We start from the raw sequence: 72,089 nt of genomic DNA on the forward strand, positions 1-72,089 counted from the left end.
ATACTATCGAAATTTAGCTGCGTTGAATAGTGTGGATACGATGATGTTCTCTTAGCTATGTCTGATTTAGCAGGATTTAAAGACGACATCACCGCCCATGCAAAACATGCTTCGTCATTGTTTTGGATGTTTACAAAAGCTTTTCTTTGCTGAATCCATGTCGGCAGCTCGATGTGCGAAGATCCTCGCATAGGATTGTACTTATTGATGTTAACTTCTAGATACATTATTTCAACTAAAGCCCACCCTGATTCCTTTTCCTGAAATTCCTCGCTCTTAGTTGAAATAATGTTCGAGACATCCCTAAGTACATCACCAAAATTAGTTGACTGACTTATGACGAAATTTTTCGTATTAAATGATTTAATATCCGTTACTTCCGATTCATCCGTGCTTTTAATGTACAAGGCGAAAAGTTCAAAATTAACTTTAAATAAATTTTGATTGGACAAAGTTTTAGCGAGAGGCTGTTGTACATCCGGTTGAACACAATTTAAAAAGTTTGAAGTGCTGTGGAACTTTTGACTGGCACGAATTCTACAACTAAAAATCCTGCCTTTAAATGCAGTATTAATTTCCTCGATGTTTGCATTACAGCCACTTCTACTAGCATTATTTTTATGCTCATTACTGCGTAAGAGCCCCTGAAAATGCGAAGATGGTACATCAGTGTTACAGTGCTCGCAGTGAATAGTTTGAAGTTCATGATTTTTTCTAGGTTTTTACTACTAGTACTTTCTACAGCTACATCCGTTTTTTACGCTTTTCTCCTATTACCTGAGGGTTATAGTTGCAAGTAGATACCTGATGCGCTTCTACTAAGTGAGCCCCGTATCGCTCTACGTTAGCGAAATACACACCACAAACTTTATATAAAGCAGATGTTATGCTAGGGTGTTTTGATTTCATATGGCGCATGAAGTTATCTCGCCTTGTAAACGTTACATTGCATTCCTCACAGCAGGGGAACATCTGAAAAGAGAACATCCAATAGAGATTAGGCGAAAGTTGCTATGTTCGAAAGAAACCAAGTTTCAACCTATAGAAGTCAGACATGGCTGAAAGTTTGAAATTATAAGATTAACCTCTTCTACAGCATGTGGATTAAAGAGAACAACTATTTATGATTAGACTAAAGTTACGATTTTCGGAAGAAACCAAGTTTCAACCTATAGAGGTCGGACATTGCTGTGAGTTTAAAATTATAAGATTAACCTCTTCTACAGCATGTGGATTAAAGAGAACAACTATTTATGATTAGACTAAAGTTACGATGTTCGGAAGAAACCAAGTTTCAACGTATAGAGGTCTGACATGGCTGTGAGTTTGAAATTATAAGATTAACCTCTTCTATAGCATGAGGATTGAAGAGAACAACTATTTATCAATAGACCAAAGTTACGATGTTCGGAAGAAACCAACTTTCGACCTATTAAGGTCGGACATTGCTGAAAGTTTGAAATTATAAGATTAACCACTTCTACAGCATGCTGGTTGAAGAGAAAACTATTTATCATTAGACTAAAGTTACGATGTTCGGAGGAAACCAAGTTTCAACCTGTTGAGGTCGGACATTGCTGAAAGTTTGAAATTATAAGATTAACCTCTTCTACAGCATGCTGATTGAAGAGAATAACTATTTATCATTGGACTAAAGTTACGATGTTCGGAAGAAACCAAGTTTCAACATATTGAGGTCAGACATTGCTGTAAGTTTGAAATTATAAGATTAACCTCTTCTATAGCGGGCGGATTGAAGAAAACAACTATTTATCAATAGACCAAAGTTATGATGTTCGGAAGAAATCAAGTTTCAACCTATAGAGGTCAGACACTGCTGTAAGTTTGAAATTATAAGATTAACCTCTTCTATAGCATGAGGATTGAAGAGAACAACTATTTATCAATAGGCTAAAGTTGCAATGCTCGGAAGAAACCAAGTTTCAACCTATAGAGGACAGACATTGCAGTGAGTTTGAAATTATAAGATTAACCTCTTCTATAGCGTGCGGATTGAAGAAAACAACTATTTATCAATAGAGATTAGACTAAAGTTGCGATAGAAAAAGTTCGAAACATACCTTAAAATGTACGCGCTTCAAACTGTTACTCAGATGAATAAAATGCGTGCGTTCAAGCCTGAAACTCGAGCGATAATATTCTGGTCGTACCTAAAAAGAACAAACATATATGAATGTACATAGTGTAGGGTACGTCAGCTAGCCTAGCTATCTTTACAACTCAAAGTTCGAAACATACCTTAAAAATGCACGTGCTGCAGACTGTTACTCGGATGAATAAAATGCGTGCGTTCAAGCCTGAAACTCGAATGATAATATTCTGGTCGTACCTAAAAAGAACAAACATATATGAATGTAGTGTAGGAACATATATAAAAGGGTACATCAGATAGCCTAGCTATCTTTACAACTCAAAGTTCGAAACATACCTTAAAATGTTCGCGCTGCAGACTGTTACTCGGATGAATGAAATGCGTACTTTCAAGCCTGTAACTCGAATGATAATATTCAAATTGTACCTAAAAAGAACAAAACGGACAGTACTTAGACGGGGGATGTGCACGTAATAAACACAAACACAGAACTGTGAGCGCTTCACGCAGACTGCAGAGAGTAAATATGCTGCTTGTTACCAAGCGGATGTGAAAGTCACTGACAACTGCAGTACAGTTGGAACTAAATATTTATGCAACAAGAGCTCTCCTGATTGCCTTACGCTGAGTTCTGCAGGCTGACGTATTTAAGCCGGGATCGAACCTGCTGTTGATGCCGAGGTGTCAGAATTTAAGAGTTCTGCAGTGGATCGAGCCTTAGAAAGTTAGCGCGCGATCCTCGACCTCTGGACTTAAACGGGAGGGTACTAAGCTAAGCAAGAAGCCGACATCCGCGGTATTCCTTACCTGTAGGCACTTAAAGGTATTGAGCTAAGACCGCATCCGGCTAGATCATGTAATTACACGTTATGACGATCGCGCAGGTCCCTCGCCTAGCATTTGCTTTTTTTACGGCTTCCGACAGTATAGGTTCGAACCCGCTATCTCCCGAAGTAGCGAGAATGATTGCGGGTACAAGAGTGTTGAGGGTGATTCATTTGTCGGATGGAGGCGATCCTACTGTTGCATATTACATTCTCAGGTAGTTTCGAATAACCAGAGGGCGTGCAAAAAGCCAGCATTAAGTAAGGGCATATAACTGTGTTGATGGGGACGTTAAACCTTGTGCAGACTCCTTCGAAAATGATTGTGAGTACAAGATGTTGATGGTGATTCATCTGTCGGATGGAGGCGGTAAGCTGTTTGCAGGCTTCATCGGTAGGAGTAGGCTATGTACCGGCGCCGGGTTTTACCCTCTCCCTAGTGTTGTATGTTACATTCTTAAGCAGTTTTCAATAACCAGACGGTGTGCAAAAAGCCAGAATTAAGTAAGGGTATATAACGCTGTTGATGGGGACGTTAATCCTTGTGCAGACTCCTTCGAAAATGATTGTGAGTACAAGATGTTGATGGCGATTCATCTGTCGGATGGAGGCGATAAGCTGTGTGCAGGCTTCATCGGTAGGAGTAGGCTATGTACCGGCACCGTGCAGGCTCTTTCGATAGGAGTAGGCTATGTGCTAGCACTAGGTTATACCCTCTCCGTACAATCATAATTTTTTCTTAAGAACTTACACCAGAAGGAATTACTAACACGATTAAGAAAATGTTCCGTGAGTTACAAGTAGCTTATCATGTACGCACTGTCTTCGTTCAAGGTTACTACAGCCGGAAGCCGAGTGTACAATTTCAGTCAACGCATGCATTCGCTCTAACTACACAGGTACAACTTCAAAGACAGTGTTCTAAGCAGCGAAACAAAAATGTAACCTGGTGTGAGCACATAGCCTGTTCCTAAAGCTTAACACTGTAAATGTTTGGAGCTCCTGTTTTACAGCTAGATGTGGTTCCTAACGTAACAGGGCTGGGATTAAAAATATGTTTTACAGCCGAGTGCCCCCTCCTGACACAAGAGTTTAAGTCGCAAGAATGTTTTACGGCCGAATGCCCTTCCTGACGCTGAAAGACCAGGATTTAGCCAGTTACCCTTCCTGATGTAACAAGACTAGGATTTATTTTTAGACTGCACTTGGCTAGAAATAGCCACACGAAATTATTATATAGAAAGAGAATTGCCGGCTCCTACGGTTTGGTTTAGTGTGCTTGCCTCTCACCCGGCAGTCTCGGATTCGATTCTCTTAGAACGAAGGTGCACCCCAAACACATCATTCAATGTTCTGATCATATGTTGTATCGAGTACAGTGTTCGATTATATTCTTAATCACTTCTTTTGTAATATAATCTTCAAGTATTCGATAAAGCTATGCCTTAACATAGCAGGGAAAAGGAGGTTAACACATTCGCTATCTTAGGCAAGCCGTTCAGAACTGTAGTCTTGTTTTCTTTTAGAACAAAGGTATTCCTTGACATGTTCTTTTTAAATTGTCCGCTACTACGATCAAGAGCGCAGCACGGTGCTCTCAGATGGCGGATGTGGAATTTGCAGCCACCACATGTCAAAGAATAAAGATGCCAACACGACGCTCTCTTGGCAGCTTTTCAAATTGTCGGTCACCACAGAGTGCAGCGCGGCGCTCTGTAGGTTAAAGATGGCGAATGTAGAATTTGCTGCCACCAGGGTGCTCTCTGGATTAAAGATGGCGGATGACAGCTGCCGCAAGAGGGTAGCACAGTATTCTGTAGTTTAAAGATGGCGGATGACAGCTGACGCAAGAGGGTAGCACGGTATTCTGTAGTTTAAAGATGGCGGATGACAGCTGCCATAAAAATGCACGTGAGTTTGTAAAGCACGTGGAATTTACCACCACCACAAAGAGGGCAGCACGTTGCTCTCTTGATTAAAGATGGCGGATGACAGCTGTCAAAAAAGCATGTAGATTTGTTTACCGATTCAAATCTCGCGCTAGTTAGGTTAAGTTGGTACCACTAAGGTTTACGACCGTCAGGATGGTAGTACTGAGGTTTGCGATACGTTGTTGTCGATGATAGCTGTCAGAAAAGCACGTGGCTGTCAAGAAGCACCTGGATTAGTTTACCGATTCAAATCTCGCGCTAGTGAGGTTAAGTTGGTAGCACTAAGGTTTAGACTCGCCAAGATGGCAGCACTGCCGATGACAGGTGACGAATTTACAGCTACTGCGATAAAGAGGGCAGCACGGTGCTCTGTAGTTTAAAGATGGCGGATGACAGCTGTCAAAAAGCACGTGGCTTTGTTTACAAATTCAAATTTCCCGCCAAAATTCAAATTTCCCGCCGGAGGAGGAGGAGGCCGCAGAACTGTCCTATTATACTACTCCTGCTGATAGGCCTGGCCCACAGCAAGTGCGCTACGGTGGCACTGGCTGAAACCTACGTTGTGTTAGTGTTTCTCGGCATGGCTCTCATGCCCGACCAAGCCACGTGCAGATTTAGCAACAGTGCTTCGTAAAGCGCATTTGAGTTCGTCCACGAAGTGATCTGATTTGTTAAATTCAGCAACTGATGAAATGACAACAGTGCGAGATATCGAGGTAAAATTTTCAAACTACCTATCAGCATGCCTCCATGACTCAGGCGGCAGCGCGCCGGCCTCTCACCACTGGGTTCCGTGGTTCAAATCCCGGTCAATTCATGTGAGATTTGTACTGCAAAAAGTGGAGGCGGGACAGGTTTTTCTCCGTGTACTCCGGTTTCCCCTGTCGTATTTCATTCCATCAACACTCTCCAATATAATTTCATTTCATCTGTCATTGATTAATAATTGCCCCAGAGGAGTGCGACAAGCTTCGGCAGCCGGCACAATTCCTATCCTCGCCGCTAGATGGGGGCTTCAGTCATTCCATTCCTGACCCGGTCGAATGACTGGCTGTGGATTTCACCTATCAGCCAGACCAACGCTGTAACGTTGATATACTCGGTTGACGTTGTTTCCGACAACCGTGTATAACATTAAAGTCAAATTGAATAAATCGGCTACTGGTACTGGTGCTTAGAAATTAGTCTAGGTTATAATTAGAAAAACATTTTCTATGTGGCAATACAAATTAACATAACAACACGTAAGTATTGCCCCTGTTTGACTATTGTAGTCCGATTGAGTGCTTTAGGTTGTAGAACGCGGGCTTCCTTATCCCATATTAGCGGGGTCAATCCCGGATCAGCCCAGTGGTACTTGCAGGCGCTCAACTACGCCAGCATCGTAGTGGCCGATTTACAGACATGTGAAAGAGCTTCTGCAGGATTAAAATTAGTTAGTTGGACGTAGAAATCAGTGACATTATTGCAACTATTGTAGAGTAGTATGCAGTGACAATCCACAAATAGCTCACAACGACCAGATTCGTACCATTCACAGCGTAAACACCATTACCATACCTCTCTATACCTTAATCAAATACTAGTGCTAGCCCTACAAACTGTAAGGCCAGTTCGTGCCCAATCTCTACTGCACAGCAACTAAACACTTGCATTCATAACAGAAAAACTCTGATCATTTCGACACCAAATTGTACCCATACTTTGTAATTTGGGCGCAACAAGCGTCCGAACTCGATATCAGAGAAGTTACCTGACATCAAAATGATGATTCAAAACCAATATATGAAATGATGATTGTCTCTTTTGTAAACTACTCCTACAACTACTGTTGTTGTTGTTGTTGTTGGTATACACCTTAGTACCTTTCCTTGATACGAATTCGGCGACCTCTTAAGGCTGCTTTAATAATAATAATAATAATAATAATAATAATAATTTTTATAATAATAATCCCAACTAAATAGAAAATATTTCTCTACTGGTTTTGAATGACGGGGCCGAGGTTAGGCGTCATAAATCGTCTGGAAAAATATTTCCCCACCGAACATTCTACTGCTTAACTGTTATTTACATGAGAGCACACTAGTAAAATAGGGACAATATTAGAGTGATTGCAATCTACGACTCATTGAGTGAATGGTCAGCGTCATGACCTTCGGTTTAGTGGAACCTGGGTTCAATTCCCAGCCGGGTCAGGGATTTTATCCGTGACTCTGACTTAGAGGCTGATTGCTGGTGTTTTCCACATTATCGACATATCTTCAAATACACACAATACATTACACTACCAACTACGATAAAACCAGGCAATGGTGAAAACTTCTCTCCACATACGTTGGTTCATAGGAAAGAACATTGGGCTGTAAAACAGAAACAGAAAAATCATAATGTGGGACACAATTCGCACACACGACCCCACCAGGGTGCAACGAAAATGATGCAAGAAGTATAAGAGGGAGAAAAAGAAGAAGAAGGTTTGGGTTCTCTTTCTCCCTCTCTCTCTATGGCGTTCAATCAGTCACTACTGATCTGCATTTAGGGCTGTCGCCTGTCTGTGTTTACCTAGAATTTACTTAAAAGACTTCAAAGAAATTGAAAATATATTGAACATCACTCTTGTAGCTAATATGACTTCAAAACAACGGCATTGAGAGGATGTCTTTTCGAATGACAACCAACTGGCAGAGTTTTTAGAGACCAGTCGAGAAGATTCAGCGTCAGATTTGGACTTCGGCTCTGATGACGTTGCGGATGTAAATTACATGTCTAGTGACAATGATTCGGTAGGTTTGGGTGGTGATACAGCCTTAGAAGCAGACAAAAACAACAATTGCAGGGAAATTTAGACAGGAGCCAATGTCAGTATTTGGCTAATGCTTCTGGAACGATTGCTGCAAGTTGGCAGGATTCTAACGAAGTGGTGGTACTGAGCCGTATCCTGCCCGCCCATATGAAATACTTAGAGTATTATTTGACAAAATATATATAAATTTTATTCATACAAGTTACAGTCAGAAAAGTTAAAGCATTGAATCCCAGATAGCTGAGACCGGATGTCTATGGAGACCTCATGTCGCTGGACGTTGCTTAACACTGCCTTCTGACCGTGAGAATAGGTTGGCGTAACCAAGCGTGGGCAAGATTCGGCACGTGTATTAGATACTGAATAAGCATTATTTTCGGCCAATAAGAATGTAAGGAATCGGCAACCATGGAGTCGACATCGTGCCAAGTCTCAGTTCCAGGCTGGCAAACGTGTACAGTAGCTCATGTTAATCTCTGTCATTCGTTGGTTTTCCACAGATGTAGGAGTGATATAAATTCAGAAATATGATATTATAATTAGAGGAGAAGATTTGCGATTATTTGAGCTGTGTTTCACAAATGTATTGTAATTTATATTGTGTCATCAGACATAGCAAGCTTTCTTCTTCTTGCTAGGGGCTTTACGTCGCACCGACACAGATAGGTCTTATGGCGACGATGGGATAGGAAAGGCCTAGGTGTTGGAAGGAAGCGGCCGTGGCCTTAATTAAGGTACAGCCCCAGCATTTGCCTGGTGTGAAAATGGGAAACCACGGAAAACCATTTTCAGGGCTGCCGATAGTGGGATTCGAACCTACTACCTCCCGGATGCAAGCTCACAGCCGCGCGCCTCTACGCGCACGGCCAACTCGGCCGGTAGCAAGCTTTCTGATTGGTGGTTAGTTTAAGACAACCGGGAACCCCAGAATTGCAACGGCGTTACCGAAGCTTCCTCAGTAACCAAAGCTCGGAAGAGCGTCACTCTGTTAGAATCACTTGGAGACTGTAGACGTCACTCTGTTAGAATAACTTGGAGACTGTAGACGTGCCTCTGATAGGATTGTTTGGAGAGTGTGGAAGTGTATTTTGATCGGACTGCTTAGACAGTGCAAGAGTGGTATATCACTAATAGTATATTATTTCAAACAAGTGTTTCAGTCGTGTAGCTGGAAGATATAATTGTTCTAGAGGAAACTGCAAATTAGATTATTGCACAGTGTAATTTCAACATAGACGGTGATCATTAGCCTCAGTGTCACAAGTGCAGGAGACACGTGTTATTGTATCACACATTCGTGTCGGTCGTGTTCGTGAGGAACTATCGTAGCGTACCGCGTGCCGCTATCAAACTGTGTATACCCTTTAAATTGGAGCTATAATTATTGAGGAGTCAGTGTGTTTGGCTGATTTGGTCAATAAGGGTTGATCGGCACGTATTGCATTGAGCGGTGAAGAGATTTTCATCTCAAGGTTTTGTGTTCCAGTGTAAATAACTTTTCAGGAAGAAGATGGCTACGCATATGGAAGAAGGAAATGCATCTCCACGTGTTGAAACTGTGATCGTCATGGTGTAATTTCTTCATACAGCAGGGATGTAAACTGCTACCATGTACCTCGAGAGTTGCCAGGATAAGTTAAGAAGCAATGAGTTATTATGGCATGTTATATGAATTATGATAAGACACTAGGGCAGTTTAGATAGGATTTTTATTAAAGTAAGCCTGACGGCATGTGTTTGATTCAACTTAATGGTGTTGTAAATAAGGATATGAGAATAATGCATGTACTTTTCATCTTCATTCTGATTTACGACTAGATAGTTGTGATAATGAGGGATTTGTTAGGATTAGTTGTTGTTTATTCATGCATGCTTAATTTAGTGTAGGATATTCCGATTTTCCTTTATGAATATATGTTAGGGGAATTAGATTGACAAATTCATCTAAATTCAGAATTAAATACTTACTTTGTCATTTTATTTCGGTTATTTAGAGACACAGATATAGCTAATTGAATGACGGATGTATAACAGGAGCTGTCCGAAGTAGCTGTATAACAGCGTTGTAAGAATAGGATCTTTAAAACTAAGTTGGAAACTGTTTACCCGATGACTTGCACGGGAAATGAACCGGGTCTCTTAGTGTAGAAGGCCAATGTGATTCATAAGTGATATGAGATATAACAGTGCATGTTGAATTATAGTGTAGGCCGATTGTATGCCTGATTTGCGAGAGAATATTGTGCAGTGGAGATGTACCTGCCAATTGTCTTCTGAGTGTATATTGATATCAGAATTAATTCCAGACTAATGAGTCTGATGTGTGTTAAATGGTAAAAGCATGCTAGGAAGGAAGGATTATATGCGACTTTCCATAAAGAAGGTGACAGATGTTATCTCATTGCAAGCTGATAAGTTGGCTGTGTTTTTATTTGACCGTGCGAGTGAGATGTTATTTCCTTGTGACAGTCTTGGGAGACAGAATCCAAACTTTAGTGCAGTGTTGAGTTCAACATTTCCTTTTAGCTTGCAGCCTGCCCGGAAATATATGACGGATGACCGCGCTGTTGAGAGCTCAAATGCAGCAGCAGGAGGCAATGTTGCCCATTGCTTTCTGCAATATATTGATGGCTATTTATATGTTTTCCTTTTCAGGATGAAGTTGTACATTGTTATATGGTGTTTGAATAGCTTATCTCGTTTTGATGGGTAATAGCCCGAGTGCTAAATTTTATTGATGGTCAATCTAGTTCTGTCTAGATCCTTTGTGGTGAACCGGGATTCACGTAGAATCTGTGTAGCACGTAAGACCTTTTCTCATTATCCAATGTTAATAGAAGTGTTTAGTGTTGCTTGTTTGATTTGTTGTACATATAGCGTAGGAAATGCCCCTAGTGTTTTGCATAACTCATATAAGGTCCCATAGCGTCTTAGTTTTTCTTTTCATCGTAACTTTTATTTTATTGTAACTTTCTTTAACAGTAGTAGTTTGGCGACTCTCGAATTAATTAACTTCATAACCGTATCGTTGTGATGCGTAAGTGTGTAACTCCATGCGAAGCGAATTGAATTGAATTAACTACATATCAGTGTATGCATATACGTATGATCACATATCTCTCGAACCATGGGCTAATAAGAAGATGATCAGTTTGAAAGTATACAAGTATTCATGTTGTGCTTGATACTTTATTTCCATTTTGTTTCTTATATAATTGATGTTTAATGTCCAGATTTCTTTTATTTTGAATTTTATGATGCCACTTTGATATTTTGCTTTAATTTATTTAACTTTCAAGTAGAATGATTTGGGAGAATTTATAAATAAATCCATCTTATCCCATATGATTGTTTCTCATTCGTGTTATACCTCCATTATCCTGTCATTTACTTATATTTTTGAGTAGAACTTCGACTTTTATCCTGACCCAATCGGCAACCAACCCACTTTCTGCCCAACCCTGAGTTAGTCGGATGTTCATACAGGAATGGAGGCATCGTCCTAGAGGGTATTTACCCCTGGGTACGGTACAGTACTTAGCAACTGCCATATGGCAAATGAAGTCGAAGTGTTAAAAAAGAAGAAAGATAGAAATAAAAAAGTAGTTCCCTGCCCAGAATCAACATTATTCTACAATGAAATTATGGGATATGTAGATCTATCAGATCGGAAAGTTGGCACGTACGATTTTGATAGAAAATCTCAAAAGTGGTGGAGAAAGGTTTTCTTGAAGGTCCTCATGATGGCTGTTGTCAATTCTTGGATTTTGTATCAAGGAACCAAGCATAAAAAGATTCTGTTGCTGGAGTTGCAGAAAAAATGATGGCTGTTGGCAAAGCAAATGCAACAGTAAAAAGGAAGCGAACATCCGGGTGACCTACCTCGGCATCAAAATTGGTGTTGAATGTCGGAGATTACTTGCCGGTGGAAGACGATGTGTGAGGTGCTCAAAGCTGAAGAAACAAGAACCAAAATTCTCTGTACAATGTGTAAGCTCCCTCTGTGCAAGAACTAGTTTGCACCTTGTCACACTTGATCTGTTGCACCTAATCTAACCTACATGTGAAGTGTTCTAAACCTAATAATTTGATCTTATACATCATCGTTTTAAGTTTGTCTATTTAGTATTCTGTGTACCATATTTTGTATTTCATATTCTTATACATAGTGGTATTATAAATAAGGGTTGGCATCTTTCAAAGTATACCACTGGGACACATATGTCCCACACAGAAATACCAGTGGGACACATATGTCCCAACTCTCTCAGAGGCACAACGTATCAGATATGAATTAGATATTGAAATTACATACTAACTGGAAGTTCGTTGACGAGTAAATGCAAAGAAACAACCTAAATTATGAAATAATAAAATTGATTGTGAAAGGGTTAATCCAAGTTATCTGCTATATCTTGCTGGAATCATACAAGATGAGCTTCAGTGGATTAACATTTCCTAAACCCGAACTGCCTTCTCTCAAACCAGGTATTAATTTCTCAAACATGTTTAATATAATCAGAAAGAATGCTTTCCCAAAGCTTGCATGCAATGCATGTCAAACGGACTGGCCTGTAATTTTCATCTATATGTCTGTCACCCTTTTCTTGATACACAGAGTCTATTATAGCAACTCTCCATTCCTTTGGTACAGCTCCTTCATGCAAACGATAATCAAATATATACTTCAGATATGGTGCTGTATCCCAACCGATTTCCTTTAGTATATCCCCAGAAATCTTATCAAATCCAGCCACTTTTCCAGTTTTAAACTTTAGCATCTTATTGTAAATGTCGTTGTAAATTTTAAAACTTCTTTAGTATTAGTCACCTCCTATACCTGGACATTATCTTTGTAACCAACAATCTTTACATACTGAAAAATTCTGCCTTTTGAAGATCCTCACATACACACTTCTCTTGTTCATTAATGACTGATGGAATATCCTTCTTGGAACCTGTTTTTGCCTTAAAGTACCTTTACATACCCTTCCATTTTTCACTAAAAGATGTATGACTGCCAATTATGCTTACCATCATGTCATCCTTAGCTGACTTCTTTGCTAGATTCAATGTCCTAGTAAGTTCTTTCAATTTCTCCTTACTTCCACAGCAATTTCTAACTCTATTTCTTTCCACTCTGCACCTCCTTCCTAGAAGCTTTACCTCTCTGTTATAATATAGTGGGCCTTTACCGTTCCTTACCACCATTAAAGATAGAAACCTGCTTTCACATTCCTCAACAATTTCTTCAAGCCCATCCCAGAGTCTGTTTACATTTTTATTTCCCTTCCCCACCGATCATTGCTACTGTTTAAAAACTCTTTCATGCCTGTTACTTCATCCATATGGTACTGCCCAATCGTCCTATTTTTAAAACCTTCCTTTCTATCAAATTCGTTTTGAACTACGACAAAAACAGCGTCTTGATCATTAATACCATCTATTACTTTGGTTTCTCTATAGATCTCATCTGGCCACGGCCGCTTCCTTCCAACTCCTAGGCCTTTCCTATCCCATCGTCGCCATAAGACCTATCTGTGCGACGTAAAGCCCCTAGCAAAAAAAAGATCTCATCTGGTTTTACCAGCACCACGTCCAGAAAATTCTTCCCTCTAGTTGATTCCATCACTTTCTGAATCAACCGTCCTTCCCATATTAAGTAATTTGCCTTTTGTTGGCCATGCTTCCTGTCATTCGCATTACTTTCCCAATAAATTGTCGTTTGGTAAACTGAGATATCCCGCTACAATCACTTTCCTTTCCATATGGTTTCCCACATAACTGATTATCTTACCAAATAATTCTGAATCAGCGTCAGTTCCAGTTAAGTGAGAAATTTTCTGCATCCATTATATCATTATCAGCCATGATTCAACTCCTCTTACAATATCTGGTCAGTGCATATCTATTAAATTACTTAATTCTATTCCTTTCCTTACCATACTTCTACAGTTTAACACTAACACTTTATGTCTTCCCTATTTGACTTCCAGATCCCTGTACCATTATCACCGCTCCCTAGACCACCCCGTTTCCCTGAACGTACCTCCCTATAACCCTTCAAAACAAATTTCCTAACTTACACGTACCACTGCAGTTTAAGTGAAGGCCATCTGAATGCAGATCCCTATCCCCTAACCACACATTAGGATATAGAAATCTCACTCCCATTTTCCCACATACCCACTCTATAGTCTGATTTAAATCCCCAAACACCTTCCAGTCAGCATCTCTCCTACACTGTATCCCACTGATAACAACCTCCGCTTCCTTAAACTTCACCCGTGCTCCATTTACTAGATCCCACACATCCTCAACTATGATGGTACTTATACCTGCTTGCCTTACGTTGTTGGTGCCAACGTGAAACACTACCACCTTCTCCTTTCCCTCCTCCTTCTCTTCTACTTTACCCAACATCTGCCTCAACCTAACTCCTGGGTAACACTTTCCCCTGGTTCCGTTTCCTCCACACACTTTCCCCACATGTCTAACAGTGGAATCCTCCATTACCAGAGCTTCAACCATACCCACCTCGTTTGAACCCCTCCCCTCCTGGTCAACCCGTTTGTTTCTGACAGCTGCAGAAGCTACTTCTGTCTCTCCCATGACCCTGCTCCACCCGTCTTCTCCTATCCTCTACTCCACACTTCCCTTTCCTACCTTTTCTCTTCCTCCCATTTCCACACTTCTCAGCAACAGTTCCCTGTTCCTCATCATCTCTTTGTTGTTCTACATGCTGTGACTCGTACCGTTTTCTCACAGACACCTGGCCTGTATTCTGATCCTGAATAGGGCCCTTAGCCTGCAATCTCCTTCCCCTTAAAACATTAGACCACATATCTTCTACAATTCCTCCTTTGATTCCCACCCACCTTTTACACATACTGTATCCTGTGCATTGTTTGAGGGAGGCCTACTTTCCTTCCTGTCTTCTGAGAGAACCCTTATAATGTCCCTCAAGCTCTCCAACTCCTCTCTCATACTCCTTAATGCCCGGCCACACCGACAGCTCCTACATTTGCACTCCTTAGCCATTCTTTGCGGAAAAATGAAAAGAAAAGGAAACATAAAATCATTTATTCTGTGCAAAAATTGAAAAGAAATGAAATACTTTCTAGGATAGTACACCAGGATCAGATGGCAATAAGGTAATTAATATACTGCTACACTACAATACTACTAAGTTGTAACTTACACTATTTTTATCCTACAAGACACTAACAGGATAAAGACTGACGTTAATTACTGAATACCGAAATGAATACACAAGAATTGCACAGTTCTAAACTGCAGTTAAGCCTATCCTAATTACATACTAAAACATAATTCTAGTACGAGTTTATACAGATAAATCTTTTATACTACACAAAAATTTTACAATAATGGAATAAGCACGCTAATTTCTAATAATATACTACAATACACTATAATAAATCTAAACTACGTTCGGACGTATCGAAATTACAACGTGTTATTACTATGCACATACACTGGCACTTTGTAACAACAAGGAACGGAGGTATCGGTTATTTCTCGAAAAGGTATATTTTGCATGCTTTGTCTTCGAGAGGACGTCCTAAAACGTAACGCTACGTTTTTTTTTGTTCAGTGCACCCCTTGTACCATGTAACAAAATATCAGGTAGAGTCCCATTTCTATTATCAGGTAAAGGTTAATGCTGGCTTTTCTTGATCTGGTTAATTGCTTTCGCTCGGAGACTGGGTGTTTGTGTTCGTCTTAATAAACTTCTCTTCATCTACACACAACACGTCACACAATCAAACAAAACAAAACTCATAATGAATACGAACCTACACACAGGTTGGCGCCAGAAAGGACATCGGGCCGTAGCACGGGGCCTAATCTGCCCCAAGTACCGACACAAAAAAGATAGATAGATAGATAGATAGATAGATAGATAGATAGATAAATGTCTTTATTGGCGTAGTTAAGGCCATTGGGCCTTCTCTTACACTAAACCAATTAGTATACATTAAAGTCATAAGTAATACTACCGTAATTAATACTAGAAGACACAATTAAAACACAATCAAAATACAACTGAAATAAAATTCCGCCACAGTAGGACATTCATACAACAGCAATAATAATAATAATAATAATAATAATAATAATAATAATAATAATAATAATAATAATAATCATAATAGCTTGTAATGATATTGTAGTAGCACGATCACTGAAAGGCCAGAAATTCACAGGTCACTCACATCCTGTTATACCTCTTAACGCTCTTTTAAATGACACTGACGTCGTCCGGTAAACGATTCCATTCTCGTGCGGTAGACACCGAGAATGAGCTGTTATATGCGGCAGTTCGATGGTGAGGGATGATGAGCAGGTTGGATGTTTGAGCCCTTGTATGTCTGTCATGAACATTTGAGAAATAATGGAAACGTGAAGAAAGGTAAGATGGGGAAGATGTAGTAAGAGACAAAGTATGATGGTTGCGACGAACATGGAGTCGCGATCACTCTAATTTTAGGAAAGATGGTGACACGTGGTCATATTTTCTTAAACTGCATATATATCTCACACATGCAGTTTGAGCGCGCTGTAGCCTTAGGGAAAAATGCGGCCTGACGTCATTGAAAACAGCATCACAATAGTCAAAATGTGGCATTACTAGGGCTTCAATTAATTTCTTTTTGAGAGATAAGGTGAAGAAAAAAGAATAATTTCAGAGATATTGAATACCTTACGGAATGTATCCACATTATTGAATGAATTCCCTTAAGCAGTATAAATCCGGCGGGTCAGCCGTGCGGTCAGGGGAGCGCAGATGTGAGCTTGAATCCGGGAGGTACTGACTTCGAACCCAACTGTCGGCAGCCCTGAAGATGGTTTCCTGCGGTTTCCCATTTTCGCACCAGGCAAATGCTGGGGTTGTACCTTAATGAAGGCCACGGCCGCTCGCTTCCAACTCCTAGCCCTTTTCCATCCCATCGTCGCCATAAGACCTATCTGTGTCGGTGCGACGTAAAGCAAATTGTAAAATAAACACTATAAGACCAAAAAAATCGTCAAATAGTGGTATCCTGTTAAAAATACGGGGGTCGAACATGTGTTCTCTTGCTCTCAAGACGCCAGTTTCAGCGCGGCGGGCAATGAACCTGGGAGTTCACGTTTCAATATCCCACTTGTCTGCCGCAGTTGGTCTTGCCGCGACCTAAAAGGGAGTAATATCTACTAGTTCTTGCGTTATATTTGTTAGTGCGAATCACAACATTATTTAGGCATACCACTCATCCAAGGAAATTAACTGCCAAAGGTGCTGACTGCCTGATATACAATTTTATTATTATTATTATTATTATTATTATTATTATTATTATTATTATTATTATTATTATTATTATTATTATTATCCTTTTCATTTAGCGTAACGTTAGTACAACGGAGGCTCTTAGAAATTCACTCAAAATTTAGAAATTTTCCATTACGAATAGTGCACTACATTAATACTTATAACGTAATCACATAGAAATACACACATAATTTAAATATTTCCACTGCCCTTAACACTACCGCTTGCAGTATAATGAGTCGTACAATGACTTTCTACTAGCTCAAGGTTAGTATATATATATATATTTATATACTAACTACTACTAGCTTATCTGTGTAAATACAACGCCATTACATACAAATTCAGAGATATTATTATTATTATTATTATTATTATTATTATTATTATTATTATTATCATTATTATTATTATTATTATTATTATTTTAATGATTACCATAGTCATCATTAAAATATTGTACTAATATGCCTGTTATAATTATTTGTCAAATTCTCGTAAATACCTACAATTTATGTACTTGAACTTAGATTAGAGTAAAAGAGACTGTTTAGCCGTAACCACATCGAAAAAAGACCTGGCAATAAATAAATAAATAAATAAATAAATAAATAAATAAATAAATAAATAAATAAATAAATAGACCGTTATGCCTTTCAGTGTTCAGTCTGAAAGCCTCTGTGAATTTACTAAACGTCGCCACAATCCTCTATTTGCTACTAGTACTGTGGCCTCATTTAATTCTATACCTCTTACCTTTAAATCGTTAGAAACTTAGTCTAACCAGAGCCGTCTACTTCTCTTATCTTCTCACCGTCCATAACGGAGTCCATTATCCGTCTAAATAACCTATCCTCCTCCATTCTCCTCACATGACCACACAACCGACTCTGGTTTATATCGTACAGCTTCATCCATCGAGTTTCATTCTAACTTAGCCTTTACCTTCTCATTGCTAGTACCCTCCTGCTATTGTTCCCACCTGTTTGTACTAGCAATCATTCTCTCGATTTTAATGTATGTTACTTCTCAGTTATGAATAAGATATCCTGAGTCCAGCCAGCTTTCGCTCCCGTAAAGCTAAATTAGCCTGAAGACAGACCAATATAAAGATAGTTTCGTCCGGGAGCTGACTTCCTTCTGACATAATACTGTTGATCGCAACTGCGAGCTCACTGAATTAGCTTTACTGCACCCTGATTCAGTACCTAAATAATAAATACATAAATAAATAAGTAAATAAATACATAAAAATTCTGCTGAAGAAGTTGCATCATTTTCATTTGAAGAAGTAACGAACAATCAACCAGCGCCGGCATAGCGAATTTGACTTCAGTTTAGGTGAATTAAAGAATAGTAGCTATTATACATGTCATATGATAGACTTCAGGCCAATCTCGCCCACGTAACACCCATGCTAATAAATTCATAACAGGTACATGGGTTACGACTGTGAGACCCATGGCGTTGATGTGATCACACCATGAGACTTCAAGATTTACGGAGAATTCGTTTCACAAATAGCACTGTCTCTCTCTTTCCTCACACCTGACTCGCTCGCTCCTTTGTCTCCCTCTCCCTCACTTGCTCCGTGGCTCTCCAAATCCGAGCCGACTTGAGCCGAGCTTAGCCGAGTAGCCCAGAAACGAAGCGATGGTCCGAGCCGAGCCGAGTGGGACCGATGCACTGTGCACAGGAACACCGCGCCACAGTTCGCACGCGTGAAATTTTGGGCGTTTGAGAGGCCCTGCTATCCACCATCTGGTTTTACGCAATTTTACTTCAGTTTCAGGTAAATGAAGAAATAGTAGCTAAAATACAGGTCACAAGCGACAAGAGTCATCACATCTACATGGATTATTATGCTATTATCACATCATCATCTTCATCATCATCGTGAAATACGAGTACAATGAAACTGGGAGATATTCCAGCAGCAATGCTTACTTGCTGTAGTTGACAACGAAGTAAAATTTAAACATAAATTACTTAACAACAACAACAACAACAACAGCAACAACATCAACAGAAGTACAACAAACAGTTTCACGAAAACAAAATATTACAAGAAATGATATCGAAACCATAAATTCCACCCTAACAAAAGGACCACGTTTTAACAAGATGCAATAAAAAGATTTGACAGTTAAAAATGGCGTGCGAGTACTGTAACGTATTAATTATGTCAATCGAAAAGAACTAAATTTGTGCAAAATACTGTACCTTAAAATATTCCCTTACAAGTAGCGTAATGTAAGTGCAACGAAGGCTCTTAGAAATTAACTCAAAAATGATAATTTTTCAATTACGAGTAGCGCATTACAATCATACTTATAACATAATCACATAGAAATTCACACGTAATTTAAATATTTCCATACTGCAGCTTACAATAAATTGCGGTGCAATGACTTACTACTAGCTTATAGTTGTAAATACACCACCATTACATACAAATTCACCGGTAACTTAAATACACTGCCTGACTAAACAGTTGAAGCACCCGGAAAGCTAGGAGGAAACGAAGTTAAACATCACGTGTTGAGGGAGTTCTTGATGTTATTCCAGTGAAAATCGAGTCAAATTTACAAAGAATTTGGCAGCACGGGCCCACTTCTTGACGTTGCACCCATCTGGCCTGGATTCGGTTGGGAATGGCTTCACAAAGCCATTGTATCCTCTCTTGAGGCAAGCTGGCCCACAACTGTTCTAACTAGTCCTTGATATCCTGGATACTGTTATTGGGATGGAGTTGATGTCCGAGCTGGCCCAGCATGTGTTCCATCGGGGACAGATCTTGCTGGGCACGGAAGTACCTCAACATCACGCAGACAGTTGATAAGGACATGTGCTGTGCGTGGACGAGCATTGTCCTGTTGAATGATGACTCCACGGTACCGTCGCATGAGATGTAACACATGACGACGCAGGTTCTCTGGGACGTACCGCTATACCGTCAGCGTTCCCTTAATCACTACGAGGCGTGACCTCAAGTCATACCCGATGGTTCCACACACCATGACGGCAGGAGTAACACCGCTGTGCCTCTCCTAAACATAGCAAGAAAGGGGCATCTCCCCAGGTCGCAGAACCACGATTCATTGCTGAACACAGTGTGAAGCCATTCATCAGCAGTCCACGTTTCCCAGTCATGGCAGCACTCAAAAACCGGCAGTTTGTGTTGCTGTGTTAACGGCAGTCTACGCATGGGACGGTAATTCCCAGTCCGGTTGCTTCTAACCTCCGAATAATATTGCATGATGACACAGAAAGTTGCAGGGAGTCCATTACTTCTTCTCGGATGGTTGGAGCAGATGTGAAGGGCTTACGATGAGCTTGGTGGACAAAAAGGCACTCTCGCTTGCAGTGGTCAGACGAGGTCGACCGAAACTTTGACGACAAATATGCCAGCCCTGACGTTCCCATGCAGTCCAACATCGTGTCACTGTCACTTCTGGTTGCCCCACAATTCTGGATATTGCACGATTCGACCAGTCGGTCAAATTAATATATCGTCGCTGCCGGGACAAAACCTCCTATGTGAAATATTTTAGCTTAGAAGTTTGGCTGCTAAGGTTCTGTCATCTAAGGTGCAATATTGTGTGCATGTTGTCAAGGCATTCTCGCTCTTCATAATGTATGTGCTGCGGGTCAGTAATACTCCAAAAATATTGTCACATAGGAGGTTTTGTCCCGGCAACGACGATATCCATAGCAGAGTAAACAAGTATTTTTTTTTTTTTTTTTTTTGCTAGTTGCTGTACGTCGCACCGACACAGATAGGTCTTATGGCGACGATGGGACAAGGAAGAGTTAGGAGTGGGAAGGAAGCGGCCGTGGCCTTAATTAAGGTACAGCCCCAGCATTTGCCTGGTGTGAAAATGAGAAACCACGGAAAACCATTTTCAGGGCTCCCGACAGTGGAGTTCGAACCTACTATCTCCCGAATACTGGATACTGGCCGCACTTAAGCGACTGCAGCTATCGAGCTCCGTCAAGTAAATGTTAAGCAATTGTCTTTCAAGAGAATGCCTTGAACAATCGAATCAAATTTATTTAAATTTTCATTTGGGGATTTTATTTTATTTTGAATGTGAATTCGCCGTTTTAATGCCACATGATTTTAGTAGAGTTTACTTGTAAATTTTCTTTCTTTACCTCCTGTTCTTATTCGGTTAAACCCTAGCCTGTGGATTTTCATACGATCGTTGGAGCTAACAGGCACAGTATGTGTGTATGTGTACCCTTCTCTCTCGTTTCCCGATATGGCGATCTGAGATGAGGTTAAATGAAATTACATCGCAATATTTTTACGGCCGGATGCCTTTCCTGTTTCCAACATCACGTGAGGAGCTTCGTTAGCTGTATCTGCATTGTCAGTAATTACCTCGCCTTCTCTGGACATTATTATCGACACATCACGACAGGTTCCTTTCCTTCTCCTAACATAGTTATAGAGAATTTTCCACCCACATTCCTTGGAAGGAATTATGTCTTTCCTGTATTTATCATGAGCAGTGTTCTCTTCAGAAGCGATTTCTCAATACAGTTTGTGAAATCTATTCGCATGCTCCAAACTAAAGTGTCTTTTGTTGTGGGCTTTCTTTACGTTCCTTTCCTCCGGATCTGAATTCTGTTTTAGTTTCAATATGTTCAAATGGCCATTATCCGCATTCATAGTATTAACGAAATAATCCCACATTATAATTATGTTTCTGCCTTTTTTCAAGTAAACTATGGAATATTTGCCGTAATTAGTACCAAAATTTAAAGGCGTCAGCCGTACTCTACTGGTGTACTTTTATCTTTTCCTTATTATCTTGTTTGGTGTTTAGGGGATACTTACTATTTCATTCTGCAGCAGGATATGTCTGTGACCGTTAGACTAAAAGGAACCCATGGTGCCCATTCGGGCCTTAGCCTGCCAAGATGACTGTTGCCCAGAGAGATGGCCTGCAGATTCCCTGGTGTCACGTGATCAGCGCGACGACTTCCTCGGTCATATTTCCTGGCATTCTTGACAGTCGGTCTCATGAGGGCTATTGAACCCCACTCCAAACCTCAGTCCAGTTCCTGAACTGGCCGGAAATCGAGCTCGGGATATCCGGGTAAGTGTTACTGTAGGGACGCTACCCCTTGAATGTGAGGCATAGTTCAAACCAGTGAAAGGCACGGGGCTGTCAACAAACACCTCAATCCCCTCACAAAAAGTAAAGAAGAAAAGAAACAAGAAGAAAATTCAAAATTCAAATTTCCTTTCTTAAAAAGCAGTCCTTCTCTCCTCAAATATAGTGTACAGATGCTTCTTAGTGTATAATCAGTGAACATGTTTGGAGCACAGCGTTGTGTCAAAATATACACACCATAACCAACACTGAAATAATAAGGCTAGCAGCCTTTGAAGTACTAAGAGTATGACCGGTTGACGTGATCATAATTAAACAGAAAATGAATTAATTGTGTAGAGAAGTAGTTTGCAGAAATTTGATCAGGCAAATGTACAGGATGATTGGATGGACGTTGAAGTTTCTACGGTTAGTTCACTTATTTCCGAAGGGAAATGGTATTATTATTATTATTATTATTATTATTATTATTATTATTATTATTATTATTATTATTATTATTATTACTTTACACTAGGTGCTGCGTAAACTGTAGAATCTGAGACTATTGCACTATAATGTAAATTTTAACGTCTGTAGGAGGTGAACATCAGGAATATGGTCTCTGAGTGTTGGAATATTCAGTTAATCACTGTTACAAATTCCGAAGCGTTAAATCTAACCTTTTGAAGAAAATCACCATTCTGATCATCCAGTGTCTCGAAGGCTCACAATACAATTCTTTATAATTGAGCGTAATTCGGACGAAAGAAGCAAGTTGCCGTGATATAGCTTATGTTTCCTATGCTACAACTAGCCTTATTGAATCACGCGTACCTGTCTGGAGCTAGGGGACAAATGCTATACGGTTAAGCATTCTATTAGATTATGTGACGAGTCACGGTTTGAAAAGTGGATCACAATATCCAATAATCCTAAATATATAACCATTGTATGTAGATCTGAAGTGGCAGTGTTTTTTAGAAGGATGGAATATATTTTCACACACTGTTTTTGAAGCTTGTAAAGACAATTTCCTAGCCTGGAAGCCATAATGAAGTTCAAGTGAAGTATAGGTAGACGTGGAGCTTACGCACTGAACTTGAATAAATAGAACTATTTTGATAACATCTCTTTGTGAGAATCTCATAATGTATCAGGAAGAAATTTATAGGGGCATTACTTTGAAAACCTACATAAAGTACGTATTTAAACAGACTGATATATGTAGGAACCTACGTAATTGAGAAGAAATCTTAGAACGCGTACTTGATAATTGAGCTTCACATATTACTGTTCTGCACCGGATGCGATGTAGTCGTTACGCCTGTGATCGCTATGTGATGACATTTCTGGAGAAATCCTGACTCGTAGCATATATCGTCGCTGTGGTGTCGAAACCGTGAATGTGACGATGGTTTTCCTATCCATTATTTTCTTTAAGACTGGACACGCCTTCTAGCCACATATTGATACGCAGTCCATCAGAACAATTTCCGTTTAATTCATTTTCCTATGTCGGTGTGTAAAGGAAAATGAACCTTAGTGTAACAAACTGTAGGAATGCATGTTTACATGACATATTTACGCATTCCTAGTCTGATGTATTTAAGGTTCATTTCCATTTACACTTCAGCACAGTCACTCTGATGGACTGCATATCAATATGTGGGTGGGGGCGTGTGACCAGCCTTAAGGGAAATAATGGATAGGAAGAACACTGTCACATTCACGGTTTTGGCACCGCAGCGACGATATATTATCAAGAGTGAGAATTCCTTGACAGTATTCGCACAATATTGAACCTTAGATGACAGAGCCTTTCCGGCCAAAGTTCTAAGCTAAAACATTTCACATTGCTGTTTATGCTGGCGTCAGAATAACTTAAGACTAGTCACGCCTCTCAGCCACATTTGGACATGCAGTCCATAAGAACAATTTTCATGGTGTTGATTTTCCTATAGTCATGTATAATGGAAAACGAGCCTTAATAATACATCATACTGTAGGAATGCGTAAATACGTCATGGAAACATACATTGCTACAGTACGGTTCATTACGAGGAGAAAACTGAATACCACGAAAATTATTCTGATTAATTGCATATCCATACGAGGAAGAACATAGTTGCTTTCTCAGCGGCGATATTTTGTTAGTTCAATAGCAAACAAATTATTATTCATCATTCCATATCATAATTGTCATGAGTAATAATTACATCGTAGACGTGTAATATACACTGAGACCAAACATTATTCAAATATTTTAAAAGTGACTGTCCATACATCAACTTCTTACGCAGAAAGAAAGGATCAATTATATATATCAACGGGGATTCATGTAGTTTTATATTTACGTGCATTAAAATATTCTGAAACTGCGCACAATAGGCTACATAGAGATTTCTTGGAGAGTGAATGATCCCTCATCCCTTTATGAATTACATGGCCTACTAGGATTCAGGGAAGTAATACAAATATATGGATACTTCAGTGATATGGCATTGTACGTTATTGCATTACTAATTAAGCAGTCAACTTTGGAAGCTCGCTGTGTTAACTTCACCGCATCTTCATTATATCGTATCACGGCGCTATATTATCATTCATAGAATTCTCAAAGATGAGTATAGGGTTAGTCAATTAAGTAAGTAGGCACAAAAATAAATAAATAAATAAAGAATAAATAAGCTATTGTTTGTATGCACATCTTCCATACGCTCGGCTTGATTGTGAAGCCCCCGAACTAGGCTATAGTTACCACACAGCAGGCGGTTTACTATGGGCTATAAAGAGAGATTCAAATCACGTTTTATGTTGCATTGTTGTGCTCACTTCACATCTGTTGAAGGACTCTCTTATTTGGTATTGAAGCCTCTGGTTTTGCAACCGCAGAATATGGTGGCTATGCTTCTCGAGACCGATTTATTGCCTTCGCTGAGTGGAACGTATTATGACACGCAGAGTGTATTGCAGGTCAATGGACTATCTCAGTATGGATGATATGAGTTGCAGTCAAAGCGGATCAAGTGCCTTTTACGAGTGGCGGGTTCGTAGACGCACGCTCACGACCATAAAAGCCACCACTAACAGACGCATAATGAGCTGACTAGCACATAATAATGTTAGGGAGGTATCAAGGGGGGCGTATGATGACTGGGTACGCCTCTATAACCTACTTTTTCTCAGAAAATATTACAAAGTCTGTCGCTAAAATAAATACATTTACCCCTCGTTACACGCGTTCTCACTTTAAGCACTTTCGCAATAACGCAGTTCAAAAAATTATGCATACTTGTATAAAATATTTTTTTTAAATATACAAGTTAGGTTGCGGATTTAAATCACGCTGTGGACGATTTCATGACCGAGTGTGCGGTGCTGCAAGGCGGCGTGTACTCAGTCTCAAGGAGCGCTGAGGAGCTGTGTTGCATTGTCCCAGTTTTGACTGCGAGCATGTGGTCAGTAATAAAGAGAGCTGTGTTTCATTGCTTCTAAAACCGTGAAAAGGTGATCAAAATGCTTCCAAAAGCAAACAGCAAATGATACGAATACTGGAAGAAAATCTGGAACTTGTAAAGTGATATGAACGCAATGAGGGCACTGTAGACATTGTCAGAGCTGCAGGAATCTCAGAATGAAGGCCAAGAACCATAACAAGTCAAGCAGAAAAAAATAAAAAAAGCTGCAAAAGTACAATCAGAATGAGGTCATCCAAGATAACGCAAATAAGGGAGCCATTTATGGAGAAAATGGCTCTAAAATTATGTACGTAGAGTTTAACATTGTACTAATGGCAGGAATAAAATAACTTCCACTTGGTTAAAACTCATAGGCTTTTTTACTTTTTCCTTGAAACAGGCCCCATCTCCTATCTAACCCATATTATAACACATTCACTTTACGTGTTTTCGTATTACGCGATGATTACTCGCGCAAAACGAGGGATACCTCTACCTATTCACCAGACTTAACCGTCTTAATCTTAAACATATTATGTTCTTCGGTGATAGCTCGTGCATCGATAAATCGTGCGATGAGTAGTGTTGCTAGGGGAGCCTTATATGTGCAATCTTCTTATAAATCACTGAATCTGTACAGTATTTGTTGTCGTTATTGTCGTTTACTTGACCCTAAGTAAACTCGTGTCCCCTCCCCGTGGTGCAGGCTCGCTCCCAATGGAGGTGAGCTGCATGTACCACTTTAACCATATACAGAAACTAGTAGGGGAGCAGTTGAAAAGAGCTGAAAAATTTAAATACCTGGGAAGTGTACTTGAAGGAAAGAGGATGAAAATCAATGACAGAGGAAAGTGTGAAAATGGATTCTTTATGAGTGTGGGAGGACTGATAGAGAACAGGGATGTACCACAGAGATGTAAAGGAATTATCAACAAGACTTATTTTCTGCCGATTTTGACGTATGGATCAGAAACGTGGGTGATGCAGGAGAGGGATAAATGTAGAATGCAAGCAGTGAAAATGAAGTTTCAAATGTATCGAGTAGGTTTATCTAGAATGGACAGAGTAGGAAATGTGAGAGTTCATGAAGTTGGTATCAAGGTTGCATTGGTATGGACATGTTAACAGTATGGGAGAAGAGAGGCTCCCAAGAAAGATGTTAGAAATGGAGCTGAAGTGAAGACGACCTAGAAGAATACCGAGGGAAAGGTGGCTGAAAATTGTAACGAAAAGCATCGAAACATGAGGAGGGAACTAGACGGCAGTGAGAGCACAGAAGTGGTGGATGGAGAGAAAACGATTATATGGACTCAAAAAGGCTTATGTTCCAAGTAGACCAAGCCTGTGGTTGGAAACTGCTCCAGATGATGATAATGACGACCGGCCTTCCTATCAATTTTAAATTTATGGCAGTATCGGGAATCGAACCCGGGTCTCAAAGGACGGAAGCTATTATTGGTAAACGTTACGCAACGGAGGTGGACCACTTGATACTTATTGCACTCTTTGTATGTTCGTGATAATATTATCATTTCATGTGGTTAGTACTGCATTGCCGTCGGATACAAGCTTTCTAAGGCAGACCCTCCGATGAAGGTGGTCGGTGTCTTCCCTGTACGGGAAACTGCCTGTTACGGTGATGGAGGAAAATGTTGTCCTGTTACAGGAGAGTTAGAGGCGCAGAACTACCCAGTCCCCGAACCAAAGGAATTACAAATTTCCCAGCCGGCAATCGAACCCGGAGCCACGAGGCCAGACTTCCAATATGCATTATGAGCAGTGAAAGTGGACATTTAAAAGTCTTTTTTTGTGTTTAACGATCTACACAAATAATAGTTTTGTTCCTTGTAAAACAGCATCAACAAATAAAGGTAATTCTGTAAACATACCAACTTTACTGTACTGAGTGAACCACTAAGAATTCTAATGTTTAAAAAATAAGTAATAATTTTTACTGCAATATAATGAAACGGAATAATATGGGAACTAAACCTTCGTCAAAATTTTGATCAATCACTGTGTATGCAGCCGGTCTGAGCATTACGTAGCACATGTAACAGCTGCAGTGGTTCAAGATATTCCTCCAAACACATCAAGATCTATTTTATAAAATCAATGATACGGATATATTAATCAAAGGGTTAGTCTTTTCCAAATAACTCTTTAACTCTGTGAGGATACATGTTGGTGGGAAGAGAGAGCCTGTTAAAAGTAAAAAATTCCTGCCCGTTCCCTCTATGCACCTTTCCATTATTATTATTATTATTATTATTATTATTATTATTATTATTATTGTCTGAGAGGCACAGGCGGTAGAGAATTTTGGCTTTCTGAGACTATGTTGATGGTATCGATCCAGGCCCTGTCCACTGGTATATGTAGGCCTTTAAACATGCCCTTGTCATGTTTCTACTAACATGAAAAGAACTACTGCGGAGCAAAATTTTCGGAACCTTGGAGCTTCTAAAAACCGCAAAAGTAGGTAGTTGAAACTTAAACTAATACATTATTATTATTATTATTATTATTATTATTATTATTATTATTATTATTATTATTATTATTATTATTATTATTATCATTATTATTATTATTATTATTATTATTATTATTATTATTATTATTATTATTATTATTATTATTATTGCGGGGATTCCGTGGTTCACAGAGGGAGATGAAGTGCCTGGGTTTAATGGCTGGACAAGGAAATAACTAGAGCAGAACTTAACACAACAAATATGGAAATTTTACTTCTTTCCTTTTGTTAAAATTGAGGGATAGAAAGTCTGAATGAATAACAAGCAAATAGGAAAGGTTATTAATGAGCTGATCAGCTGTAATAACAACAGGGACTTAGAAGTCCGAAAATTGTGTACAAAAACTTGCGATAATTACCAGGCAGTTAATTTACATAGAAAAGAGCATTATTGCTCTTGACAGGTACAATATATTACAAGAGCACAATTTGCTGCAAGAAGGTATATTACTCAGGAGTCTGAGCTCCTAAATATCATAGTCTAGCCTCGCAGCGGCAGTCAGTTTCCTTTGATACGCAGAAATTACACTAGGAAACCCATTGGGTGACCTAACTTTAGAGTATTCATCAATTACTCCACAATTACAATAATATTAAGCACTGTTCATGAATGGAACCAAGACGCAGAAATAGTTACCGAATAAACAGTGGAATAATTGCCCATACTACCAGGCCTTAATGGAAAAATAAAATGGTTGCAAATAACCGCCCTTAAACAAAATCCTAGGAGGCGAAACACCTGCATTCCTTCTAGAAACTACTAAAACCCTAAGTGTTTCTATGACCCAATAATACAGAGGTTAAACCTATGAACACCTGCATTCCTTCTAGAAAACTACTAAAACCATAAGTGTTTCTATGACCCAATAATACAGAGGTTAAACCTATGAACACCTGCATTCCTTCCAGAAACTACTAAAACCCTAAGTGTTTCTATGACCCAATAATACAGAGGTTAAACCTATGAACACCTGCATTCCTTCCAGAAACTACTAAAACCCTAAGTATTTCTATGACCCAATAATACAGAGGTTAAACCTATGAACACCTGCATTCCTTCTAGAAACTACTAAAACCCTAAGTGTTTCTATGACCCAATAATACAGAGGTTAAACCTATGAACACCTGCATTCCTTCCAGAAACTAATAAAACCCTAAGTGTTTCTATGACCCAATAATACAGAGGTTAAACCTATGAACACCTGCATTCCTTCTAGAAACTACTAAAACCCTAAGTGTTTCTATGACCCAATAATACAGAGGTAAAACCTATACCATAAGGTGTGACTAAGGAAGGAACTTTTAAGGCCGAGACAAGAGTTACGAAATTTTGAATTTCAGAAATTTTAGTCACCCAATGCAAGGTTGAATGGGAAGCAAGCAAGAGTCATCACTCTTTGTTCCGTTACATTACATATTTCCTCTAAGGGAATAGAATCAGGGTCCTCAGATTTGCCGAAAATTCTACTTTGAAACCACCAGTTTACAAAATTACATTAAATGAAAAGAAGTTGAAATCTTCCCCTCCATCTACCCGAAGGAGCTATCACATGTCTATGTAAATACTGCCATTACCTTGTGCCGCTGGATATTTCTCATGCAGGCTTCGGGCCTGCCTCTCTTCGGCTGCGTCAAGTGGCACTCTCAAACACTGGAGCAATTACAGACAGACAGACAGACAGACAGACAGACAGACAGACAGACAGACAGACAGACAGACAGACAGACAGACAGACAGACAGACAGACAGACAGACAGACAGACAGACAGACAGACAGACAGACAGACAGACAGACAGACAGACAGACCACGCGTCACAATGGATGTGTGGGCGGAGCCCAGATCCTTTGTGCCATTTTAGCCCTTCAACCTATTCGGTCTTGAGTGCTGCTTGCGACAGGTAGTGAACGTACTGGATGGTTTGGGTGGTGGCGGTACCCTGTAAGATATCGCATTGGTCAGAGTGTAACCTGCACCCCGAGGGGTGAAATATGACCTAGGGATGAGCCCAAGGATATCATAGTTTCCCGTTGAGGGATGTATAATATTGAGTTCGTGATATCTTCATAGTATTGGTAGGTGGAGCAGGTGGGAGGCGAGTGGCCACCCATCCAAGTACTGACCAAGACCAATGTTGCTGAACCATCGTAGATTTAGCCCCTAAGGTGCCCTTCTTTTATAGTTCCATAAGAGGAAGCTTCCGGAACTCTGCTAATAGGCTGGAATCCTGTACACACCCTCGTTTTTAATTGGCTAGAGAACATATTTCCAAGTATATGATAGGTAGATTACAATCGAGGAGGAAGCAGCTGAAGTGTTGACAACTTCAGTACATTAAAAATAGCAATCCTCAGAAACCAGGTTTACCAAATACAAAATAAAAGTTACTCTATCAAGTAGTTACAAATCGATGGTCTAGCCATCTAACGGTAGACGACAAAACCTTTGGAATTTACAAGTTCAAGTCCATTGGCATAGGTGGCCTTAGAGAAGGTGCCCTTTTTAAATAGCCGGGGAAGAAGTACCCCTAGTATAATAATAATAATAATAATAATAATAATAATAATAATAATAATAATAATAATAATAATAATAATAATAATAATAATAATAATATTAATAATAATAATAATAATAATAATGGCGTGTGGCATTAGGAGAGGTCTAGTGCAGGTGTTTTTGCAGTAGACGGCCTAGTAGGCGACCTGCACATCTGTGAGGATGGGGCACTATCTAAGATGTTTTCTAATGCTGAAGACGTCACGAACACCCAGCCCTAGAGCTAGATGAATAAATAAACCAATTAAGGTTAAAATCACCGGCCCGTACGTAAATCGAACCTGGGACTCCCTGTGCCTGAGATAAGCGCGCTAACCCTTTAGCCGTGGAGCCGGGTACCTCTACGTCGTATCTCCAGGGTAATTCATTAATCTGACAGAATAAGAGATTCGTTTTACAAATGATCTATTCCTGACCGCGAACAAATTTGACGTGCTTTGTTTCTCTACTGCCACTGTCCGTCTTCATGGCTGAATGGTCAGCGTACTAGCCTTCGGGTTTTGAGGTCCAGTGTGCGATTAGGGGCCGGGTCTTTCTTTCTTCCTTTCTTCCTTTCTTTCTTAATCCGCTTACTGTCCATGGTTGCTTTTTTTCTTCAGACTCATCGCCTCAACGGCAGTGTCCTGGAGCGTGAATTTTGGGTCGGGGATACAACTGGGAAGGAGAAACAGCACCTCGTCCAGGTGACCTCACCCGCTATGCTGAACAGGGGCCTTGTAGGGGGATAGGAAGATAGAAAGGGACAGCCAAGGAACAGGGAAGGAAGCGTCTGTGGCCTTATGCTAGTTACCATCGCGGCATTTGCCTGGAGGAGAAGTGGGAAACCACTGAAAACCACTTCGAGGATGGCTGATGTGGGAATTGAACCGCCCTCTACTCAGTTGACCTCCAGAGGCTGAGTTGTTTCCGTTCCACTCCTCGTACCACTTTTCAAATTTCGTGACAGTGCCGGGAATCGAACCCGGACCTCCCGGGGCGGCAGCTAATCACACTAACCACTACACCACGGGCCGTTAAAGGTTAATTTCCTTAGCTCGCGGACTGGGCAGGTGTGCTGTGTCCAACATTCCTGCAACTAATATACCACACACAACACTATCATCCACAACACTAAAAGGCAGTTTCTTGAACACGGCAAACACTGCCCACCCTCGCCGGAGGGTCTGCCTTCGAACGACTGCACCAGAGTAGCAATAGCCCTACGAAATGTTTATGATTACTACTTCCATTTCACTGCCAGCGTTACTGAAGGAAAGGGTTTGTCGGCATTAAAGGTAGATTAGGATGAGTTTTAGTGAAACCTAGATCGTATGAATTTTGTTGACAACTGCACGTTAGGAACGCAAGGCGAAATGTCTTCAAGGCTCCGTTCCATTTACTCATCTCCATGCACCGACTGTTTGCACGTGAGCATGTCAGATCCAGTTCTGCCAAGCTAGTCCAATAGAGCGCGTTTTCACTACATTGATACACAGTTGACTGTGGTCCTTTGTTGTAAAGGAACGATGCTAAACAGCGGAGATACAGTCACGTGTCGGAAGGAGGTAGGGTTAAATCCTTTGTCACATCGCATTGCTATTATATGTGGCACCTCCTTTTGTAGTATTTTATGAACTTACAGTATTTAGCTGCTCGTGTATTGTTCCCCCGTGACACGATTGTTTTGCAACGTGATCTGTTCCAGCTGTGTTTTGTCTCTGGTAGCGCCATGCCCCATACAGCACACCTGCACGAGGCGATAAAGTATGCTTCGTCATGTTGAAAGAGTATTACAATGCCTGTTTTTTTTCCTTTTCCTTTTTACAAGGTATTTGAATTTATAACCTTATCTTGTAGTAGACAATGAAGTGTTTCCAGGAAGCAGACTTGCTATGTTTTCGACGTTGTCAGAGGGTACTGAATAACCATTACCAGTACGGAGAATAATCAAATTTAGAATTTCATCTTGCTGTTTCTTACAAGGAGGTCTCGGGTTAGAACCCTAGTGGGCTACGTGAGAACAACTGAAGCGATGAAGTGGAAATGGCGTATGGCTTTTAGTGCCTGGAGTGTCCGAGGAAAAGTTCGGCTCGCATGTGCAGGTTTTTGGATTTGACGCCAGTAGGCGACCTGCTTGTCGTGTTGAAGTGATGAAGAAGACGACACATACACGCAGTCCCCGTGCCAGCAAAATTAACCAATTATGGTTAAAATTCCCGACAGTGCCGGTAATCGAACCCGGGACACCTGTGACCAAAGGCCAGCAAGCTAACCATTTAGTCATGGAGCCGGACAATTGAAACGATGTCTAACTGTGACAGTAAGGCTCCGGTCTAGAAAACCAAGAATAACGGCAGAGAGCACTTGACACACGGAACATGCGTTACTTCGCAACATGCAGGTATTTGGGCTGAGCAGCCGTCGGTTGGTAGGCCTAAGTGATGGGATATTCGATTCTTTTCACTGAATCGATTCATTTGATTGTTCGCGTTACTGAATCGATACAGTGATCCGATTCACGGCACATTAGAGTTACCGTTTCTACCAGATCTCCTGCTGCTGCCGTCTGGTTTTCATCCTATGAACTGCTTTCCTATGCGTCATCTGGCTTTCAGATTGAGGTTTCTCCTGCAGCTACCTCTTTGCTTCAAGTTATGATGTTACAAATCATTTCCCCCACAGTGACAACTCCATTTTAAGGATACAGAATTAGGTGAAAAAATATCGTCGCTCCTATGCCGAAACCACGAATGTGACAATGCTCTTACTATCCATTATATCCCTTAAGATTGGTCACGCCTCCCAGCCACATACTGATATGCAGTCCATCAGAGCAAATTTCGTTGAGTTCTTTTCCTACGCTAATCTGTAAACGAAAAAGAACCTTACCGTTCCGTACTGTAGGAATGTAAGTTTACATGACATATTTACCCGCTTCTAGAGTATGATGTATTTAAGGAAGAGCATTATCACATCCGTGGTTTTGATATAGGAGCGACGATATCTGAACACAAAATCATCACTGATCTGCATTCATGTATGTCGCCCATGTGGCAGATTTCCTATCAATTGTTTGCCTAGTCTTTTCTAAAATAATTTCAAAGAGGATACAAAATCCAGTGTATTCACGGTTTTCGGAATGTTATTGTGCCAGTCGGATTACTTTCCAACTGCCCACGTTCACCAGTGATCTTGTAATTCGATGATTGAAGTGTTGTGCAATGATGTGACATCCGAACCGAGGAATACTGAGCGGTTTTCCCAATATAAAACATATAATTTTGAGTGGTCATGAACATGACTCATAGTCATAGTGTAGGCTAGAGAGCTGAATTGAATTAATTGTCGAATGTCATCTATGTTCATTAAACTAATAATTGATAACCTAAAATCCTTCGTACTTGCTAGCTACTTAGGAACTCTTTTGACTACCATTTCAACACTGCACATAAATCCAACTATTATTTTAAACTTCCCTATAAAAATGTAAATTCAAGTGGGCGTTATTTTCAAATGAGCTGAGAGGGGTACGATTCTTTCAGTGAGCCATAACTCTGTAGGTCTCGCCCGCAGCGGAAGTTCGACTGCCCCCTAATGTCCACTGTTCCGATAATGAACCGCGGGTGTATGTGTGATCCGTGAGTTTGCCACTAGGTACTGTCTGCTGCGAGTCAGCTGAATCGTGTGCCGTGAGATTGCCATTGCTGCGATGCGATTCACTCGGACAGCTGAGTGAATCTATACACTGCTTCGTATCATACATTCAGTAGCCAACCCTAGTAGGCCAAAGTTCATTGGTGCTGAAGTGCCATAGTTCGTTTTTGTTTCGATTTGGCAATGTGCGGTATGTACATGAACTAGACACTCAAATCTATGAGAAACAAAGCATCGATTCAGAGTCATGGTGTAGAGGTAGCGTGCCTAGCAAGTACTAAGATTCCCTGGGTTTGATCCTTGACAAGTCAAGAGATTGCAGTTCTCGATTCAGGGCTGAAACGGGGTTCACTCAGCCACGTGGGACCAACAGTATGGCTGTTGAGGCAGTATGTCGCCACGCTGATTGCTTAAAACTCCAGTATCCGTAGGTAATCTTACTGGACAGCAGCCGTCTAGGCAAGCTCATGCCCAAAAAGGGCTGTACGTTCCACTGGTTTAAAAAAATAAGCACAACAAAAATGTTGCTTTATTCATCCGTAGATCCGTACAAATATACGGAACTTCAAGTGTAGGAATGTAAAAGAGACAGATATAACAATTAAAGTAGACGTGAAATATCGCCGCACCTTCAGACACATTAGAAATTTAAAACTTTTTCCATAAAACCTGATGCCCACAAGATTCCAAGAAGAATACAAAGTTGTCAAGAACCCTGGTGGAGACCGAGCTGGTGATGTCGAAATTGCGGCCCAGAAATAAAACAGATTAAGTACGTTAACTTAAGCGTAAGTATATTTCACCCAGTGAGTAGTTATCCTCTAACCAATTTTGCCGATATGAAAACAGTGCTTGGTAAATGTAAACGCCACTGTCCGCCCACTGTCAAACCATTATCTGGGTTACGTGCCAGATGCGACCGTGCCGGATGCGACCCGGCCATTATCGTGCCAATAGAGACCGAGCGGAAAAGCATCGTGCCGCATGCGACCCAACAATCACTTACAATTGATCTGCATTAAGGGCTGTCACCAAGTGGCAGATTGCTTATAAGTAGCTAACTTGGTCTTTTCTAAAATAAAGGTCTGACACCGTTGTTAGCAGGTTCGAGTGCCATTGGTCGAAAGAAAAATATAATAATGTTGCTGGCTTTACGTCCTAGTAACTACTTTTATGGTTTAAGGAGACGCCGAGGTGCCCGAATTTAGTCACGTAGGTCTTATTTTACGTGCCCTTAAAGCCACCGACACAAAGCTGACGTAATTGAGCACGTTCAAATACCACCGGACTGAGCCAGAATCGAACCTGCCGAGTTGGAGTCGGAAGACCAGCATCTCAACCGTCTGAGCCGTCTGAGCCACTTAGCCTGGATGAAAAAAAAAAAAAAAACCACCATCAGAATGTTGGCCGGCAGGGTAGGAAAGATGGTGGCAGACAGTTTCTAATTACTAGATTGCATCCCAAAAGCCGGGATTCAAATCCAAACCTTTTCGCAGTGTTCAAATGGAGTGAGGGGATATGATGCTGTTGATGGTGATTCGGCCGTCGGATGGCGACGTAAAGCATTGAGCAGACCCCTTGGTATTATTCGAGAGGAGTAGGCTACGTGCCGAAACCGGGTTTCATTTCTCCCTACTTCATTATCATAATCCCACATCCAGACGCACAGGCCGCCCAAGGGAGTCAGGTAGAAATACCTGCACCAGGCAAGCCGAACACGTCCTCGGACACTCCTGGTACTAATAGGACACGATAAGTAAGTAGGCCGAAATCGTAAATAATTTCAGAGAATTAGGATCTTTTTTATTGCTAGTGGCATTACGTCGCACCGACACAGACAGGTCTTAAGGCAACGATGGGATAGGAAAGGGCTAGGAATGGGAAGGAAGCGGCCCTGGTCTTAATTAAAGTACAGCCCCAGCATTTGCCTGGTGTGAAAATGGGAAACCACGGAAAGCCATCTTCAGGGCTGCCGACAGTGGGATTCGAACCCACTATCTCACGGATGCAAGCTCAGGGCCGCGCGCCTCTAACCGCATGGCCAACTCGCCCGGTGGGAAAAGACGTAAACGCATCACCATGTTTCGTGTTGTAAAACGAGTTTCCCTCAGAAGTGTTATGTAAAGTAGGGGCAGTAGCTGCTTATAGGACTTATTGAAATGGCATTGCACTTCGTTTAGCTTACTTTATCTTGGGTGATGACACAACTTATCAAATGACAATTTGTTTGTCAACGCTGGTCGCATCCGGCACGGTTACAGATTATGCGGTCGCTAGTGGCACGGGTCGCATGCGGCACGGTCGCATCTGGCACGCCATCATTATCTGGTTCTAGTACCGGGCATTTAGAACGTGGCTCCACGTATGCTCCGGCTGGCCCGGTCTCCACCGCCTTGCGGACAACGCGAGAAACTAGGCCAGCACGTAAAGGGAGTCGGCGGCAATAGCAACCTGACAGAAAACTATTGTATTTGGAGTGTATTGTTACCTGATTTCACAGGATGTGTAGAAAGAGGTCACCAGCTGTTTCCAGTTACAAGTTGCAGAGTGAACTGCTGGGCTCCAGAAACACGTTACAGTTCATCTTTGGTAATACTCCGCGTAACTTCTGTGATATCCTCCTCGAAAGCTCGAAGAGTACCCGGCTTGTTCCTTTACACTTTCTGTTGCAGGTTACCCCAAAGTTAAAAGTCATAAACCGTCAAGTCTGAGGAACGTGGGGACACAAATTCCGCGGGTAATTACCTGTTCAAAGAAGATCTCCTCAGTGAGAGCTCGTTAGAACACCGCTTCTTCCCATCAGAAACAGAAGTAACCTCCGGGTTTAAATTTATCTAAACATTTTTCATGCGACTTCTTCTTAAAGGAAAGTGTCGCTGGAATGAAAAATGACGGGGAAATCCGGAGTACGCGGAGAGAAACCTGTCCTACCTCCGCTTTGTCCAGCACAAATCTCACGTGAAGTGACCGGGATTTGAAGCACGGAACCCAGCTGTGAAAGTCTGGTACGCTGCCGTCTGAGCCACGGAGGCTACAATGTTTGCATTATCTTACTGAATTTATTCAGGTTCTCTAATTTGAAGAATAAGTTGAGCCTGGTTAACCTATTAATTAATATTACGTAACACGGCTCGGTGTATTGGAAATATGCATTTATTGCTGAATTTTAATCTTGGAGCTCATTGTGGTTTGTATGTGAAGCAAAGCGTGTATTTCATAATAGAAGTCTTAATTCGTAATATCAATTTGAAATTAAGGGGACTGAAATAAAATCTTAATGACAAGCTTTCCCCATAAAAGGTTATTGTAATTGAATAACGCTCTTTGTCCAGGAGGTTTCATTGCTCACACATAAAACTATTGAATAACATGAAACTCGCTTTTGTAACACTTAATTTATTTTATCGTTTTCAAAATACCATAAATGCCTCAATAACTCACGCGTAGAAACGAGTTAACACGCACGTTCCTCGGTAACCTTTTAATAAACACTAAGCAAACTTTTCAATCGTACTTTTATTAGGAATTTTCTCCCGTATTTTGCAATACTGTGCATTTACTTGCTCACGTAACAGCAATAGTTCGCATAGTTTTCTAACAAGACAGCAGTAAAAAGAGCTGTTAAAGCTTAGCCACTTTGCTCGGTGTAATATGATCAGTGAGCTCGCGCTTTTATAAGACCGGCTGAACAACGGACTTGAAAAAAACTTTCTTTACATTTACAATTAAGGTTCCATGGCTAAATGGTTGACGTGCTGGCCTTTGGCCCGAGGGGTCGCGGGTTCGATTCCAGGCTGAGTCGGGGATTTTAACCTCCATTGGTTAATTCCAATTTATATGCATCTGACGAGAAATCGTGGCAGCTTGTAGATACGGCACGAGTAACCGATACTACACTCTTATCTACAAACATCAGTCATGACAGACAATGCGAGCATATTCATTATCAAACTGTTCATTATGCAGTAAAACAGTAAATGTGTTACTATGACACAATTGCTCTACCACTTTGACACATCACGACAGCATCTCAGTTCGTATGAGTCACCGCGGATGGAACAGATGTTTATTATCCGGCGTTGAGGCTTGAGACAGGCGCACGCGCCGCAATGATGCTTACTGCACGCACCTCTTACCCGCATCCACGCGGCTTCTCGTCAAACGACCATAGAAGGGTCCCACACTCAGAGACGCGGAGGTCGCCTATGAAATGCCGTATCTCTTTTACTGTCAGAAGTAACCGAAGCCAAGTTCGGCTCGCCATATGCAGGTCTTTTTATTTGACTCCCGTAGGCGACCTCAGCGTTGTGGTGAGGCTGAAGTGATGATGACGACGACATATACACCCAGCCCCCGTGCAAGCGGAAATAACCAATTATGGTTAAAATTCCCGACCCTGCAGGAATCGAACCCGGGGCCCCGATGAAAAAGGCCAGCAAGCGAACCATTCAGCCATGGAGCCGGATAGGTCACCGATATGACGTCAATTCGAAAGGCATATACCAAGCCTCTTTGGGGGCCACACGCTTTTTAGTTACTAATAATGATAATATAAATTACCTACGGCTATGGAGCCACGCTCTGCGTTCGGGAGACGATTGGGTTTGTCATTGTCGGCTGACCCGAGAATGGTTTTCCGTGATTTCCCATTTTCACTTTCAGACAAGTGCCAGGACACTTCCTATCAATCGCCACGGCCGTTTCCTCCCATCTCCTTACAAAATTTCACTCTCCATCTCGTGTTTTATCTTTATTAGCTTCTCATTGAGGTTGGTGTCGGGAAGGGCATGCGATCTTAAAATCTTGCCACATAATTTTACATCATCTCGTCCCAAAACCCTGTATCAAGAAATGAGACTAAGGTGTGATCATACAGTATTATTTTCTTTTTAACATATTTGCGCTCAAGTAGCCTCCGTGGCTCAAGTGGCAGCCCGCCAGTTGTGGTTCAAATCCCGGTCACTTCATGCGAGATTTGTCCTGGAAAATGTGGAGGTGAGGCAGGTTTTTCTCCGGGTATTCCGGTTTCCCATCTCGTACTTAGATCCAGCAAGTTCTTCAATATCATTTCATCTGTCAGTTTTTAATCATTGCCCAGGGGAGTGCGATAAGCTTCGGCAGCCGGCACGGTTCCTAACATCGCCGCTAGATAGATATTTATTCCATTCCTCAGCCGGTTGAAACAGAAAGCAGGCTGTGGATTTTTATTTTCATTTGTGCTCATAAGGAAACTCGCTACAGAAACTACGAGACTGCAGAAGACGGGTGCTCAGTTCTGACTGATCAGTAAAACTCAGATTGTTGGGTGCTAAAATTGTTATTTTAGGTTCGTAAAATAGGCTCTGAAATTTATCGTCGTTGTACGGGCAAAAGGTCACATCTCACAATGTTCTTCCCATCCATTACTTTCCTTAAGACTGGTCACGCCTCCCAGCCACGTGTGGATATGCAGTCCATCAGAGGAATTTTCGTTGTGTTCATTTTCGTATGCGAAGGTGTAAAGGAAAATGAAGCTTAAGTACATTATGCAGTTAGGGGTGCGTAAATAAGTCATACTGACATACATTCCTGAAGTGCGGTACGGTAAAGTTCATTTTCCTTTATTCCAGGGCCTCTCAGAGGGCATGCAGCGGTGCATTACGCGGCGCACGGTGCAAAAGTCGACTTCCCTAGGTTGACCAGAGTGCAGACCCCACCACTCATCGATTTTAAGCAATAGCGCTGACTCTCCCTTTCCCTACGTCTGCCTCGCTCGCTCCTGGCCCTCCCTTCCTCACTTGCTCCGCAGCGCTCCAACATCCGATTCGTGTTGGGCCGAGTTGGGCTGAGCTTAGCCGAGTCACCCCGAGACAAAACGCTGGTCCGAACCGAGCCGAGTCAAACCGATGCACTGTCCACAGAACCTCTGCGCCTTGTTTTTCGCGCGTGAAATTTTGGGCATTTGAGAGGCCCTGCCTTATACCTCAGCAATGGAAAATGAACATAACGAATATTATTCCGTTGGACTAAATATCCATATGTTGCTGGGAGGCGTGACCAGTCAAAGGGAAAATAACGGACTGGAAGAGCATTGTGAGATATAACCTTTCTCCAGAACAGTGACGATATATACAGGATGGTCGGAAACAACGTTAACCGGATTTTGAGCGTTAGAGGTTTGAGTATGCTGACAAATCATTTTATCAGTTCCTGTATTTAGGCAGTCAGCTCGCTTCGAGGGTGACATCAGATGGGATTTGCGAGGCGGTGTTGCTAAATCTGCACGTGGCTTATGAACGGCTTCAGAGAGCCAATTGAAGAAATATACTGCTGCAGAGGACGGACTTGAACAAAGACCTCCCTGCTGATAGGCTCGGCCCGTAGCAAGTACGCTATGTTGGCATTAGCTGAACCCCACGGTGTGTTAGTGTTTGATGCTTATTCCTCGGCATGGCTCTCAAGTCTGACACAGCCACGTGCCGATTAAGCAACAGCTCCTCGTAAAGCCCATTTTTATTCCCCCCCGCGAAGCGATCTGATTGGCTAATTTCAGCAGCTGATAAAATGACAATGGTTTCACGTTTTGTCCGACCACCTGCATACTGAAAGTGTTCTAAGAACATATTTTAGGCAGCTTCAAGTTTACGTAATTTAATAAGCATTTATAAATAAAAGTACCATTTTTAATTTGTTGAATTGATGATAAATCTTTAGGGGAAATATGAAATACAGTATATATCACACACCCCTTCACTGCAATCGCCAGGGAAAGTAATTTTACCATCCGATGTGAAATGGGGGAACTACTGTAATCACTGTTAAATTCAAGACGACTTTCAGCATAATGCACACAATGGACAAACGGACTTACTGACAAGTTCTCAGAGATTGCAATGAACAGTGTTGTATCCAGCAGGTCAATGGACGCTGTGACAAGCAAACTACGGGCGTGTTTACTGCGGGGGATTCTCAAGGACTTCTGAGGGGCATGGTTTACACCTTCTCGCTTTTAAGGTTTTGTTTGAAATATTATTTCAAGGATGCACTGTTCAAGATACTTAAAACGAATCGGCCAATATTTCAGTTTCCAGGAGTAAATTAAACGAATTTCCAATCGATTTAGGGATAAACATAGTAATTATAGGAGTTATCGCCCCGTGGGATAAGAGGACCACAACTGCGAAATGATACTTCTGAGATAATTGCAACGTAGGATGTTAAAAATTCGAGGAAATTCATTTTAGTATATTTCTATATATGTTATATATTTGCACATTTATATTTTATATATTTTTAAATATTTGAAATATATGTTTACATTCACACATTGTAATTATTTCAGAAGTATCAATTTTGCACTTGTGGTTCTCTTCTTCCCAAGGTGCGTTATAAGAACATGAGCAAAAATAGGTTCTAGCTTAAATTTAGGCATTTTAGGCACTGTAGGACCACCGTTTGTAACTTATGAGTAAATGAAGTATGACCGATTCCATGGCTAAATGGTTAGCGTACTGGCCTTTGGTCACAGAGGTCCCAGTTTCAATTCACGGCATGGTCGGGAAATTTTACCATAATTGGTTAATTCCGCTGGCATGGAGGCTGGGTATAGGCATATGCCATCTTCATCATCAGTTCATCCTCATCACGACGCGCAGGTCGCCAATGGGAGTCAGTTCGAAAGACCTGCACCTGGCAAGCCAAACTTGTCCTCGGACACTCCCGACACAAAAAGCCATACGCCATTTCAATTACGTAAAACATGATACCAGTTCATTTTAAGTTCTCTCATTGGGAACAAAATAGATTTTTGCCTAAAATCAGATGTCTACCGATCAGTTTGTGCGTCACACAGTATTTTCGTTTTCTTTGGCTCTGGTCTTTTTTTTTGCTAGCTGCTTTACGTTGCACCGACACAGATAGGTCTTATGGCGACGATGGGACATGAAAGGCCTAGGAATGGGAAGGAATCGGACGTTCCCTTAGTTAAGGTACAGCCCCAGCATTTCTCTGGTGTGAAAATGGGAAACCACGGAAGAACATCTTCAGGGCTGCCGACAGTGGGATTCGAATCACTATCTCCCGGATGCAAGCTCACAGCTGCGCGCCCCTAAACGCACGGTTAACTCGCCCGGTGCCCCTGGTCTAACGTCGCATCAGCTCAAATAGTATTTTGACGATGATGGAACAGTTAAGGGCTAGCACTGGAAAGGAAGCATATGTGCCTTTAATAAAGGAACGCCCACAGCATTTTTCTGATTTGAAAATGGGAAGTAAGGAAAAAATGTCTTTAAGGCTGTCTGATCTACAATCTCCCAAACGTAAAGGTAAAAGGTACAGGGCCCGAACCACGCAGTCATCTCGCTCGGAGCTCAACTACATATTGGCAATCTGCTTCGATGCAACCGCCTCAAGGCCCAGGCCATTGAGTGGATTTTTTGCGTCAAGGTTTTTTTTGTGTCGTTGTATAAGTATTCTTAATGGGATGGCGGTTGTTTCGGTTCTTAAGTTTTTGTTTGAAATTTCTTGTGACCGGTTCTAGCCGAGTGTAGCCCTTGTAAGGCAGACCCTCCGATGAGGGTGGGCGTCATCTGCCATGTGCAGGTAACTGCGTGTTATTGTGGTGGAGGATAGTGTTATGTGTGGTGTGTGAGTTGCAGGGATGTTGGAAAAAGCACAAACACCCAACCCCCAGGCCATTGGAATTAACCAATGAAGGTTAAAATCCCTCACCCGGCCGGGAATCGAACCCGCGACCTCTGAACAGAAAGCCAGTACGCTGACCATTCAGCCAACGAGTCGGACGTGCTTAAGGTAGAATACAAGGAATTATAAATAAACACAACATTGAAACAAACATTACTTTAAGGAAATATTTGCACTGTTCATACAGGGCGAGTTGCTTAGGGGAGCGCAGCTGTGAGCTTGCTTCTGGGAGATAGTGGGTTCGAATCCCACTGTCGGCAGTCCTGAGGATGGTTTTCCATGGTTTCCCATTTTCACATCAGGCAAATGCTGGGACTGTACCTTAATTAAGGCCACGGCCGCTTCCTTCCAACTCCTAGCCATTTCCTATCCTGTCGTCGCAATAAGACCTATCTGTGTCGGTGCGACGTAAAGCAACTAGCACTGTACATGACGAGGTTGATAAATGGAGGTCCGAATTCGAAACTAGAACAAAAGCATCAACGACAAGCACGTTTATCAGGTTGTTTCTTGTTGTTCATTTACATGCTTATTTAAATATTTGCACTGTTCATAAAGAGATATCGTCGCTGCTGTGCCAAAACCGCGAATATGACAATGCTCTTCCTATCCATTATTTCCCTTAAGACTGGTCACGCCTTCCAGCCACATACTGATATGCAGTCCATCAGAAAAAAAAAGTTTAATTCATTTTTCTATGCGAGAATGTAAAGGAAAATGGACCTAAAATACTTTACACTGCAGGAGTGCACAAATACTACATGCAAACATACAATCGTGCACTGCAGTAAGGTTCGCGCCTTTCCTAGTATCACAACAAGATATCCTTTAAGATGGATTAGCATGCATGGGTATGTTCCGAAAGCATGCTCAATAATAATAAGGTTTTTTTACATGCCAATAACAATGTCATGGATTTTCTCGTCTTCACCAGTCTCGATTGGAATCGAACCTTCAATCTTCGGCACAAACCGTTAGCAGCTGATCATCTCAGTATCGACTCCAACAACACCGAACTTTCGTTAACTCGTCGCCACTCACTTATTTCTTTTCTTTTCTTTTCTTTTCTTTTCTTTTCTTTTCTTTTCTTTCCTTTTCTTTCCTCCTTTTTTCCAGCACGCGGAACTTTTCATTATTTGTGGGCCACATGAAGTTCTGAGGTCGAACAAACATGCATGATCAATAAAGCAAATGACTTTTACCTTACACTAATAAAGCTCTATCTACAATACCAAGTGAGTAATAAGTCAACATGTTTATTAATCCCCGGAATGAGGCTGAGTAAGTCAAACATAAATACTGTGGTCAATTAATGATCAACTACCACTCAAATTGTTTATTCCATCATTAAGTACTCGGCACACAAGTAGAAAAACTTTAATGATAACCTAAGCAAGTGATGACCGAATTTAACAACAACAATCTATATAATTTATTCCCGGCCAAATTAGGGATTTTTACCTGGATATGAGGGCTGGTTTGAGGTCTACTCAGCCTGGGTGACTACTATTCAGTGGTTATCTGACGGTGAGATGGCGGCCTCTGTTCAGGAAGCCAAGAATATAACCCGGGAGGACCCGTCGTGCCGACCACACGGCACCTCGTAATCAGAAGGCCTTCGGGTCTCTTGTGCCATGGGATTTGGTTTTAATCCAGGTAATTTACTTAATACATACATACATACATACATACATACATACATACATACATACATACATACATACATACATACATACATACATACATACATACATACATAATCATTATAGACTGTTATGCCTTTCAGCGTTCAGTCTGCAAGCCTCTGTGAATTTACAAAACGTCGCCACAATCCTCGATTTGCAACTAGTGTTGTGGCCTCATTTAGTTCTATACCTCTTATCTTTAAATAATAATAATAATTATGCTATTGACTTTACGTTCCACTAACTACTTTTGAAGGCATACGGAGACGCCGAGATGCCGGACGTTTTTCCCGCACGAGTTCTTTTACGTGCCAGCAAATCTACCGACACGAGGCTGACGTATATGAGAACCCTCAAATACCACCGAACTGAGCCAGGATCTAACCTGCCAAACTGGGATCAGAAGGCCAGTGCCTGAACAATCTGAGCCACTCTGCCCGGCTAGATAATTTAAATTTAACCTGAAAACAATAGGAAAACATATGTTAATGTCACTATCATAAAAGGGATAATCCAGGGCTCCCATGGAAAAAATAATTAGCTATTCTCTAGAAACTTGGTGGGAGTTCGAACATTCAGAATAAACAGATCAAGACAAAATCTTAATTTCCAAAATGGCTGATGTCAAAAACGATCAGTTAATGGAGCAATAGGGCCACAAATTAAGACTTAAACATGGATTGCAATGTGGAAATCAGAAATAAAAATAAGAAGCACTAGAGATACTTATTCCTGCCAAAAACCCGTCACCTGCCATGCCTGGTTCATACATCAACTCCGGGAATAAAAGGACTATATCGCAAGACGACCAAACTCCAAGTGGTAACAAATACAAATGGTAGAGCAAAACGAAAGAAAGAATAAGTTCCATGGAGCCCTTGCTTAACTCTCATTTGTAAAAAACCAAGTAAGCAAAAAAATTAATGCTGGCACAGAAAAGACAAGCATTAACATGAATAAAGAAAAATTCTGATTTGTTAAGAAGGGAGCCATACTTTTCAGTGTCGGCTCAGCTAATGTAACGTTAAAGCTTTCCAGATATTTTCCTGAACTTATTGAATCGTCTGTCTTTCGGTCCAAACGCGTTGACGGGGGGTGACGGACTGTACATATCATCGTTTTTGTGCCAAAACCGCGAATGTCACAATGCTCTTCCTATTTATTATTCTCCATAAGAATGGTCACGCCTCCCAGCCACATATTGATATACAGTCCTTCAGAACAATTTTTATTGAGTTCATTTTCCTATGCATGTGTGTATAGCAAAATTAGCCTTCAATACATCATACTCTGCGAGTGGGCAAATATGTCATTCAAACATACATTCCTGCAGTGCGGTACAGTAAGGTTCAATTTCCTCTACACACGCGAATAGGAAAATTAACTCATCGAAAATTTTCTGACGGACTGCATATCCATATGTGGCTGGGAGGCGTGATCAGTCTTAAGAAAACTGATGGACAGCAAGAGCACTGTCACATTCGCGGTTTTGGCACAGCAGCGACGATATGTGCGCACGATTTAAAGAATTTTGATGGATTATGCGGATGTTGATGTAGAACAAAATTTGTCATTATTTTGTTTAATACTGTAGTGTGTATTATTTTTACCAGTATGTTATCATCATCATCATCTGTTTACCCTCCAGGTTCGGCTTTTCCCTCGGACTCAGCGAGGGATCCCACCTCTACCGCCTCAAGGGCAGTGTCCCGGAGCTTCAGACTTTTGGTCGGGGGATACAACTGTGGAGAATGACCAGTACCTTGCCCAGGCGGCCTCACCTGCTATGCTGAACAGGGGCCTTGTGGAGGGATGGGAAGATTGGAAGGGATAGGCAAGGAAGAGGGAAGGAAACGGCCGTGGCCTTAAGTTAGGTGCCATCCCGGCATTCGCCTGGAGGAGAAGTGGGAAACCACGGAAAACCACTTCCAGGATGGCTGAGGTGGGAATCGAACCCACCTCTACTCAGTTGACCTCCCGAGGCTGAGTGGACCCCGTTCCAGCCCTCGTACCACTTTTCAAATTTCGTGGCAGAGCCGGGAATCGAACCCGGACCTCCGGGGGTGGCAGCTAATCACGCTAACCACTACACCACAGAGGCGGACACCAGTATGTTATGCGTATCATAATTAGTGCTTTTGGCAGGCTGGAAAGCTTTAAAGTTACAATAAAAGTTCTGAGCTATTTACAGGGAACAATGAAGAATTTTGAATAATACGAATGTCACATACATATTATGTTCAAACAAAGGGCATAGACGTAACGTAGTCCAATAGGTCATGGGTTCTAGTACCGGCCTATAAATGAATTTTGCCATATGTAGCTAATTCCTCTTGCTCGGAAACTGGGTGTCTTCGATCGTCTTGATACACCTCTCTGCCTAACCCAGGCGGTAACAGTGTGCATACTTCACCCACAAATGAAAAGGTGAGCTCGGGATAGGGTGATATTGACAGCAGCATCAAAGCATCTGATGACGTAAACATCAACAACGATGACAACAGAAACAACAACAACAATTTGTACCGAGCACGATAGCTGCAGTCGCTTAAGTGCGGCCAGTATCCAGTAATCGGGAGATAGTGGGTTCGAGTCCCACTGTCGGCAGCCCTGAAGATGGTTTTCCGTGGTTTCCCATTTTCACATCAGTCAAATGCCGGGGCTGTACCTTAATTAAGGCCACCGCTGCTTCCTTCCACTTCCTAGGCCTTTCCTACCCCATCGTCGCGATAAGACCTATCTGTGTCGGTGCGACGTAAAGCAAATAGAAAAAAAAAAAAAAAAACAATTTGTCCATTACTCCCAACTGACAGTACATAATGTTATTGGTCCTGAAGCTAATCGTTCAACATTTCTTCTAATTTCTTAACGTCGCACCGACAGAGATAAGTTTCATTGCGACGATGGGAGAGGAAAGGACTAGGAGTGGGAAGGAAGCGGCCGTGGCTTTAATTAATGTACAGCCTCGGCTTTTGCATGGTGAGTAAGTTGGCAACCGTCTTCAGGGCAGCCGACAGCTGGGTTTGAACCCACTATCTCCCGAACGAAAGCTCACAGTGCGCACCCCTAACCGCACGGCTAACTCACTCGGAAATTGGTTAACAAATAAAACATAAAATTCCTACCACCTTCCCTTAAAGTAAGATTAAAAAGTACAGTGGCCGCGTGCTGTTCACTCCTCCAGTTTGTTAGACCCAGACAAAAATATGTTTATGAACATACGCAATTTACATCCAAAGAGGTTACAATAGAATTGAGATTAAACCCAATAAAAATATTTCTGTGCCAACCTAGGAAAGGAAGTAGAATTTACTCCAATCCGAGTTCAGATAACTTCCGACGTTGTGACGCATATCCCGTCAAGCTCCCATCTGCTCCCCCTTCCCCGTATACTATCATCTCCCGCCACTGCGAGTATAATGCCTTAAATATTTTAATTCCCAATAAACTAGAGTCCTTATCGTCGCTGCGGCTGCAATACCGCGTATCTGTCAATGTACTTCCTAGCCATTATTTTCCTTAAGACTGGCCACATAAGCAGTCCATCAGAACAATTTTCGTACTGTTTATTTTCCTATGCAATCATCTAAAGAAAATAAACCTGAAATACATTACACTGTAGGAGTGCATAAATACTACATGTAAACATACTCTCGAACGCTACAGTAAGGTTCATTTTCTTTTCCACTTTCGCATAGTGGCTATTTCTAGCCGAATGCAGCCCTTGGAAGGCAGACCCTCCGTTAAGGGTGGGCGGCATCTGCCATTTGCAGTTAACTGCGTGTTATTGTGGTGGAGAATAGTGTTATGTGTGGTGTGGAATTTGCAGGGATGTTGGGTACAGCATAAACACCCAGCCCCCGGGCCATTGGAATTAATCAATGAAGGTTAAAATCCCCGACCTGTCCGGGAATCGAACTCGGGACCCTGTGAACCGAAGGCCAGTACGCTGACCATTCAGCCCACGAGTCGGATATTCGCATAGTAAAATGAGCACAATGATAATTGTTCTGATGAACTGCATATCCATACGTGGTTGGGAGGCGTTACCAGTCTTAAGGAAAATAATGGATAGGAAAAGCATTGTGAGATACGTGGTATTAGAACAGGGCCATCGATACGCAGTCCATCAGAACAGTTTTCGTTGTGTTAATTTTCCTGTGCTTGTGTGTAAAGGAAAATGAACCTCGCAGCACTGTACTGTAGGGATGTATTTTTTGCATGTCGTATTTACGCACTCCTGCGCTATAATGTACGAGTATTTAAGGATCATTTTTCAACAGATATTGTTCGCCTAAAATGGAATTCAGTTTAAAATTAATATTGTTGTTGGAACATGACATCGGATATCCATCTTCAAAGAAAATGGAGCTCTCGGTGTGGTGTTATTTTGAAGTAGGTGTTATTCAGTGAAAAATCATTTCAAGCGAATATCGACTGTGCGCAAGCAGTATCTCGTATCTCACAATGCTCTTCCGTTCTATTATCCTCCTCAAGACCGATCACGCCTTCCAGTTACACATGGATATGCAGTCCATCAGAACAACGTTCGTTGTGTTCACTTTCCTGTGCAAATGTGTAAAGTAAAATTTAGCCTTAAATGCATTATACTGTAGGAGTACGGTAAATAGTTCCTGAAAATGTACATTGGTACAGTACGGTTCAGTAAGGTTCATTTCCTTTTACTCATCGGCATAGGAAAATGAACGCAACGAACATTGTTCTGATGGACTATAGGTATAGGCCTATGCGTGGCTGAAAGGCAGAAAGGCGCGACCAGCAGTGTTGCCAACTCAGCGGATTTTAGGCCAAATTTGGCGGATTTTTAAATGGAAAAGCGGATAAATTTTCCATTTTGCGGATTTATTTTTTACGTATTTTCGAACTTATTTAGCGATTTTCAACGGTAACAATATCCACCTTTCATCACCAGGAGGTCCGACTCGTTGGCTGAATGGTCAGCGTACTGGCCTTCGGTTCAGAGGGTCTCGGGTTCGATTCCCGGCCGGGTCGGGGATTTTAACCTTAATTGGTTAATTCCAATGGCCCGGGGGCTGGGTGTTTGTGCTGTCCCCAACATCCCTGCAACTCACACACCACACATGACACTATCCTCCACCACAATAACACGCAGTTACCTACAAATGGCAGATGCCGCCTACCCTCATCGGAGGGTCTGCCTTACAAGGGCTGCAATCGGCTAGAAATAGCCACACGAAATTAAAATTAATCACCAGGAGAAAAAAAATGTATAGAACTTCGTACGGCATAATAGTGTCCTTATTCCTGTTGTATTGAACTTATGCTACATACTACCACTCGTTTACTAGACCAGCTTTAGCCCACTGCCTCAGTCGGCATTTGTGACAATCCTTACTGTACTCTTGATGAGCCGGGTAGTGTCGTGTTTCTTTTGACATCAGGTTCTATTTGGTAAGTCAATATGTCGATAGAAAAGGTTAAAAGTAGTCTGATATTTCGTAAATAGTGGTTAAATAATTAAACTTTAAAAGACTAGTTGGTTGAGCTTCCCAGTGGTCTCAAATACGGACGGTGCATCTATCGGCAGTGCAATATAAATGCGAAAGTGTTTGACATTAGTTCTTTCCGCACTTATCAAAAACAATGAAAACAGTAATGAAAGTGAAAATATCTTTCGAAATAGATTTGAAAATTTCCGTATGTGCTTTGCTGCTGTGAACTGAGAGCATATTCTTTGAAAAATTATAGTACCATGTGGCTTCATATGAAACCAGAGGACCTCAACCCAGCACATCTGCTTCAGAGCATTTTGTGCCCAGAGGAGAATATGATGAACTTCTGTTCTGAAACTGGTGAGTGTTGAGTTAACCTACTTTATTAAAACAGTTGGTATATCGTCGTTGCCGGGACAAAACCTCCTATGTGATAATATTTTTGGAGATATACTGACCCGCAGCACATACATTATGAAGAGCGAGAATGCCTTGACTACGTTCACACAATATTGCACCTTAGATGACAGAACCTTACCGGCCAAAGTTCTAAGCTAAAATATTTCACATAGGAGGTTTTGTCCCTGCAGCGACGATATGCTGTTTGGTTTCAGTTTGAAATTTACTGGAATTTAGCGGATTTTCTACTAAAATTTAGCGGAGAAAAGATTTATGGGTTGGTAACACTGGTGACCAGTCTTAAGGAAAATAATAGATAGGAAGAGTATTGTAGTATACGAAATATAGCTCGCACACCGTCGATATATCATTGAAACGGTCCAAGGTCAGGAATGGAAGATAAATTCACTGACTGACATTTTTTCTTCTTTTGCTTGTAAATGTTAGTAATACCTCCCAATGTCCCGATGCACACGCGCAGAAATATATAGCTTCATTCGTTAGAGCCCAGTTTACGCTTTTGATCAGCCGACAAACGATTATCGCTGAAAGAGCTCCCTCTCGAGCATTCTCGTCCGCAGGAACTGGGAGTAGTGAACGTGACGCATTAACGATAGGACCGGAAACAATAGGCAGGTCGCGATTTATGTTTTGCGCTGCTAAATGTTGTTTCCGTTGTGCTCGACGGAAAGGCAAACAACTACCAGTAACCATTACCAACTTGACAGCTTTTTCAATGGCAACAGCATGCAGTTATTGCTCCTTTCATACACCCACTTCGCGTAATTGCATATACAGTAACGATCGTTCTGTGATTCTAAAGTTATTTCTATCAGCACATTTCTGTTTTTAAGAGTAAACCTATTTAACCTGCATTTCCGCTTCTAAATGACTTGCAGAGGTTCCAAATGGCTACCAATACTCGGAGTGTTACCACACTACGATTCTAGGTTCACAAAACCACATTATGACCAGTTCTGGATTATTCCACTTCTTTTCCGAAGTTAAAAGGAAGTGTAATGGGCTTGTTACTGTAGGCCCTACTCATGAATAAGGATGATGAAGTACAGTTATAATAATAATGAATGAATAATAATGTAATAATGTTATTTGCTTTACGTCCCACTAACTACTTTTTAAGGTCTTCGGAGACGCCGAGGTGCCGGAATTTAGTCCCGCAGGAGTTCTTTTACGTGCCAGTAAATCTACCGACACGGGACTGTTGTATTTGAGCACCTTCAAATACCACCGGACTGAGCCAGGATCATAATAATAATGAAAATAATAATAATAATAATAATAATAATAATAATAATAATAATAATAATAATAATAATAATAATAATATTAATAATAATAAAATCATACCAAATCCCATACCGCAACAGCACCGAAGAGCCTTGGACACTCAAACGACAGCAATTCAGTCCAAAGGCCTGTAGATTACGAGGTGTCGTGTGGTCGGCACGACGAATCCTCTCGGCAGTTATTCTTGGATTTCTGGACCGTGGCCGCTATCTCACAGTCATATATCTCCTCAATTGTAGTCACGTTGGCAGAGTGGACCTAGAACCAGCCCTCAGATCCAGGTAAATATCCCTGACCTGGCTGGTAATCGAACCCTGGGCCTCCAAGTAAGAGGCAGGCATGCTAGCCCTACACCACGGGACCGGCAACAATAATAATAATAATAATAATAATAATAATAATAATAATAATAATAACAATCAAACCAAACCCCATGCCGATACAGCCTCGATGGGACTTGGCCTACCAAGCGATCACAACTCAGTCCGAAGGCCTGCAGATTACGAGGTATCGTGTAGTCAGGACGACGACTCCTCTCCGCCGTTATTCTTGGCTTTCGAGACCGGGGCCACTATCTCACCGTCAGATAGCTCCTCAGTTGTAGTCACGAAGGCTGAGAGGACATAGAACCAGCTCTCAGATCCAGGTCTAAAACCCTGACCTGGCCGGGAATCGAACCCGCAGCCTCCGAGTAAGAGTCAGGCATGCTAGCCCAACACCACGCTGCCAGGAATACTACTACTACTACTCCTCCTCCTCCTCCTAATAATAGTAATAATAATATTAATAATAATAATAATAATAATAATAATAATAATAATAATAATAATAATAATAATAATAATAATAATAATAATAATAATTTGGTGATCTCGGCTACCAAACGGCAGTCAGTGAAAGCTGAAAGGAGTTGAGTTGATTTAACTTTGTCCGACTCGTTGGCTGAATGCTCAGCGTACTGGCCTTCGTTTCAGAGGGTTCCGGGTTCGATTACCGGACGGGTCGGGAATTTTAACCTTCTTTGGTTAATTCCATTGGCTCTGGGGCTGAATGTTTGTGCTGTCCCCAACATCTCTGCAACTCACACATCACACGTAACACTATCCTCCACCACAATAACACGCAGTTATCTACACATGGAAGATGCCGCCCACTCTCATCGGAGGATCTGCCTTACAAGGGCTGCACCCGGCTAGAAATAGCCACACGAAATTAAAATTAAATTTAACTTTACCAAGGCACACAGAGTACGCCACCAGAGGTCTCGAACACGAATATGATTTATTAAATACAGTTAAAATAAATATTGTTTGACCTCAACTACCGAGGTGGAGACAACCTAGATCGTCTGCTTACAAATTTCGAAATTCCGAATCTACTGTTATTTGTCAAGAATTCTACTGGATAGTTCCTATAGATTAGTCAATTTCATTTTGTCGGGCGACTCTAATTGTGCTGTTACCGTGTTTTGGTGGATCAGCAGAGGTGAAAGAAGGTGCGGGCTGAAATGGGTCTAACTACAAGTCCGAAAGATGAATTTAAAATTTAAATAAAGGTTATATTTTCAATAGACAACAAGATTTAACAAATGTTTACATAGAATTTGAAAACTTAACAAGTATATCAGATACAAGACCAGAAAAGCAAGGATTTAGAGAGAAATTAATGATCTGGGCTTCAAGCCCCACCTTTTACAATCTCTGAGCTCTCAGCTCACAACCACAAAATACCGAAGGGCAGAAAACCCCTAATTACATGGAGCACTTGCTCCCGCCTAGTAATATCAAGCCTCCTAGAGGCACCTTTCAAAATACCAGAAAGAGCTGATCGCTCTCAATCTTTCAAGCCTATCAAAGGCAACAACCAACATTACTATAAACTGCCCTCAGGGCACACCTATCAAGAAACAGGGGTATCTAGTACCCAATCTACTGGGCCTTCGTGGAAAAGGAACAGATTAATTAAATGCCCCCCCAAAAAAAAAATCAAGATGAATGGAGGCGTGTACTTGCACTCCTACATGAAAGCTTGTTAAAACCTAAGTGGCGTTAAGAGGTGACTCGTATTAGAAAAATAATTTAACACATTAATGAAGAGAAGAAAATCGGTTATGAAAACGTAGTCACCTCAAATCCAAATTGAAGGGGAGCTCGAGAGGGTAAAGCACTCTCTATCCCCGATTTATAGTTAAAGTAATAAGAAAATGTTTACATAATCCGGCACTAAGTTACATTTATAAACAGGTAGGATACGTTGAAAAGGTTTCGAACCTTCCCGGGGGTTAAACTGCTGAGCAGGAAAGAAATGAAGATATTAAAAGGCCATTACCTTTGCTGAAGAGCTGCTGTTCGAAGGAAGAGGCGCAACCCGCTCCCTGCTATACTTCCATACACTAAGCTAGATGTTGTTGAAGTGGCCGAGAGACCAGAAAATCAGCAGCTTTTATCCCCTCGTGGAAGATTCGAGACCTTTCATGAATAATTAAGACACACCCACATGCGTTTATTGGTCGGCTAAAAGTTACAAGTAAAAAATGAAGAAGAAACCTGTGATTGGAGGGAAATTAATTACAGAAATTACTGACTGGGTACATTCAAAACAGGCGGAAAGAAAAGATTAATACTGCCAACCCACCAACGAAAGAACGAAATTTAGTAAAGACAACAAGTTATGAATACAAATTATCTTCAAGAAAAGTTCCTTCACATCGCACCAGGGTGCATGATCAAAGTTTTTGGTAGAGACATCTGTGAGAGCATGTCCACACTTCTTGATAATTAGTAAACAAAAACAATTCGAAATTAACACAGTGACATCTTCAGATGAACGGTTGAATTAATCCAGTTTTAAAGTTCAGAGTTTCAGCTGTAGAGGAGTAATTTAGGGCGGAAAATTCAAATGTGCGGCGTATAGGTGTACCAACCGGTACAGTGCAACTAGAGATTTTTAACATACCAGCAGCAGTATCAAGACGTGCCAAGATTTATTATGACCACCCTTCCAAAGTCGACTGCCTCAACCCAGATCGAAACTGCAAACTTGGGATCATAAGTCAGACATTCTACCACTGATCGACGGGAGGAGCTATTAAATATCCTTGCCTGCAAATTTCAGTCGGTTAACGTAAAAAAAAAAAACAGGAAAAAATCAAATTCAAATTAGGCCTGATTGATTGGTTGGTTAATTCGTCGCTGTTCAGCAAAATATCATATCACACAATGCTCTCCCTATCCATTAATTTCCTTAAGATTGGTCACGCCTCCCAGCCACATATGGATATGCAGTCCATCAGAACGATTTTCGTTGTGTTCATTTTCGTACGTATGTTCAGTCCGTCAGCGCTAACGCTGGTGTGATCCCTAACAGCTCTGCTATCAGCTGTCATAGATGGTCTGGGCATCACTGAAGAGGCGTACTAGGGAAATGAGGAGTAATGTAGTTTCCCGTTGCTTTCCTCACCGAGCAGGATTTGCTGTTACATATCAGTTTGCCAAGCCCACTGAAATTCATACACCAACCGACCCTATGAGCAACATTTTCACACCATTCATAGTAGGGACTGGCTGCATAAGGATTGGCATTACTAGCATCGCTCATACCTCAGTCACTTTCATATTGTCAATCTATGAAAGTATATTGATATACTGATATACTGATGTGTAAAGGAAAATGAACCTTAAGTACATTATACTGTAAGAGTGCGTATATAAGTTGTACAAACATATCGTCGCTGCCGGGACAAAACCTCCTATGTGAAATATTTTAGCTTAGAACTTTTGCCGGTAAGGTTCTGTCATCTAAGGTGCAATATTTTGTGAACATTGTCAGGGCATTCTCGCTCTTCATAATGTATGTGCTGCGGATCAGTATATCTCCAAAAAATATTATCACATAGGAGGATTTGTCATGGCAACGACGATATATTCCTAGAGTGCGGTACGGTAAAGTTCATTTTTCTTTAAACCTCCACATAGGAAAATGAACATAACGAATATTGTTCTGATGGACTCTATATCCATATGTAGCTGGGAGGCGTGACCAGTCTTAAGGAATATTATGGATACGAAAAGCATTGGGATATATGACCTTTTGCCCGAACAGCTAAGAATTCATGCAATGTACAATTATTCATTAGATGAAGTGAAATATAATTAATCGCATTGACTGTTCAGAAGTCCGATGAGAAATTGAAATGATAAATATGAAAGGATGTGGGGGATTAAGTGAATAATAGAGAAATGATGAACACCGGTGACCATCAGCTTCCTAAACTTCGTGGGTAGCACCTAAATATCTACAAGCTGTAACAAAAGTACTAGGCAACATTTCAAGAAAGGATTTTTTATGTGCAGGGAAACAAAATATCGCTGGCTTACTTCCTTAACCTCGTATATCCCAATGGTTTCTATACCTATTTTATACCTTAAGGCTGATCGCGCCTCCCAGCCACATATGGATATGCAGCGCATCGGAACAATTTTCGTTTTATTAATTTCCCTATGGTTATGTGTATAGGAAAATGAATCTTAAACACATTATACTGTAGGAGTGCGTAAATTCACTTGCAAACAACATCCCTACAATACAGTATGGTAAAGTCTATTTTTCTTTACAAAATAGCACAGGAAAATGAACACAACGAAAATTATTCTGATGGACTGCATATAAATATGTGGCTGAAGGCATGACCAGTCCTACGGAATATGATGGGTAGGAAGAGCATTGAGTTATACGGGTTTTTTAGAAGTAAGCCAACCGGGCAAGTTGGCTGGGCGTTAGGGGCGCGCAGCTGTGAGCTTGCATCCGGGGGATAGTGGGTTCGAATCCCACGGTCGGCAGCCCTGAAGATGGTATTCCGTGGTTTCCCATTTTCACACCAGTCAAATGCTTGGTCTGTACCTAATTTAAGGCAACGGCCACTTCCTTCCCAATCCTAGCCCTTTGCTATCCCATCGCCGCCATAAGGCCTGATGTGTCGGAGCGACGTAAAACCACTAGCAAAAAAAAAAAGAAGTAAGCCATCGATGTACTATGTCAACATGGCTCCAGGAATCCTTAGTTTATGAGTTATTTGACTTCCGTGCATTTTAGTAATGCATTCAAATATGACTGTTTTCTGAAATTATGAACCCCTTTTTGCCATTCTTTAAATCCACTGATCCTCTGTCTGAATACAAGCCACGATTCGTCTCCTTATCGAGTAACGAACAAGCTCCGACACACCTCACGTAGTTCGAATTGCATGACAGGCTGTCAATTCACTTCAAGAATGCTCATGGAGTGGCGTTCAATTCAGCCAAGATAGGTACACGATACAATTATAGTGTATATTAGTGTCTCGGATTGAGTTCAATCCATTCAACATGCAGCAGACTATAAGATCAACCTTGACCACCTGTCAACTCAGAAAAAGAAAACAAAGAATATTTGGCCCATATCGGTATGACCCGTTTTCCTTTCCCGGAATTTTGCCCTATGTCATGAGAATATCAAGATACCCTGCTTCACTTCGGTTTTAATTTGAAAGATATTATTCAAATTTTTACATTTTGGAGAGTCCACTGTCAGCTGAGCATGTAAAATACGTCCTCACTTCGTACATCAAACGGTTTTGGGGGACTGATCATTTATTCTCTGATATAACACTCATTTGAACCCCATATCGAAGAATGTGAATTTTTTAAGCCCTATCTTATTTAACATCTAGAATATAAAAGAGACCAACCCGTGAAATTTTGATTTTGTACGTCGAACTGTGATGGAGGAATGAATTCCTTTTTGGGGGTGAATGTTTTATAGGATATAGAAGACCACCCTTCACGAAAAGATTAAGTTCGTGCCTGAAACGATTTCGGAAGAAGGATATTTTGTTTTTGAGAGTCATCCACCTTCCCATTCCTTGCTCTTTACCGAACTCGATAGCTGCAGTCATTTAAGTGCGGCCAGTATCCAGTAATCGGGAGATAGTGAGTTCGAACCCCACCATCGGCAGCCCTGAAGATGGTTTACCGCGGTTTCCCATTTTCACACCATGTAAATATTGGGGCTGTACCTTAATTAAGGCCACGGCCGCTTCCTTCGCATTCCTAGACCTTTCCTATCCCATCGTCGCCATAAGACCTATCTGTGTCGGTGCGGCGTAGAGCAAAGAGCAAAAAAAGAACTAGCCCTTTCCTATCCAAGCTTCGCCACAAGGCCTGATGCGTCGGTGCGACGTAAAGCCACTAGCAAAAAAATGAAGTAAGCCATCGATATACTACGTCCACATGTCAACAGGAGAGAAATATTTTGAGTATACGATATTCTACACCTAGAATATAAAAGAAGACCCTTCTAGTAAAATTACAACTTTGTACGTCAAACAGTTTTGGAGAAATGAATAATTTCGTTTACGGAGCTATCCTCATTTAACATTTTATGGGTGGAACGTTAAAACATATTTCCTATTTCACACCTAGGATTGAAAATATATACCGATATATTGATATCTGTCTGCGTACTGCACCCATATCTTTACGCAGTGTAATTCATTTTATTTTTACGACTGATCTGAGGTCGATTTCAGTTAAGTTTATACTATGCCATTTAGCATGGACCATTTATATGTTTTTCTCGTGATTAATAAATCCATTTTACCCCATCAACGTTTCTCATTTCAAGATATATGTCCATTCTTTCTGTCAATATACTCATTAGTATAGGTTTAGATTAGTTTTTGAGTCGCCAAAATTCATCAAACAGGATCACCACTTTACCGAACCCTGAGTCTAGTCGGCAACATAGACAGGAAATGGCACAGTACTGCGACCATTCATCACGTCACCGAGTATGTACTACGGTATCTTGTAGATGAATTATGCTGTTTTCCGCGCTCTTCTACGTTAATTAGCGCCCAAGTTAGCGCACTTTTACCTTTCACGGGATACGAGTCGCGCGCTGCCAGACCCATGCGCGAGACTCTAGTTGCGCGTAATCACTGTTAACGAGTCATACTCTACCTCCAAGTGAAAAACGCTCTCAGTCAGGCGCGACAGAGAAGAGAATACCCACGCTAGGATGACAGGGCTAAGTAGGTCACAAACTTTGCATTCAACCCAGGAAAATATTATTTCTTCGCTCTTTTTCCCGCGGAAACTCCACTACCAATGTACTGTCTTCAACTGTTTTCAAGAACAAAAATACCGTAATTCGCATAATACAAGACAGATTTCCATGTTTAAAGGCTCATTAGAAACAGCGAATTTCATGGTAATTTTTGACACCAAGAAGTCCTTTACATGATTATAATGAGATCATATATGCAGTAAACAGACACCGTAACAGGTGCACACCATCTGGAGAAAGCTGTCAGTGAGAACGAAGTCAACATATTCCAGAGCCACAAGCCCCTCCTTCACTGGGCTACCAAAAGGCGCTTTCAAGATTGTAGCAAAATGCGCGAAGCGATCAAGATGGGAATCGATCAGTGGACTCTAGGGTAATCAAGATTTAATTTGATACCTTAACCGATCCTCGGAACTACGGGTTAACGGAGCGATATTTGCAAGTAGGAGGAGCTTTACCCTCTCCCTCGAGTCTGACACGCTTTCATTATAAAAAGGGACGCAAACCAAAGCGAGCATCTTGCTTCGATTCTACCAGTTGCATTGTGAGATGGTACGTGCTGTGAGTGACACTTCAGTAATAGTATTCTTTGTTACAGTGCTACGCAGTGTGACCAGTCAGTTATTATTTAAATAGTGTCTACGAAGTTGAAATGCTGTCAGTGGTATAATTATTTAACAGTGGATGTGAACGTTTGTCGATATTAACAGAGTACGGCATTTAATCCTAACTATGACGATTCTGTAATATGTGAAATGCTTGAGTAAATCATACGTGGGTGAAAGAGATGGTGAATCTAACGCTAGTAGTATGTGCAATCGTGAAACTAAAGTCACGAGCCTATTAATGCCGAAGGAATAACATGGGTGATCGAATAACTGTGTAGTGATGGATAGCCAGTTGTTGGGGGAAAGTGCGGATCAGCGACGATGTACTTGACCGGTGCGATATCGGCTAAATACCCCAAGCGCAGTAGTTAATCTGTGTTCCCATATATAAACTAGTGCTGAATTAGGCAGAGTTAAACTACGTTTGTAATGATAGCCTCAAACACCTAATGACAGTGAAAGTACGAACGTGTGTAATTAAGGTCCTAAACTGCCAACAGTGGATTAGACGGGCAATGAGGAGAAACAGCGGGCTACAAGACAATACCGATGCTTGATCGGAGGTCTCGAGTAAATGAGTTTCTCTGATCGTAGTAATTATAATGTGTTACCATTTATCACAATTACAATCAAGTCAGATACCCTGAATGTATTGTGTGCCAGTGACATCATTCTCCAAGGAAGAAGAGGACCGACGCACAGGAGGCGTGTACCTATTCAACACGCCTTAGAACATCGATAGCTGCCCGCATTGTACGTGAAATCAAGTCATCATGCCATCGATCCAACTGCCGCCGAACACGGGACTTCATGTTGCTGATGTAGTCGCAATGTGCGGCTAAACTACTGTATGTGCCTTCCTGGGTGAGCTGTGGGTGTCATCTAGACAGGTGAGTACCACAACAAATATTGGAAAGACAAGTTACCTGTAAGAATGTAAATATTTTTATGCATGCTAATTCTTTAGAAATGTAGTGTAGGAGCTCGTTGTTCCCAAAGGGATGGTAGTAGTTACTTGATAGGGTTTGTATTGATTTTTCTTCACGTTCGGAGAACCGTATTATCTTTATTTTACTATGGGAACCTCTGCATGATATGGCCCTAGATTTGATTAATTATGAAGAGTTATAGGGATTAAAGGGAGTTTTAAATATTCACGTAAAATCACTCCATGTATCATCAGTAATAACAAATATGAGTCATCCAGAAATTCTAAATCTATCTGCATTGGATGTTTCACGTAAAATATTTTAGGTCATTCCGCTATACGAATTAAGAATGGTGAAGATGGAACCACGGAGTGACAAGTGAGGTGTGACAAAGTTTGTGTTTTACCTAGATCGCGAGTGTCAACATATTTTGTCCCGAGAGATAGGGCTATTTCTTCTATAATATGTATGTATTGTGTATGCCGAGAGGTGGGCTGAGCTTTTAAAGCGGATAATGGATATAATTAATTGCGGTGTTGACGAAATATGAGCCTTTCCCCAGATGAGTAAACAATATGCGCGATGCTTTAAACTCCGCGGCAATGATATAAATTAGGCTAGATGTAAGCCGGTGTATTTATTTGATGCGAATGGCACCCAAGGAAAGTGATGAGATTGAAAGTAAAGCGCCGGGATGTTCCGTTAACTGGACCTACTGGGTTTCCTTGTGTTGGAAGTGAAAGTAAACGCGAAGACAATGCAAACAGCCTGCTTGAGGAATTTATGATCGGGCCAGGCAAGGAAGGAGGCCAAACACTGTTGCCGCAGCGAGAGGAACGTCTTGCTAAAAGGCTCATTTCCCTTCTCCGGTATCGATATTAGATACAACGAGTCAGAAAGTAACACCGTTGGGTATACATACGATTCTAATAAACGAGAGAACTCCCTGCATTTCTTTATGTTAATTAAAACGTCTAGGAATTTCACACTCTTACAGGACACGAGTTCGTTTCTCACCAGCACCAGAGGCAGTTGTGCCCACTGCCGCCAACTACGGACGGATCCTTCAGTCCATGATCTATTTTGTGAATGTCAAGTGTAAATGTTGTCATTTATTACAGGAGTTATATTTATTTGAATATTGTATTGGTCTTTTGTTCGCTAAAAACTTGTCGTTACAGGGACCATCGTTGTATAAATGTCCAAGTTGTGTATAGTATTTAAGTGACATCCCATTGGAACACACGAAATGTAATATTTGCTCATTTGTGAGATAGCGACATAGCTTTTCTAATAAGTGATACGACTTTCAGATATTTTAAACAAGCTTATATATAAACATGACTATCACCTGGTTCATTCGATAGCTAATGTTTAATACTCGCCACTAGAACGACAATTTGTCATTCTGAATACATAATTTAATAACGTAAACATGGCGAGCTAAAATAACAAATATGCCCTCATTTAATTATTAGTGTGTGTAACGATGTGAGTGTATAAAGTGATTAATAATTCAAGTGTTAAGTTGCTTAGAGAAGGCGCGACTTCTCAAGTTTTACATATTTTCAGAGTGAAATGCTAATCTAGAGAAAGAAATAGAAAGGACATTTACAGCCTCAAGAAAATTGCAGTGATTCATTTATGTGTTTAATATGGTGGCATATCCGCGTACATAATATCCATGTGCTTCCTCAGGTATTAATATTGTGTGAGAGAAAATGTAATTCATTCTTCTCATTTCATAGGTAAATAGCATTCCTCTCATGGTTAAGGTTTCTCTATTGTATAGATAGTTTACTGCCCTTTCAGACGTTCTACTTGACCCGTATGCTTTACCGATGCAGCTAGTGTGTTATCCCAATTGGGGAGATGAGACTTCGACTCCGGGCATTGTCCGAAGGTCTCATCCAAGGTACTCCATTCTAATGTCATGTTACAGGACTATTCAAATCCAATTGATGTGCTGAGACCACGAAAAGGGTACAGCACGTTAAAATGTTTCGGAACAAGGAATTTATATATATAAGATCTTAATCCCCGTTTAACTCTCTCAGCGGTTAAATTTGTTTCAAACCTTCTGCTATTTAATACTTAGGATACAATTTGAAATTTTAACTTCAGGGTTCAAACGGTTTTATATAAATGCATATTTTTGTCATCATTCCTCACACCCCAGTTGATTCCACCAACCCCCTCCCCCGTCAAAGATACGTGTGCCTTTATTTTTAAACGAGATTCCAAATACCAATTTTCTCGACCGTAACATTCTTCGTTTTCGAGATATAAGTAACCTCAAACAAGGAATTCAGCTCGATTACAATTTATTTAGCACCCTCGACCCTTAATTGGATTTTCCGTAAACAAAAGAATACTTGTTTCTTACTTTAAAAGGAGATTCTAATTGCCAATTTTTACGTCTGTAAACGTTTATGTTTTTGAGATATAGATATGCTAATTTAAACAATTCATCCTCCTTTTCACCCCCTTAACGACGGAATACCCAAAAATCCTCCCTTAGTGAGCACCTACACACCAATATAAATGTATCTCCAAATTTTTATTTCGTTCTGTCCATCAGTTTTGGCTCGGCAATGATGAGTCAGTCAGTCAGTCAGTCAGTCAGTCAGTCAGTCAGTCAGTCAGTCAGTCAGTCAATTAGCACATGTTATTTTTTATATATAGATAGAAATGTTATTCAGTTGGAAAGCAGTTTTTGTCGCTTAAGAAACAAAACCTCGTATCCCACAATATCATTCCTAACCATTATTTTCCTTATGACTTGCCACGCGTTTCAGCTGCATATGGATATGCAGTCAATCAGAAGTTTTCGGTTTGTTCATTTTGCCTCGTTTATGTCTAGAGGAAAATGGACCTTAAATAAATTATAATGTAAATGTGTGAAAATACTTCATGCAAATATGCATTCGCACAATACGGCAAAGTTCATTTTCGTTTATACGCCAGCATAGGAATGTGAACGCAACGAAAATTTTTCTGATGGACTGCATATGGATGGCCTGATTAGAAAACCTCGCACATCCCAATGCTCTTCCTATCCATTATTTCCCTTAAAACTAGTAACTCTTCCCAGCCGCAAAATGAAAACACAGTCCATCAGAACAATTTTCGTTCTGTTTATTTTCTTTCCTACGCATAAGTGCTCAGTGCATCTCATAACCAGGCTGCTGTTGCTGCTCGTGTGTATGCTGCACAATGCTCTCAAACATGTCGACTCTATAAGGATGTCTTTTGTCGTCTGGAACGTCGCCTTCGGGAGACTGGTAATGTTCGTCCTTAAGTGGATAGATGTCGTCAAAGGATTAGATGTACTCCATATAAGGAGGAAGATATTCTTGAAGATATTCACCAGCAGCCTCCGGTAGGTACACGTGGTATTACAAGGCAGTTACAAATACAGGTTGTTCACGTGCTACACGATGGGGGACTGTACCTGTATCATTAATCGTTAACTAAACACTAGAGTCAAGAAATCCGCATTCGACGAGTACACTTTTATGAATGATTTCGTCAATAAGTGAAGGCTAAAGAACATTTCATAACTTATGTGGTATGGGCTGACGGATCTAGCTACACTCGTGAGGGTACTTTCAATCTCCATACAAGCTCTTATTGGTCTGTTCATAACTCACATGTCACCCGAGTAGGTTGGCTTTCAGACTAGCTTTGGCATCAACGTTCTTGTTGGAATCGTTGGAGGAGTGCCTCTTGGCCCTTACTTATCACCAGACAAGTCAAAAGCGTTGCGTTATTGTGCACTCCTTCGCATCAGTTTCGTTGTCTTGGCGCACGAGAAAGTTGCTACTTGATGTTCGGTGGCGACTAAAGCTTCAACATGATGGTGAACCCCCACTCTTTCGAATGTATTTGTGGAACTATTTAAATCGATTCTTTTAAGGTAAGTGGATTAGTCATGGAGGTCAACTATTCTTGCCTCCAGGTTCCCCGGATCTTAATCACTAGATTTTTTATGTGGTGAAAATTGAAGTAGCACGTTTATTCTACTCCACCTATGAATATACAAGACGTAATAGCTCACGTATATACTGGCTCGGAAGTGGAGTATGCCAACAAAATAACATCCACCGAGTGACCCAAGTGTTTGGAAATGCAGCGTTGTCGCTTTGAATATCTTTTCTAAAGAGAACGTTGCTCATAAGGGTAGGCACTGATTCATACAGTACACCTCGACTTCATTAGTAATGAATGGAAATGTGCTGCACACTATGTCGCCATTTATGCAATGTACTGTAGCCTACATACTGTACTTTATTTTTGAAATTTAATTTATACAGATGTTGTTACCGTATTCCTTATTATTCTCAATTTAATTTATTTGTTTATGAAGAAAATAGAGTTTTCGTTTACACTTGTAAAAAGATAATCTTGTGTTTCAATGATGAAATAAAAGTAAAAGTACGAAATACAAATAAAAATACTGCATTGTAGAGAATAACATCACATACAATTCAGTACATTAGCTAAAGGAAAGAAAGCAAGGCGAAAACAGAGTTCATGTTCAGTGCTTTGCTAAGTAAATCACTCGTCTAGTTTAGTCAATCACACAACTCCAGTGTAGCTTTATGTTCATGGCACCTGTACTTAGCCGCGCCGCACACAGTTATATTGTTGCCGGCGCCTCCTTTCGTAAATCCCAGTTCTATTGAACTTTTGGGCCAGACAACATTTTGCTAAATCCCCTTTGTTTCACAGGTTTTTGCAGAATCGTGTGGTATGCGCCACTTCTATTCACCCTCTATGTCATGCCCCTCCATTTTGTCTGGTATAAAAATTTATTCAGCACCAATATTAATATTGTGATATAATGATGATGGTCCCTGACTGAATGCTCAGCGCAGTGGCCTGCGGTTCATGGGGCACGGATTCGATTTCCGGCTGGGTCGGGGTTTGTAGCCAAGTCTGGTTAAATCCCCTAGCTGGAGGACTGAACGTCTGTGTTCACTTAAATACACATTTGTATTTATGCCCGACACATCATCCTACCAACGACCACAGAAACATGCAATAACGAATACATCCTTACAGATGGTGTTGGTGTCAGGAAAAGCAACCGGCTGTACAACTGGGCTCAATACACATGTAGTGTCGACAATAAGTAAAGTGAAAAAAAAAAAAACAGGAATAATAATAACGAAAAAATCATCAGCCTTGTTTCCAGTCATTCGACAGGGTCATGAATGGAATGAATTATGTCCCCATCTAGCGGCGAGGATAGGAAATGTGTCGGCCACCCAAGACAATCACGCTCCTCTGGGACAATGATTAATGACTGACAGATGAAATGAAATGATGTTGGAGAGGGTCATTGGAGGGAAAATTGGAGTACGTGGGAAAAAAAGAACTGTCCCACCTCCACATAGTCCAGCACAGTCCGACTCCGCTGTGTAGGGGGCAACGCGTCCGTCTGTCACTCGGCGGCCCCGGGTTCGATTCCCGGCCGCGTCAGGGGTTTTTAATTGTAAATGATTAATATCCCTGGCCAGGGGACTGGGTGTTTGTGTCTTCCTTAACGTTCCTTTCCTCACATTGCACACTTCACACTTCCGCCATTTGCAAAATACACGCAGGTCCCTCACATATATATGGTGCAAGTAGGGGAAAATGATCTTTATAGGTCGACGCCCCGAACATAGCATTTAAAATACAAAATACAAATAGTCCAGCACACACCTCACATGGAGTGACCGGGATTAGAACCACGGAACCGAGCGGTAAGAGGCCGGCGTGCTGCCACTTGAGCCACGTAGGCAATAATATTAATAATAATAATAATAATAATAATAATAATAATAATAATAATAACAACATAAAACCCGTTCTCATTACGAACGATCCTAACAGGCAATCGCTATAATTACAGTCAACGCTCCTAGAGTATGCAGACAGACAAGAATGTCTTGAATTAATCCTAATCTTAATCAGTAGTAGTCTGACATGCCGACAAAAATGGATTGACCTGTTATGTACTTTCCTGTCTTCATCTACCGACGTCAGTTTGGATCGAACTCACGGGCACAAGAAGCTATCACGATACCAGTTCGATCATATTTTCCGGTATTCATCTGGAACAGAAATTGGGTAACGAACGGAAAAAGACTTATAGCCTTATATGAGAGTGGTATTCCAGTCCGTTTTTGTAATCCCAGTTGTTCTCATGTGGCAGTGTGTGCCCCATTCTGAATCTCCATCAGAGACGTCGTCAGAGTGTTCTGCTTCTTCGCATGTTGTATCGACCCCCACATTCGTTGTCAACGAAGGAAGAGGATCATGCAGTAACAGATTTTCCGGTGTAAATTTTAGTTAAAATATAATTTTTACCAGTGCCATGTAAATTACAGAGCCTCAAATTATATAGAAGTAGAAAAATAAAAACTGTACACGTATTTTGTGACGGTCATTGTTATTGCGTAGGAGATATATTTAGCTTTTTCAAAAAAGATTTCCCTTCGATGTACGTTTACCTATTCGTGACCTTTGCTAGAACAAACTCTCGAATTTAAGCTGTAGTGTATTACGAAAGTAACGTTTCATGTTCTAGGAATTAAGCGGTTGTAAAAATTCATTAAAAGTCACGCTGAAATATTGTTACGAATCTAAATTTTAAAAGTGCCATACCTACAAGAGTTTCTGTGTTACTAATACGAGACATAAAATACTTTTCATTCTGCGTAAATTGTGTTTTTTCTATATGAACATAAAAATTGGTTTACCATGCCAAGAAAATTACAGACAGGGTGTGTCAAATATGTAACATGTAATGTATTTGTTAAATTCTTGAACATGACACAAAGAATGATGCCGACTCGTACGGAGTACTTCACCCCATTTTTAAATTCCGAAAAAGGGTACCGGCGCTGCGCGAGCAATATCCCCAAACAGTATACCACATAATATTCGAGTTTAATGAAGTGAAAATTGTGAGAGAAATGTTAAAAAACAGTGTTAGTATAGTAGGCAACTGGTCAATGCCATTGTTTGTCCTAATCAAAAAGTATTCAAAACCATTTGCAAAATTTGTGAACTCTTTCAACTTTCAAGCACTGAGAAAGAGTCGAGAACAATAGCCATCAACGAATATGTATGTTAAATGCTATCAATGTTTTTCACACAAATACGTAAAATTAGTTAAGTGGTTGTAGTACTACGCATGTAGTGGAGCATGCAGAGAGTGAATATATATTTTTTAAATATATTATTTCGTTAAGACTCGTCACTCCTCCCAGCTACATATGGATATGCAGTCCCTGAGAACAATTTTCGTTGTGTTAAATTTCATATGCGTGCGCGTGAAGGAATATGAACATTAAATCGTTATGCTGTAGGAGTGTGTGACTATTTCATGTAAATGTACATTCCTGGAGTGCAGCACGGTAAGGTTCATTTTCCTTTACACATTAGCCTAGGAAAATGAACACAACGGAAATTGTTCCGATGGACTGCTTTCTTTTAAAACCTCGCATGTCTCAATGATCTTCCTACCCATTACAAACTATCTTCCTTCAGACTGGTCACGCCTCCCATCAACATATTTATACGAAAATTGTTCTGATGGACTGCATCTCGAATTAACCTTAAATGCATTATACTGTACTGTAGGACTGCGTAAATTAGCCATAAAACAACATACTGCACCCATTATGCAAATGGCCTATGGATAATTCGAACTAATCAATCAAATTTTATACATGGAAGTGGGCAGTGAACATTCATAGTGGAGACCTCCAGGGTTTGCAACAAAGAGACTTGAGGAGCCATAGTAAATCCTCTCTAATTGCTTTTAGACACGAAGAGGAACACGAAAACTGTCAAATAAACCTTAATTCGCCACCTGGTGAAACTTCCGCAAAGATTTTCTCACAGAGAGCGGAAACTCAGAACAAAGGGTCCGCACCCTTAGTTTAGACAGAGAAGGTTCACTTGAACATGAGAAGGAGTATGCCAGACACCCCTTCAGTAAGGTGGTTCAGTCCTTGTTTGCAAGGCGTTATAATAGCCTCAGGAAAGATACGCCCAATCACAGAATTTAGGAGAAATAACCGGCATGACCGGATGAAATTACTTACCAGTCTTTTTGAGACTGTGAACTAAGTTAGAGGTGAATTTGTGTGCCAGCATCTTGGATAATTTAGGGAAAATTTTGTGGTTATTTTGGTAGCGAATTACCTCTCAATTTATTAATAATCAGTGAGTACGTCGTAGTTAGTGTGGAATGGACTCATCCCAGGAGTACACGGACATGAAGCCAAACCAGTGAAACATCCACCTATCGACATAACGCCAGTGACGCTCATGTAATTATAGCAAAGTGTATGATCGATCCCCATAACTAAGGGGAGCAACGGAATCGCACCGATTTATGGAGTCACCACATGTAATTTAGTAATGAATAAGGTGACGGACAGTTGAATAATTCTACAAGAAGTGATAGAGATATTCATCCACCATCCCTACTCCAGAGTACCTGAGCGAGTGACGTAGGAAATGCAGAAAAGATAGCCGGAGAAGACGTGGAAATTCAGTTCCTGTCCAACATCGGTCTTCGCGAAACGTCAGTGTTGTTTTAACATCACTCTTATCCGCGCCGTGATCGCAGTTGATACGTGGTAGTTACGCGGAATCTCTGCAGTCGCCGTGTGTGCAACAGTGTTTAACACGGACAATTTTCAATATTTATTAAACTCAGAAGTGACTATGGGATCATTAGCTTTCAATGTTGCTGTGCGCAATCTTAATTTGATGAAAAGTTATTCATGCTGATTGCCATTGTTGAGAGGAACAATCTATGTCATTTTTCTCGAACAGTTAGATAAATTAGGGCGAGAATGTTACTTTATGGCTATGTTATAATCTGATTGCCATTGTTGAGAGGAACAATCTATGTCATTTTTTTCGAACAGTTAGATAAATTAGGGCGAGAATGTTACTTTATGGCTATGTTATAGTCTGATTGCCATTGTTGAGAGGAACAATCTATGTCATTTTTTTCGAACAGTTAGATAAATTAGGGCGAGAATGTTACTTTATGGCTATGTTATAGTCAATCTTGGGACATATTCTAACATTTAAACTGAACATTGCGGTATTAAATTTAATAAACATTGGAGACAATTTCAGTGGTAATTGCTATGAATTAGAAGGCAAAGACAATTAAGTTATCGACAGTAACTTCATACAGGAAAGCTATCATAAGGAAAGTCGCCGTGAAATGAGGAACTTGCTAACTTTCACAATGTCGGTGGAATTAAAAGACACAGAGTACGATAACAGGTGGTCTTAGAGGAAGGGGGTAGTCGCCCGTAGCTAAGGCAGAACAAGGACACTGGCCAACGTCAAACTCAACGTTGCCATAGAGGCAGGTGAATGGCACGCAGGGCTTGTGAACAAACATTCCTTAGGAGAGAGAAACACAGAACGTAAAGGCGCCGACCAGCTGATCAAAAGAATAATTAATAGCATAGTTAGGGTACCGGTACTTCAGAACACAAACGCTGCTCTTAATTCTTATGTTTAAAATTGTGTTAGTAAGTAAGATATATTATAAGGGGAAACATCAATATAATGTTCCACAAGAAATTACGCGACTGTTACGTGATAAAAAATGCTTGTGAAGAACGTGTGCTACGCCTATTCCAACGCAATAATGGAATTCGCCATGGAGTAGATACCATATAACGAGGCTGTGAGGAATGCAGTATGCGGCCAACAGATATAAGTAAAGAAATGAAGGGGTCGGGGCAAAAGAGTGCCAAGCAACATTTTCTTAACTTTAAGGGAGAGCAGTTAGAAAGTTTGTTCAAATCGTGAAATCGTACCATTCACGGGAATGGTGTAATAATAGCTTTGAAAGGTTCAGTAATATTCATTGCATGTGATTTGCAGGCATAATTTCTTTTGGGCTGCTATTTGTAGAGTAAAAGTCAATACATTTAATACCACGTCACAGAATAATGTGGCTTGGCACTTTATTGCCCCAATGGGAGTGACACTTATCTTACGAATATTATTTTATGATAATGAAACAATGTCTGATATTTCAACTATTTTAATCAGAAATGAAAACTAACACCAATCTTCAATTAAAATAACATTTCCACCAATAATATTTAAACTGGTAGCAGCGGAAATCGGGGTAGAACTGGCAACTGAAAAGAAATTTAAATAAATCAACATAAACACATCACGGAAAAAGGTCTGTTTGTATCTTTTAACTATGATGTTCTTTGCAAAATATGGAATTTAGGAACTTATAACTGCACATGCATCACATTAAAACTAAAAGATCAGCTGTTCCTTTCCTACACTTCTTCAGCTTCATCAGTGTCTTCAGAATCAGGAGATAAAACTGGTGATGGACAGGTGGGACGTAGTCCAGGAGTTTCAGCACATCTTGCAGTTTATTTTTCTTTGTTTTTCTCACAGTAGTGTACTTTCGTTTCAAGCTCAACGTTGTGGTGTTGCCTCTTTTTCGCACCCTACAGTCTTCAAAATCCATATTCACTCTTGTTTTTTAGTTTGATAAACCATGGATTACTTGCTTCAAATTAGTTCAAATTACGTCTGTGAATTTAAATTCCATGCCACTTACACATGTTTTTTTACTGGTGTTCAGGAGTCCAACTTTTAATGCTGCCAGGTCATAAAAGTCGTCTTGTTTCATGTCTGTTACACTGAACTTCTTCTTTCTCCCACATTCTTGAATGATACATTTCTAGTCGGCAGCGTCGTACACAGGCGGCTGATTTCGTTGGTACTTCTGAATTTTAACAAAGTCTCTATCTGATAGCAACAATGTGTGGCCAGATGTTAAAAACCAGTGTTCGATCTCATTAAATCGTTTAGTGTGAATTAAATAAGGCCAGAGTCCCATTATATTCCAGTTTATGTTCTGGCCCCCGCAGTTATCAGAAAAAATCACAAGCTTTTTAGCATCGACGGCGTTTGTTTTCAGATACCTCAAATCTGCACTAATTATTTCGTCACTGCCTCTCCTACAATACTCTCATCCCACAAAAGCATGCACACTAAGTCTTTACCACAGTCATGAATGCCTACATTGTATATCCACAATTTCCGTAGCTCGGTTATCCTTCAGGTGTCCTCTATCTCCGTTTTACAGGAATAGCTCCAATACATCCAAATAAATAAGCATTTTGCTTATCAAAATCAGCGAAATCCCCAAACCCATTAAATATTGACAATATCTGTTGTTCTTCAAGTTCAAAACATCTCAGGGGACAGCGACATAGCTCTCCAACTTTTGCTCCTGGAACAACTTTTCCGGTCTTACGCGCTACATATTCTCTTCCTTCGTTTCGCCTCTTCGTATTCATCTGTATCGTAATACGTCTATTTCTCTTCCTAGAATTCGGGCCTTTCTCAGGCGAATGTTACGGTATCCTTGAATGATCCAGGATATCCTAAACAGTGCAAAACACCAAGTCTTAGTACGAGAAATACCCAAGTTGTATCCTCTGTTATGTAACTAATAACGATACTTTAACAAGAGTGCTGTAAAATTATGCACTAGTTTTTCTGTTAACTCGTATAAACCTCTGG

Source organism: Anabrus simplex, chromosome 2, assembly GCF_040414725.1.
Source record: "Anabrus simplex isolate iqAnaSimp1 chromosome 2, ASM4041472v1, whole genome shotgun sequence".
Classification (NCBI taxonomy): domain Eukaryota; kingdom Metazoa; phylum Arthropoda; class Insecta; order Orthoptera; family Tettigoniidae; genus Anabrus; species Anabrus simplex.